Raw genomic sequence first — 72,089 nt, 5'->3', positions numbered from 1 at the left:
TCACTATATCAGAGAGCTTGTTGATGATAAAGTGATCACACTGAAGCATGTTGACACTGAGGAGCAAATAGCGGATATTTTCACAAAGGCATTGGATGCAAATCAGTTTGAAAAACTGAGGGGCAAGCTGGGCATTTGCCTGCTAGAAGACTTATAGCAATTACTTCTATTTGAATGTGCTCAAACGTTAATAGCACATTCATTACTGGGCCAAAACAGATTCGACCGTTGCTTCACACGCCCCTCTACATTCTTCATTCAAATTTATATTTTCGTGGCATTCTTGTTTTCATCAGCATTCCACAACAGCTCTCAGAATTTCACGAAATCATTTCAAACGCTCTGCTTCTCCATGGCTACCTCACCAAAAGATACTCCAGCTCCTGGTTCATCCGCTGTAATATCATCTCCATCATCCACCAAAGCACCAGCACACCAGGAACGACCTGAATTCACTATCCAACCCATACAAATGATTCCTGGTCAAGCCCCTGTTCCTGAGAAACTGGTCCCTAAAAGACAACAGGGAATGAAGACCTCTGAAAACCCTAGCCTTGCAACAAGTCCTAGGGAAGTAGACATGGAGATGGATAAGAAGATCCGCAGTATTGTGAGTAGCATTTTGAAAGATGCCTCTGTCCCTGATGCTGATAAAGATGTTCCAACATCTGGCACCCCAAATGTTTCTGTCCCTGAAGCTGATGAAGATGTCCCAACATCTTCCACCCCAAATGTTTCTGTGCCTGATGTTGATAAAGATGTTCCAACATCTTCCACACCAAATACTGAAGCCGTCTCTTCACCCAGTGAAGAGGAATCAACAGAAGAAGATGATCAAGCCACAGAAGAGACCCCTGCACCAAAGGCACCAGAACCTGCTCCAGGTGACCTCATTGACCTTGAAGAAGTAGAATCTGATGAGGAACCCATTGCCAACAGGTTGGCACCTGGCATTGCAGAAAGGTTACAAAGCAGAAAAGGGAAAACCCCCGTTAAGAGGTCTGGACGAATCAAAACTATGGCCCAGAAGAAGAACACTCCAATCACTCCTACCAAATCCAGAAGGAGCAAAGTTGCAATCCCCTCCAAGAAGAGGAAAGAAATTTCCTCATCTGATTCTGATGATGATGTCGAACTAGATGTCTCGACATCAAAGAGGGCCAAGAAATCTGGGAGAAAGGTGCCTGGAAATGTTCCTGATGCACCATTGGACAACATCTCATTCCACTCCATTGGCAATGCAGAAAGGTGGAAATTCGTGTATCAACGCAGGCTTGCTGTAGAAAGAGAACTGGGAAGAGATGCCTTGGATTGCAAGGAGATCATGGACCTCATCAAGGCTGCTGGACTGCTGAAAACTGTCACCAAGTTGGGAGATTGCTATGAAAGCTTAGTCAGGGAATTCATTGTCAACATTCCCTCTGACATAACAAACAGAAAGAGTGATGAGTATCAAAAGGTATTTGTCAGAGGAAAGTGTGTTAGATTCTCCCCTGCTGTAATCAACAAATACCTGGGCAGACCAACAGATGGAGTGGTGGATATTACTGTCTCTGAGCATCAAATTGCCAAGGAAATCACTGCCAAACAAGTCCAGCATTGGCCAAAGAAAGGGAAGCTGTCTGCAGGGAAGCTAAGTGTGAAATATGCAATCCTGCACAGGATTGGAGCTGCAAACTGGGTACCCACCAATCATACTTCCACTGTTGCCACAGGTTTGGGTAAATTTCTGTATGCTGTTGGAACCAAGTCCAAATTTAATTTTGGAAACTATATATTTGATCAAACTGTTAAGCATTCAGAATCCTTTGCTGTCAAATTACCCATTGCCTTCCCAACTGTATTGTGTGGCATTATGTTGAGTCAACATCCCAATATTTTAAACTACACTGACTCTGTGATGAAGAGAGAATCTCCTCTATCCCTGCATTACAAACTGTTTGAGGGGACACATGTCCCAGACATTGTCTCGACATCAGGGAAAGCTGCTGCTTCAGGTGCTGTATCCAAGGATGCCTTGATTGCTGAACTCAAGGACACATGCAAGGTGCTGGAAGCAACCATCAAAGCCACCACAGAGAAGAAAATGGAGCTGGAACGGCTGATCGAAAGACTCACAGACAGTGGCATTGATGATGGTGAAGCAGCTGAGGAAGAAGAAGCAGCTGAGCAAGAAGAAGAGGCAGCTGAGGAAGAGGAAGATGCAGCAGAGGATACAGAATCGGATGATGATGATTCTGAAACCACCCCATGACCATCAGACCTTTATTTTTACTAGCTATAGGGGCATGTCCCTTTGAACAATTGATTACTAGTGGTCTGTAATATTTGCACCTTAAGTTCATGCATTCTACTTTTGTCAAATTCTGTCTAAAAAGGGGGAGTAATAATAGTTATGTATGCATGATTCTGAGTAGTAGGACTCTATGTATGCAATAGCAATCATGATGTATGATTTTGAGGGGGAGTTGTATGTATATGATTCTGAGGGGGAGTTGTATGATACGATGTATGCATGATTCATGATTTTGAGGGGAGTTGTATGATACGATGTATGCATGAGTCATGATTTTGAGGGGGAGACTGCTGCTGCTGATGATGACTGATGTAAGCTACTAGTAGCTGATAGAAGATGCTGCAGTAAGAGCATGGAGACAAGGGAAAGCTGATGTCACATGAGATGTCTTGACATCCTGGAAAAGACTAGTAGCTGATAGAAGATGCTGCAGTAAGAGCATGGAGACAGGGGGAGCAGAAGCAGAAAGCTGATGTCATGTGAGATGTCTTGACATCCTGGAAACGACTTGCAACTTGCAGAATTTCCGCTGTGCTTGATTACTCTGATAATGAAAGTTGCTGATCCCACTTGCATAACTGCTCGTACCTGCTCAGGAAGTGTCTAAGTATGTTTTAGACAAAATTTGCCAAAGGGGGAGATTGTTAGTGCTTAGCTTTACTAAGTTTTAAAAGATTGGCTAAGATTTTGTTAAAACATAAGCACTTAGACAATGAAGGAAAGCTGGAGTTGCTACACATGATGTCCAACGTTATGTCAAAGAATAAGATCGGGCTGCACAATGCACAAGGCAAGATGAAATGTCAAATGAAGAATTGAAGCTGCAGGATTCACGATGTCGGATACAATGTCCAGGACATCCTGCCTGAAAATACTGGAATTGCTAAAAGCATTGAAGCTGCAGGATCCACGATGTCGGATACAATGTCCAGGACATCCTGCCCGAAAATACAGGAGTTGCTAAAAGCATTGAAGCTGCAGGATCCACGATGTCGGATACGATGTCCAGGACATCTGGCCCGAAAATACTGGACATATAAATCTGTTATATCTTTAACAGATTATTGTGCAGTTAGCAAGAGATAAGATGATCTATCTTTAGGAACGAATTAAAAGATAATTAAAGTTCGAATTACAAACTAGAAGAGTTCGTTCAGGGATTAAAGATTAAAGATAAAAACTAAAAGATCAAACGTTATCTTTTAGTTCTTTAAGTGCAGATTTTCAGGAAGAATGATAGATCTCATCCAGCACAAGTTGTTGCAGCCCAGACCCACACACTGCTATAAAAACATGGAGGCTGCACGAGTTCTGCACCAAGTCCGGGATTGAAGAGTTGTTTTGTGAGTTTTGGGACTTGAGTCTTTTGTGAGCCACCTTGATGGTACCCTAACATCAAGTGTTGGACCTGAGTGTGTAGAGTTGATCTCTTGTGTGTAGAGTTGATCTCTTGTGTGTAGAGTTGATCTCTTGTGTGTAGAGTTGATCTCTAGTGTGTAGAGTTGATCTCTTTTGTTCAGAGAGCAATCTCTGGTGTGTTTTTGATTTGATTGTAAACACGGGAGTGTGATTGAGAGGGAGTGAGAGGGGTTCTCATATCTAAGAGTGGCTCTTAGGTAGAGGTCGCACGGGTAGTGGTTAGGTGAGAAGGTTGTAAACAGTGGCTGTTAGACCTTGAACTAACACTATTTTAGTGGATTTCCTCCCTGGCTTGGTAGCCCCCAGATGTAGGTGAGGTTGCACCGAACTGGGTTAACAATTCTCTTGTGTTATTTACTTGTTCAATCTGTTCATACTCCCAAATATAATCTGCATGTTCTGAAGCGTGATGTCGTGACATCCGGTACGACATCTGTCATCGGTATCAGAATTTCAGTGTTTTTGTTAACATCGGTTTTTTCAATAACCGATGTTAACCGTGAGATGTTAAATCTATAAATTCTAGTAGTGTATCTTGTTATTGCATAATACTTTCTTCTTTCTTATCACACTTACCTTGAGTTCTTTTGAACCCTAGCTTTTACCTTTTGCAAACCCCCAACAAGAAAGAACCACAACTTAGGAACCAAGATGAGTCATCATTCATCTAGTGTTAATGGTGAGGGTACTAGTCATAAGGACCCTCTATCTAAAATATTAGATAAGTTGAGTTCCCTCAAGTTATGGAAAGAAAAAAAAGGAAAAGAGAGGGTAGAAATAAGTCAAGATGAAAGGGAACAAATAAGGGAAGAAGAAAGAAAGAAAATACTAAAAAAGTTAAGAAAAGAAAAACATGTCTCCTATAATAGTCATGACTCCTGGAAGAGCCTAAGTGAAGAACTTAGTGACTATTATAAAGGAGGGCATAGGTCACATCCTAGACCTCACTCTCATAGGAGAGAAAAGGAAAGAAATCCTCAAGAGGGTAACATTAACCTCCCATACTTCCATGGGAAGGACAATGTAGAGGCTTATTTAGATTGGGAAATGAAGGTTTATCAACTCTTTGCTTGCCATCATACAAGTGAGGAAAGGAAGGTTCCTTTGGCTACCTTTAGCTTCCAAGGGTATGCCCTCTATTGGTGGACTTCCCTAGTTAGGGAAAGAAGGATTCATGGGAATCCTCTAGTAGAGTATTGGAATGACTTGAAAAATGCCCTTAAGAAGAGGCAAATCCCTTCCTACTATGAAAGGGAGCTTATGGACAAGCTCCAAAGGCTTAGACAAGGGAGTATGAGTGTTGAAGAGTATAGGCAACAAATGGAACTACTCATTTTGAGAGTTGAGCTTAGGGAGGAGGAAAGAACCAGTATTGCTAGGTTCCTTAGTGGACTTAATATGGAAGTGAGGGATAAGGTTTAGTTCCTTCCATATAGGGACCTAGATGACCTAGTCCAACTTTGCATAAGGGTAGAGCAACAACTTAAAAGGAAGCCTAATTCAAAATCTTATGGCTCTCACTCTTATCCAAAGAAAGACCAAGGTCAAGGCATCTTAGGGGCTGCATCTTCTAAGCCCAAAGATGATAAGGGGAAGAATAGAAAAAGAAAAGAAGAACAATCTTTAATGGTTAAGGAGCAGTATAAGGAGGTAAGTGTCTCCTCCAAGAGGTTAGCTAAGAAGGAAAGTCATTTTACAATAAAGACAAACATTAAAGAAACTTCCCTTCTTAGACAACCTTCACATCTTCTCCTTTGTAAAAGAACACTTGTTAGCACTACCATACCTCTTGAGCTTGAGGTTAGTCCTCAAGTAAAGGAGTTGTTGGATGAGGGTTTGGGTCATAAGAGCTTAAATCCTTGTACTTTGTTGGTGCCCAAAATAGGTATTATGAGGCACCAAATCCCTATGATAGGTGGTATGATGAATGTGTTGAGTGGTCCAACCCTCTTTTGTAAAATCACCCACACATCCAACATCTTCATAATTCGCATACATAGGGACTCATTAGGTAGGTTTGTTCTTATTTTTGGTTTCAATACAAACCTAGGTGCTCATATGGGACACCTTAGGTTTATCATACTTTTTGGTAGGTGTAATCAACATGAAAATATAGAAAAAGGTATGTTTTATTGCATTACTTTCCTTAATTTTTTTAAATAGTGATCAAGGGGTTCCCACAAACCCTAAGAGAATAAAGGTCATTTCTGAGTGGCCCACTCCACCAAGTATAAGGGAAATTTGGGGCTTCCATGACTTAACAAAATTTTACAAAAGGTTTGTTCCATATTTTCCTATACTTGTAGCACCACTCTTTGAGTTGGTAAGGAACCATGTTCTCTTATGGGAAAATGTCTAGGAAAGGGGATTTCAGACTTCACCCTACTCTAACATACCCAACACCACTAATATATATGTTTTTATTCTTTTTACAGGTGTTGAGGAAAGAAGCCTAGAGTTTCAAGAACCTCTGGATTTGAGGTCAAATCCTTTTCAAGGGGGAGGGGATGATGCAATCCTACTCCCAAAGGGCATTGGATAGAAGACTCCAAGAAGATTGGGCCAGAGATGCAGGAGAAGGCCCTAGGGTTCTCATGAGCCTTAGGGTAGATTTTAGGCCCATGGGCTAAATATGAGCCCACTTATCTGTGTAAATATTAGAATAGGTTTTCCTTCTTTTGGGCCTTGTATTTTGGTCATTTTTAGGTTTGTAGGATACCCTACAAATTAAGGGCACCCTACCCTACAAGTTAAGGGTACCCTAGTAGTATAGGGTTTTAGCCTTGTATTTTAGGACATTTTGAGTAGTCTTTGTAGTAGGGATTTTTCTTGTATTTTCATGTATTTTTTGGGGGGGAGGGGTGAGCTTAGTTATTGGCTAGGTGCGTGTTCTCATGGGGGTGAACTTAGCTATTGGAGGGTGTAACACTTGATTCCCAAGGAAGCTTCTCAAGGAAACTTTCTTCCTTTATGTATTTTGGCATGGGGTGAGCTTAGCTATTGGAGGGGTGTAACACTGGCTTCTCAAGGAAGCTACCTAGACTATAAATAGAAGCATGTGTAACACTTGTGGTAACTTTGATGAATGAGAGTCTTGTGAGACAAACTTTAAAGTTCAACTTCTTTCCCTATCTTTCCTTCATTCCCACACCACTTTCTCTTTCTCTCTCTCTCTCTCTCTCTCTCTCTCTCTCTCTCTTTCTCTCATTCTCTCTCTCTCTCTCATTCTCTTCCTCCATTGAAGCTTCCCCTATAAGCTTCTTATCCAAGACACTTTCTTGGTGGTGAAGCCTCTTCTTCCATGGCTTATTCTCTAGTGGATGGCGCCTCCTCTCACCTCTTCTCCTTTATCTTCCGCTGCAACTCTATGGCTGGAAATCACCATTGAAGGACCTCATTGAAGCTCAAAGATTCAACCTCCATAGAAGTTTCTCAACCAAGCTTCCATCATGCAGTCATACTTTTGGCCATGAATAGCTAGTCTCCTTAGTCCAGGATTATGATGTAGTCATACTTTTGTACCCCTTTTCTAATTTTAATGAAACTCTCGATGTTTTTCAGTCATTTAAATATTTTTTTGTTCTTTAATGTTAATTTGGAATTGATCACTCTGAATCTTGATCTATTGCATTACAGTGACCATCTGGATGTAACTGATTGACTTAGGAAGAGACTACTTCTACGTAACTTGCATGATCAAAATGGTTATGAGAAATTCTGGTAAATTAATTAATTGATCACCCTTGTTTTGATCTTAATCCTTTGACCTAGCACGATGTTTCCATAATCAATTGAGTATTGATGAGGGCAAAGAGTGTTATTAAACAATAATTAAAAATTAATAATTGAATTTGGGAATACTTGTAATTGACAACATTTGGGATTTTGTTAGAATTAGATTTGGGAAAATTGGAGTAAGTGTGAAATCACAATCCTAGGTTGCTTATTATAACTATTTTCACATTGACTCTTCTATCTTTGTTTCTTATTTACTGAATTGAATAATTGACCACAACTATCGATCTTTCATTTAATTTTTACATTAAATGCTTAGTTTTACAAAATTTATCATTTGAGAACACAATTGATCTTTTTGGGTTTGATATCTAAACTTTTAGTACATTGTTACTATTACGTAGGGTGCGTTTGTCCTTGTGCAAATATTATTGTTACGCATCTCCACAAGGAAAATAACTTATACTTACACACAAAAACTATCACTAGAAGTCTAAAATCCATAGGTAGATGTATAAAGGACTTTGTTCTACAAGCGTTTTAGGCGTCAACTTTGAGGGGATATACATCACCATAGGTTTTACCTATGGATATATTTTTACCTATAGTCACATTTGACTGTCACTATAGGTAACACCTACAATTTCAAATGTGTAGGTAAAAAGTATTAATCTATACCTACAATCTCTAAATGTAGGTAAAAGTCATTTACTTGTACCTACGATCATCTGTAGGTAAAGGTCATATAATAATAATAAAAATAGTTCCTAATTACATTCTTCATCGATCATAATTTTTAATTAAATATTTTTAATTTTTCCCTTAAAAAATAATATAATTGGAAGAAGGATTATTGAAACTTGAAATAGAAGGAACCACCAATAATTTATACACTTGAAAGTTGAAACTTAAAATATTTCTTCGTATTTCTTTTGTTTGTATTTCCTGTGTACTGGAATTTCACAAGTCAATAGGTAAAGACATTCATATGTATAATTTAGAATTTAATTAATAACCACTCAAGAGATCTAGAATATCAATGTCTTTCCAATCAAAGCATCCTCACATCTTCATCACCATCTAAACCATGTTCCTGAAATAACAATATCACTTATTAAGAATAACATGACTAATATCATAAACCAATATTCAATAAAATATAAGCATCTATATTTAAAAATAATAATCTAAAAAGTCATATTTATTGGTCAAATTTAAACAAAGTGATGATAAATGAAACTTTATAAATACATGCAAGCAACATAGAAAGACAACCATGCAAAACTTTCATGGCATATATGTCATAAAATTACGAAACAATTAATTAAGCATTCGGTTCCAAGAACATTAAGAGCAATGGACAATCAAAACCTCAAAATGAAAAACTTAACGTGCTTGTGTGTTTGTTATCTAATATATACATGTTTCAAGAAAGTTATGCAAATTTCTTTTACTTTCACAAAATGATAACAACTCTTTCAAATGTATCAAATCCCGTGGAGTCTCTTTTGTAAGTTTTTCCACTATAGGTCCTATCTTAAAAACCAAGAAATAGTTAAATGAATTTATTCTTCAATTTAATATATAATTAAATACTTGAATAAACAGTTGGCTAAGAATAAACAAGGTATTAAAGAAAACATCTTTGACTAGATTGAGCTTCTCTCACATAAAAGGATAAACATAAAAACTATGAGTTTGTGAATTGGATCAATAAGAAGACTCGATGATATTATGAATCCTTACCTACCAGGGAGCATATTAGAGTAAGGTGCTGGAGCTTCACAATTTTAAAGAGGCATTTCCTACTTGGAAATTCTCAAATGTTTCTTTAACTAACCTGTTACTGGCAGACAATGTTACTTTTAAATAATTGGTCCTGTTTCTAAATAATCTAATAAGTCAGATATTCATTTTTAATAAAATTAACCTATCACTACCTGCGAAAGCTTGATCTTGCTACAATCGTCATTCAACAAAATTTTAGTCTTTACTGTTATACCAAGCAAGCTGAAAAGAAATAAGCAGTTGTTAAAAGTATAGGAAAAAAAAAAAGTAATATTGATGTAGAGGCTTTAGACAATATCTTCTAATAGTAATAAATGAAGAAAAATTCAAGAGCTTGTTACTGATTGACTTCTATGCTCATTTATCTAATGACAAAATGTAACTACAACACAAGGAAACAGAAAAATAGATAACTCAAAGAAAATAGAAAACCCCTTCATTAGTGAAGATGAAGGACAGTGCACCAAGTTTCTGTGTCAGAAACATATTTCATATCTAACTTCCCATGTCAAGTCTTGCTTCCAAAACATGCTTTATAAGCATAATACTGCACAAAAGAAACTTTGCAGACAAAGATCAAGAGAGTCTCTTAAAACAGGCTCCATTAATAGCTAATTACTTGAGACTCTTAAGAAATACCATTTAAACGACATTTTTTGTAGAAAAATAAAGTAAATCTTACTGTGGTAAAGAAAATGATCTCACACCTAAAGATAGACAATTAATAAAATAACATTAATTGAATTCTGACTACAATATCACTTCAAAGTGGTATTAATATAATTCATATTTTTTAATTATATAGATGAGATAAAAAAATCACAATTGTAACATACTTTAGCGAATGTTTAAATGGTATTTAAAGACAGTTTGAACATTTAAACAGTATTTAAAGACAATTTCTCAATTTTAAAGACTATTATTATAGCCATACCTTGACATAATGAAGGACACCAAAAGCAAGACCATCCAAGCCTCGCACATTAGTCATTGATGGATACCTCCATAGACAAAATTGGTTGTGATGTGTACTTGTGCGAAAGCCATGACCACTTAATAGCTCCTTGTGATGTCTATTCTATTCTAATCCACAAACTTGCATAGAATACCAGATTACTGCAGATAATTACTGAAACTAATCACATTTGCTCTTGCTCTCTAACCAATTACAAGAACATGAAACATCAAGATGTTATATATCTCATTTCATCAACATCTTGCTATACTCTTAATTCATCTAAATAGAAGAATTCTCAAACAGAAGAAAATAAATAAAATTAAAATTAAAAACACAAAAAGAACATTGAATTCTTGCTTCGAAATCAGCACATAATTATCTTCAAGATATCTTCCTGTCAAAGCGTTTCCCTAAAACTTATCAGGAAATAAAAACTGTATGAAAGAATTTGAAGTGATTGATGATAACCTTGTTGAAGATTTGGCCAATGGAAACATTATTGTGGAGAAGAATGTAAGCGTAGGTCACGAAACCATTTTTCTTCAAATCTGCCATTGAGGACACCTTCAGATCAAACCAAACTCACGCGCCAGTCACTGATTGTTCCGCCATGGACTCATCGTCATTGAACCAACATTTTTGTGCCACCATTGAGACCGCGAAGTCGCTGCTTTGCTCGCGAGACTCTGTGCCAATGTGCAAAGCCCTACATGCGAGACAAATAGAGCAATGTCACATCATGTTTTATTTTATCATTTAAATTAGTATTTGATTTTGAAATTAAATTAATCATTCTTAGAGTAATTTAAATTTGATAGTCATTATTTTATTAAAATATGATAAAAAAAATATTTTAATTCTTATATATTTTAGCTTGTCTCTTATATAAAGAATAAATATTTATTTTATATGACTATAGTTCTTAATAAAAAAATATTTTTAAATATTATAGTTAAAACTTATAATAAATAAATATTTACAAATATATAAATTATATTTTAAGTATTATAAAGATTTTATTTACGTAAAAAATTTGTACATGTAAACTTTTTTAGTTTTACCTAGGCTAAAGAATTGTAGGTACAAGTATTTGAAATTTTACCTGAACCAAATGGATATTTGTAGGTAGAATTCTTTTTGAAGTTTTACTTATACTAAAATAAGTGTGTATAAGTTTTTAAGATTTTACTTACACTAAATATTAGTAGGTAAAAATATTTTAGACATTTATATATTTATTAGAATATTACAAGGTTTTACCAACAGCATAAATTCTTAGGTAAAAGTATTTTTAGATTATACCTATAATATTTTATATTAGTAGGAAAAAAATCTATGTACAAGACATTTTTCTTGTAGTGCATGATGTAAGTTGGGAAAGCAAAAAAAAAAAAACACCCACCGTACCTTTTCCTTTGCCTATTATATTCCTCGGTTGACAGCTGCGTTAGGGTTTCGTATACAAGGGAAAAGAACACTTATGGCTACAACTTGAAAAGAAACATTAAAATAATAAAAAATGAAAAAATAATTAACTGGAAACGGGACTTATCTGCATTAAAGGTAATCTGATTTGGTATCATTAAATGACGTGTCACTATCTTATTTGTCCACCTAGGCGAGGGTATCAAAACCGACTAAAATAGAAGGGTTCGTAAGAGTTGCTCTCTTTCTAATTTGCATTTATTAATGTTGGCTACTAGTACAATAAGTAAAAACGCTTAAATTGAAAGAAGTGTAAAATAAATAGGGATTTAAAGAATTTGTTGAATGAAAAGTACCGAAAGATAGAAAGTGGAAAAATTAAAGTACACGAATGTAAAGAGTATAGGAAAAGTAAAAGTGCAAGAAAAGTATAATGTAAGAAATTTAAAAGTAACAAAATTCAAATTACATTGATATGAATGAAAATTACAAGAAATTGAAAGCGGAAGATAACCTTAAATTAATACATGAATCCAGGCATCACCGTGTCATAGGATATGTAGGATATTATCGAGAAAACACCACTCATGTCAAACATCCGTCTTAACTAGTATCCTCAATGGGTGCACTTGTCTCACATGTGTCTTGAATGTATTTAAGTGCATACTTATTTATCTAGGTACTGCTAATTACTATTAAAAAAAATTAAAGTACTGCTAATTAACCAACTCTAAATCTACCTATACAAGAACGCTTATGGCGACTTTTTTTTAAAAAAATTCAATCTGGCCATCCACTAGCCAGGTTACGACCCTGTCAACCTCTAAGATTCTAGAACTTTTTCACTAAGCGTTAATGTCTCCTTTGGTGACCATTTTCTGCTTTGACATCAACATGACATCAACATCATCTTCACTTTAAACTTTGACAAATTTCCCTCTGTTGAAATCATATACTAAAAATAATGACACTTTGTAGCCTTAATTTTCTTTATTTTCTTTTCTTTTTTATCAGCAAATTAAATTAAGTGAAACAATTATTTCTTCAGAGTATCAGAGGTACTCAAAAAAGAAGCTCTCTAAACTCGTACAAGCAAAGATCACTTGGCATCATTTTGTTCCTGAATAACAACTACATACAAAATGCAATCCTTCTGTCCAAGCATATATTAGACATGTATTTAGATTACAATATCAACAATAAGAAGAGTGCAGAAAACCTGGGAAGTTGGATATTTGCTCTCAACTATATTCATGGTTTTAGAGTTAAAAATTACATGTTGTTCCTTTTGTTTGATCACCCAAGTCTTTGACAGTGATACGTAAACTTTTATCAAAACCATTCAATCGAATAATGAAGATGAATTAATTGGAAACCCCTATCTCAAATTCAAAAGCATTAATATTAAGAGAACTAACTCTAAAGTAAGAAGTTGATTTAAGGTTTTGTCCCAAAATAGGCCAATTCGATGGTACAGGATTAATTGGATATCAAATACAATATCTTATATATATAGACAAAAAAAGTAAATAAAATTAATGATTAATATTATATGCACATATATGTATAACAAATCATTCAATTGTTTAAAGATATCCTATTAGTAGTTTATTTTTAATTTAATCAATAACTGTTATCATATCAAGAGAGATAATTTTTTTAAATATATTTAAGTATTTTAAGAGATTAATCCTTAGTTTTCAACCAAGGGATATCCGGTTTTTAAAATATAAAAAAACTGACATTGTATACTTCATTTTTATTTATTTCAGAGAAAACAATCCTTAAAATTTATGACAAAAATGTCATCAAACAGTTTTAGAATAATCAAGAGATTATAAAATCTTCTCATTTCAAATGCATTTCCAAATTAATATATCTTCAAAAAAGTTAATTAATTTTTACCACTAACAATTTTATAGTAGTAAGCCGTAACTCATTGTTTTGTAAGCGTGATCTTTCAATAGATAGACCAATTTCATTTCAAGATATGGTTGCTCCCTAGAAGGTAAGCCACGACAAACATTGATAGATATACCAATAACATCAGAAATGGGTGCAAATCCCATTGCATACATACTATTTTAATATGAAAAAAAATAAAATAATTCTTCTTTCATATTACAAAAGCCAAAGAAAGCAAGAAAGTGCAGCAAAGACTTAAGGTGGAAAGAAAAATACACTTCAATTCTTTACTTTCGGTGGTTCTTTTATGGCCCATTCTTTGAGAAAATAATAAACGGACGAAGATCAGCTTCAACCAGATCTGTGTCGGAATCCTGCATCTTATCGTGTGCGGTGATGAGCGCATTATCCTACTCAGAAGAAAAGAGTAATAAAGAACGGAAAAGGTACATTTAACTTGTTCAAAAGTATTTTAGCATCTTAAAAACCAAGAATTTGATCAATGAATTACCTTCTGCAGTATTCTGTTTCATTTATTGCCATTCTCAAGCTGCTAACCTTTTGAGGAATTCACGTGGTAACCAAGTGGTCTACCGGTACCCAACAAAGTTCCTGCCATGGTTTTGCTTGCACTAAGTCGAAAAACCTTTGTTACGGATAATTACGAAAAAGTGTGGTTAATGCAGTCATTTGTAATTCTGATGCTATTGTGGTGAGTCAAAAACTTTTATATTAAGTCCACAATTATGATTGCAGACAACAATTTAAAAGTACCGTGCATGCATGTTTGATAAGCGTGATATTTTGAAGCAATAAATAATTATTTTTGTATTGATTTTACAGTAATTTATCCTTAATGTCAATATTATCGCTAATCCAAACACGTTAATAAAAAATAATCCATATATTATAACGATTACTTACTTGAATAAGTTTTGACTTCATTTTTCAAAAAAGTTTTAGTGAGTCGATCTTTTGGAGTAACACAAATGGAACCCAATGCCACCCTACCCAAGCTATAGAGAAACATTTCTTGTAAATCATTCCGAACAATAGTCTAATTAAAATATTGGCCAACGAGTTGGGACCAAGGGTTGGTGAGTGTTGTGGCCATTGTCATTATCTAAAAAATCAAAGGGCAAATATGTAATCAAGAGAAGCAGAAAATTCCAAGAACTATATATATATATATAATCGAATTCTTCCTCTCATATTATGTTGTTAACATCACGTATTCACACAAAGCGAAACAAAACAGACGCACACTTTATGCCCTCACCTTCACCAATCCCTTGTTTACAATACAAACAGATATTTCTATGAAAAGTTTAAATTTATGAGGATATCTTCTCCTTAATTGGTTGTTACTTCCTCCCACTCGTGTTAAATGACTAATTGAACATGGGATGCATGCTATCATGCAAGGTTAAAAATAATCAAAATAAAAAATCCTAGCAAGTTCTAAAATTGATTCTCATAGTAACCACATAAGCCCTAGAATTTAAGAGTAATCTCACTTCCAGTGCTCTCTTCCCCTTCTTGATCTCTTAGTGCTGCCAACCCTTTCTTCTCTCCACTCTCTCCATTCCATTTACCACTCTCCGACTTCCCATCCACAATGCTCTCTGACCGGTCGCCACTGCTCCGAATATCGGACTCCGGAGAGTTTTGTGTCTGTGCTGCTGTCTTGTACATGTGAAAATGATGATGATGAAGGGTGTAGTCATGTGGTGGTGGCAGCAACGATAACGGCAACGCTGAGTTATAGAATTCTTGGGGCATTTGGGTGGCTGCACAGTAGTGTGGTGGTGCCACTTGTGAGGTAGGATGTGGGCCATAGAGTGTGGGGTCACCGGAATTTGTCATGGCTGCTGTAGTTGTGGCATATTCCGGTGGCACCCAAATTCCTCCAAGGACTACAAGCTGGGGTGTTGGTCCTCCGGTATGTAGGCTCGGACTGGGTCTTCTAGTGTGAAGCCTATATTTCTGTGAACAAATTTTAACATGGGAACTTGATCAGAAAGTGCAAGAAAAAAGACAAAGGAACTATAAAAAAGAAGACAACCAAAAACAAAAGTATTTCCAAATGCTCAACTATATGCATAGTTGGTTTAAGGGTAAAGTAATTAAAATATAAGTTTTAGACACCCAACAAAAATACATTTTTTTTTAATTTTTATAAAACAAAAAATATTATATTTATTAGAAAAAATATCACATATTAACAAAAATATAATATATAATTTTCTCGTTAGTAAAATATTTCTTTTAAAATTGTTTAGGCTTCACTTGTGATTAATTGGTTACATCTTCATAATAGATATTGTTCAAAGTGATATTAACTAAGATGTCAGTGAAGCAATAATAATAGTACAACAACAAAGTAGCTCTTTCATTCCTGTCTATATGTACAATCCAGAGAGAGAAGTACCTGGAGATGGCTTTTAACTTCATCATTGGTCAAACCGTCAACCTTCATCAGCTCCCTAATCTGTTTTGGGGTGGCCACTGTAAAGTGACAAACAACAAAAAGAAAGAGAACACTTATTAGTGATTGCAGCAATGATTATAATTGGATTGCAGCAATGATTATAGTTCCGGTCAGGATTATTATGTAGCTTATAAAAATAAGTTCAGGATTGCTAAAGAAATGTGTTATCCATGTAATAATTCATGCATCGATTTATACAATATTATTTTTATATATATTTTCTTTCATTGTATCATTTATTACATCCCATAATTGTATCTTGTTCTCTCCCTTAATTATTTTTATGTAAAATTACCATTTCTCTGCAATAGTTTTGTTTTAAGTACAAATGAGGTAATCTTTTCAAATCTATTTTTAGTACCTACAATTATTTTTAAAAAAAATAATTTTATCTATTTATAATCTTTAAAATGCATAAAAATTATGTTTTTAATTATATTTTCATAAAGGGTGTTTTTCTTAATAAAAAAACAAAACAGATGATTTTTTTAAAATAAAAAAAAATAAGAGTCATATTTCAATAGAGCAAAAAATATATTTAATTGGTGATACCTTGAGATCCACCAAGCATCTGAAGAGCATTAACAAATCGACGGTGCAAATCCGGTGACCAACACCTTCTTGCTTTCCTATGAGTTTGGCCACTAGTGTTAGTTGTGGTGGTGGTAGTATTTGCTGTTTGTGCCTCAGATGCAACTGAAGCACTTTTTCCCTGATCAACATTAACCCCTTCACAACTCCCTCCTTTGCCTGGATTCTCCCTTTTCGAACATTTCTCTGCCTCTAATTCACACTTATTTTCCTCAATTTCTTTCTCAGGAGATGCAAGGGCCAACTCAGGAAGACCCCTTAATCCTTGACACGAGTTTCGTTCTTTTGAGAATGGTAAAAAGGCTCCCCCATTCCTATGTTTGTTGTCTAGGGCTAGCTTCGGGCTCACGCTAAAGCCAATATCAGCACCTTCTTTAGGTAATGATGTAATTGTGGATTGTGGTTTGGTTCCTTCACTTGCTTGGCTCCATAGTTGAGCTGATGTCATCCAATTCGCCTTGTCAGATATGTTTGATGTTTTTTCAGCGCTTTCTTGAGAGTTTGGATGCTTTAATATTGGCATGAATTCTTCCAGAACTGGCCTCGTTCCTTGGTTTGATCTGAAGGCTTGTAGTTGCTGCCTTGAAGCCTCCACAGCTACGCGAAATTGAAGATTGAAAGAAATTAAGATTGTTACTTTGCATTCAAAAAGGATAAAATTTGAGACTAATGATTGTGTATACCAAAATAATAAATTATAATAAGAGAAATTCTATGGTACCCTAAATTTTTTCCAAGGGTTTTTGTATATTGAGAAACTTTCTTTCCCCTTTTTTTATGTGCCCAAACAATTGTATCAAAACTCTTAGATTTCTGTGGTTATGTATAGCAACTCTCTAATAACAATAAAGAAGATGTAATTCTCTCACTTTTATATGAGAAGGAAAAGCAAAAGAAGAAGACTACTAGAAAGAGAGCAAGAGGTTAAAAAAAAAGACCTTAATACAAAAGCCATTTATATTATTTGGAAGAACAGAAGAAAAAAAAGATGAATATACTGAGTTTTTTTTATAAAAGTATATATAATATTTTCATCATGGGGTATTGATGAAACTTTAGGGTTTAGGACATTCCATGTTTTAATTGGTTCATTGGAATTTGGAATATCATCAACTACGTTTGATATGTTTCTTTGGTGAAACCATGATGATGATTGATTGAAACTTGTACCGTTGGTGAGGAGTTGCATGCAGAGAGGAAGCTCGCGCTTGAAGGCATCAATCTTGACACGTTCTTCCTCTAAGCGAGAGAGGAACTCTTCAAGCTTGTAGGTCTGATCAGTTTCAGTTTGATCTAAAAATGATTTCAGCAGTGTGGAGTAGCTGTAGGGCTTGTAATCCATCATGCTTAGCTCTGCTTGTGATGGCATCTTTAAATTTCACGTATGTGGTTAATTAAGGATAACGAATATATAGCAACAAGAACTATTGTTTAGGATGAAAATATGTTAATGACAACACTTGAGGTATGTAGGAACAAACAATAGGAAAAGAGGGTGTTTGGCCTCTTATTCCTTTCTAGTGTAAGTGGGAGAGAGAGAGAGAAAAGGGGTGTGATGTTGTTTGTGAACACAAGGAGGATCGAGGGGGGATCGTCTTCTTTTTAGGAGTGAGTTCAATGGAATAAAGTAGGGTTTTGGAGAGAGAGAAAACAAAAGAAGAAAAGTAGGGGGGGGATAAAGGAGAACAATTTAACTTCCTTCAAAAACAAAAATTAAAAAAATAAAATGAGAGAGGTGCAATGAGAGAAGGAATCAGAGAATCTGACAACAGAGTCTTGTGCTTAGAGCCTGGTTTTAGCAAATTACTTTGAGTGTTATTGCATCAATTCAAAATCAACAATATAGAAAAAGATGATTCTTAAGCTTCTTTTTACTGTTATTTTTCCCCTGTATACTTTATTCTTTCATTCTATCCCTCTTGTACCTCCCTAATTTTAGCTTTCTTTTCACAAGTTTTTTTTATTTGCACTTTCTATTCATATATAAGTTACTGCCAAGAGAAGATAATAAAGAGTTCGAGAATACTACGTATTAATCAGTTTTTTGTGCTCTAATATTAGGATTTATTTTTATATATATATTCTATGAGTATCTTTTTCCAACTAATAAAGATTTAACAAGATAAAAACAAAACAAGATGGAAAAATATATATCTTCCAACTATTTCTGTTTTTTGGTTTTTAAAACTATTGTTTTATAAATAATTTTTAATTTTTTTTATAGATTTTGGATTTGAAATTGATTGACGAGTAGCTTAAATTATTTTAGAAAATAATTTTTAAAATAAAAAGGGATTTTTTTTATCAGCAATAAGAAGGGATTGAAACAGGTCCTTAATTAGTCTCTACATTTTTCGTTTTAGGCTTTGTTTTTTTTTTTTTTTTGCTGAATTTTCTTGACAAAGAGCCTAAAACACCAATAGATTAATACTCATGATGAGAAATAAAGTTTTAGGCTTTATGTTCCTACATGAAAAAGACATTTACAAAATAGTCCTTCCCATTTGTCCACGTTTCAGCATTATTAATTAGATGTAGTATTTTTTTTTTACCTATAACTAACAAACAATTTTTTGTATTTACTTTCTATAGGAGTATACTATATTACCATTATATATATATATATATATGAGGTAAAATGCAAAAAACAATCATGTAGAGACAAAGTCAAAAAATAGTGTCGTCTAGGAATTAATTCTTTATTTAACCTTTAACAAACAACAGTGTTGTCAATTTTCGTATGACTTTTTTTGAACTAAAATAGCAGTTCTGTATTGTAAATGAGACTCAGATTCTCCAGCAACTTTATATCAAACTTCACTAACAGTGTGTTATCTTTGTTCCTTTATTTTTGGTTCTTTGATTTCTTTTTCTTTTAACCTGGGATTGAATTTGCTTTAGCGGATATCCATGAGTTTTTGGTTCAAAGTTTCTCTTTGTGCAATAACCACAAGGATAATGATGCATATACAAGAACATCGATCAAGTGGTCCATCTTAAACAAGGAAAACGCATGTGTATTTGTCATGAGGTATGTAATTTATATTTTATAGTTGTTGTTTAAGTTGTGTTTGGGTAAGTAACCCACACATATTTAGTTTAATTTAAGGGTATTTTCCTATTCTTAATTAGTTATTATTTTCTAAGATAACTTTTGAAAAAAAGTAATCATTTTATCAAAAAATTTTAATCAAATACTTATTTAATAATCTATTACTATTTGAGAACTATCATAAATTTTTATCATCATAAAATTTATTGGAATAATTTATTAAAAAATAAACTAATTTTTTATTCCTCTAATTTATGTTTTACTGGATTGATTTGATTTTTTTAGTTCAATTAATTTTTTTAATTTTTAAAATATGTCAAATTAAGCTGTGACCGTCAATTTTATCTAACAATGATAAGTTTGTATTTATAAGGAGATGATGACATGTCATTTGCCATGTAGGATTTCACCATTAACATTCTCAAATGGTATTAGTTTTATAAATAAATATATATATATATATATATATATATATATATATATATATATATATATTATTCCTTATTAAGACTAGACCAAACACCATGAAATATAAACTAAGTAGTATGATACTATAGTTCTTCACTTTCACTAAATAAAAATAGATGGTTTGCCATATAGTTTTGTATTGTAGCAAAATTAAAACTCAAATTTAAGGAGTGACGAGAATATATAATCGTCCATCAAGCCAATTGGGTACCAAATGTTGGCTATGTGTAGGGCAACGTTGTACTTGTAGGTGTCCTTACCTATGTAGTATGCAATATTGCTGTTAGAGCAGGTATTAATGATTCTACCATGATTAATTAATTAATAGCAACCACTTTGAGCTGGGAGAGCATATACCATCAACATAATTTTCACCACCACATTGAATAAAGAGAAAGGGAAAAAGAAAGCACATATTCAAAATAGGTTTAGTATCAATCCACCTTGCAACTTTCTCCGAGTCCAAAAGTTGCATAATTGTCCGGATTTGATTGCATCAAGAGAGAAAATTAAAAAGAGGAATATCTAATTCTAAAAAATGAGACATTCACCATATAGAATAAAATATTTGCGCACAAGCAACGAATATCTTAGTTCCAATTCGGTGACTGTAAATTAAGGGAACACAACTCACGAAGCTTAAAGAGGGCAGAAATAAAAAATCACCTCGCTAAAAGAGCGATAAAGGATGCTAACAACGGAGAATCTTCTTCTGCTACTATCTTTAGTGAAGTGGGTATGAAGCCAAGAAGATTCCCCTTTACAATGCAAACGGATTTTTGCTCTTTTTGTTAAATTTTGGCAAGATATTTGGAAATCCAGGTCAGGTTAGATTAAACTTTTCGTTGTAAGGTTGATTTTTCAAATTATCAGAGTTTCTATAGGATTCAATACTCTACAGGGTTAATCCTTTCCACCAACATTTTTCTAACGAGAAAGAGATGTAACTTCAGTACAGGACCTTTTTAATGTGCAAACTTCAAACGTAGAAGGAACTGAGTTAAAACTATAGGAAAAAGCTAGTTAGTGTTCTAATTAAAAGGTACTTGTTAAGAAATACAAAATGAAAAGTTTTTTTTTATTAAGAAATGTAACAGTGTACTTCCTCTTGATTTTGAATATAATCCCAACGTAATTCTTAATAAAAAAAAATTATATTTATTGAGATTCTTTAATTAATGTCTTTAAGACACTCGATCCAAAAATATATTACAAAACATTAAAAGGAGTTATAAAATTAATTTAGTGGTGAAAGAAAGAAGGAGAAAAAAGAAGTCGTGAGTTCAAAATTTTCTTATTAATAAAAAAACTAACTAACATTAGTTCATAAAAAATTATAAAACATTAAATTCATAGAATTATAGAATTAAACAACATAAATTTTTTAAATAATATGGATTTAAGTTAGTTTGAGTTCTACATGTTCAAATTTGATCTTTGAAACAAATTTATCAGGTTTATACTTTCAAAATACAAATCGAATCGATGATTCAAACTAATTGAGAATTTTCTCTTCAGTTTGATTTGGATTGATCTAGTTAATGGGTTTATGCTCTGAAATTGGAAAAATATTGAGAATCCAAATCCTTTCTCCACTGAGGAAATTGATGGTGTAAAGAATCAATTTGCAAGTTGCTTAATCAATAACCACTAACATGTCTCCCCAAACTATTAATGTATTATATATTTAGTTTGATTGTTTATTAATTGGGTTGTCATTAGCATCGATACTAGTTAATAGTAAATAGTGTTTGCCAATAACAACAACATTTTGGCTCACAAATGTATTGTTGTCTGTTGAAAACATTGTTGAAGATCACGAAGAATTATTTCACGGGGTGTGTATATGAGTTATGTTCTGAAGGATTTATCCACGGTATCCTATGTAAATCCGCATAATACAACAAGAACTTGACTTGTTGAGGCTACAAAACTAGAAAGGGAGAAAATTTGAATCTAGGAGCAGTGAAGAAAAATGAAAGGAAGAGAAGAGAAGTTTTTTCTTGGTGTGACAAACTTGGTCAGAGAGACTCGTATTTAATTACAAGACCGAAGGGAACCATATGACTGTTTGAAGAATTAATATTAATAAAGACGGTAATTAAAAATAATTAATGATAATTGAAACATAAATTTCATAATTAATAAAATGGTCAAATGATTAATGATGATTGAAGACAGAAAATAGAAATCTATACAATTTTCGTTATTCGACCAAATGAAAAACTGTCACATTAAAAACAAGGATTTTATGGCAAGCTGTTGAATTTAAAATTAATCTTAAAAAGAATTTTATTAAATCACAATGTAAAAAGGTTGCATGACCATTATCACACGCGCAAAGGGGTATATAGGAGGATAAATTGATAGATTTACACTATATCAAGTCCACGTAACCTAAACTCATGGAGGTGAAACTTTTATTTCTTACTAATTAGTAACTCGTGCGTACTCACGGGTCACTCGATTAACCAAACTTCAAAGGTTGATATTTATGTGAATTTGAAATTCATTCTTTATGCGAATTTAAAATTTGTGCATACACATAGATCACTTGATTAAGAAAACTTGATGTTCATGCAAAATAATTGTTTCAGAACACAAAATTAACAAATTATATTAAGATGAATCTCATAAGGCTCAAACATAAAAAACAAAATAAGTGTTTAAAACTAAAAGGGTTAAAAAATAAAAAGAAAGTGTAATTAAATTGAGAATTGAAATTTCAAATAAGTCAAATAGTTTTTTTTATAAATATATCACAGTATGTCAATTATAATATAAATTATTCCATATTTACATTTGTGAGGTCACATAACAATTGTTAATTTACAGTTAAACACTTGAATTTCAAGCACCTCATCAGTGACCACACTATTTTCTCTAATTACCTGAAATAAGAGAAAAATTATCAATTTCAAATCCATGTTCATGTTCTATTAACTGCATTTAAAGAAGAAACTATACACATATAAATAAACAATTCTAAATACAAATCTATTAAAATGATGAAATGAAAATATATCCCATGTGAAAAATAAATAACTTTTAAAGTGTCACAAATTTAAAATTACTCACTATTAATTTTTAAAGTGCCAAATAGATTATTTTTTATATAATTACTCACTATTGTATATGTCTGATTTTAAAAATAAAACATCAAAAATGATATATAATAAGTTGAAAAGTTAATAAGATAAAAAATAAACACATTTGCTAAAGTTAAATCAACAACACATAATAATAATAATAATAATAATAATAATAATAATAATAATAATAATAATAATAACAAAAGAAATTAATTAATTAATTAAATACAAAAAGAGAAGGTAAGGAAAATTTCTACTTTTCATTATACTACCGACGTGATTTGTCTCCCGTGTAAATCTTAGCATTAAAGTTAGTAGAGTATTTTCAATTACAATAAATATGAAATTCATAGTATAATTTGATTTCACTCATAAATATAAAGAGAAATAACTAAAATACACAGAAAATCAGAAATATATTATGTAAGAATACAGGAAGCAATCAGCAAGATAAAAATAGAAACATTATTAATTAACTGAAAAAGAAAAAGGTGATTTAAAAAATAAAACATCAAAAAGGATATATAATAAGTTGAAAAGTTAATAAGATAAAAAATAAACACACTTGTTAAAATTAAATTAACAACACATAATAATAATAATAATAATAATAATAATAATAATAATAATAATAACAACAACAACAACAACAACAAAATTACAGCAGCGGGCCACTCGATTATTATTAGTAATAATAACCAATCTCCCTTTTAAATTTGTGGCACTTTAAAAATTATTTATTTTTCACATGGGATATATTTTCATTCCAGCATTTTAATAGATTTGTATTTAGAATTGTATATTTATATGTGTATAGTTTCTTTTTTGAATAACACTGATATTCGAGCACTATGAATTTATATATGAAATCCTCTTTTGCCATGTCTATTCCCATTGTCTGCGGGATTATTTTTAGTAACACTTTATTTAATTAAAGACCAAACCTTATTTTGTAATCATCAAAGCTTAGGGGAACATAAATATTTAACTTTGTGTATATCATTTACGTTGAATTATCTATGTAGCCTTATGCTCGTAATTTTTTAATTTGCAAATGCTTTGGCCAGTTCTTTTGTGGCATGAAGTTTTGTAATATGGAATATGATATAACCAACAAAGTTTCCTTTATAGACAATCAAATAAGAAGAAGAAAAATTAACTTTCTTTTCATTTTCTCCCCTACCAAAAAATCATCTCAGTTTTCACTCTTTATCTTTCTTTTTCCTTCCACTTTTCTCTCCCAAACTAAGCATAACCTTAAAGTAAACCACTAATTCTCCTGAGACGGATGACCATAGCCGGTACATGTGTAGAAAGTAGTTTTTCCTTTGTCTGCTGATCTCATCTGAAATTAGAATGATTAAAATAAATAAATTTAGACTGTTAAATAAGAGCTTCAAATTGAATTGGCAAATCTACATTAAAGATACCTGTCTAGTATAATAGATAGCTTCCCCATGGCCACATTTTTCACATTTCTTGTTGACCTGTCAAAAAACAATAACATTTAAACATACAAAAATCTGCTAAAAAACTACTAAGTATTGCAGGATGCATCACCTTAGAATATTCCATCACTGTATGTTCCTCAATTATTTCCATTCCAAGCTCTCTTCTGATATCATGCCAAGCACATGATAACATAAGGAACAATTGCCAATACTCAACATAAAATGAAATATGTTCATGGTTACGATGAAAAAGTCATAATACTTAAATCCAATTTGATAGTGTGTGGATCCAAAATCAGTGCCATAAGAAAGCTTTTCTATAATATCAAAGTAATGGTATGATGAACTCAAGAGTCTCTTTCCTCCACCGAGTCCAATAACTGCAGCAGTAGCCATTATATCCTTCCCTAGCCACTATGTACGATCACCATCAATTTTGCCTATTGTAACAATGATCCTAAATCGTATCCACTACTCCTTCTGATAAACCAAAAGATATAAAAAATATTAATTATTGTAATAATATAAATAATGAATTATTCAACATTTCCTTTATAAAGAAGATTAATAATATACCTAATTTCCCTATTTACATTCAATCATTTTTTTTTGTTGTTTTGGGGATTTGGCAAAATATATCATAATATAGAAGGAAGCAAAGATACAAGAGGGACACATTATTTTTAATTCAGGTGCGGAGAGAAGAGTAAATGAAAGAAATTAGATATCATTCAAATGAAAGAAATTAGATATCATTCAAACTACCAGTGAGAGTTAGAAAGAGCATACTCTGGACTCTAAATTCATTAGAACTGCAGACTTCGTGAATACCTTGGCACGGTCAAGCTGTACCTGTGTAACTACCATTGCAGGAAGCCTATATTCAATTTGGCACATATCAGGATTCATAGCAAGAGAAAAAAAGCAACGCAGATCAAACTTTGTCCTAGTGATGCACTTGTTATTAATTCTCTGGCTACTAAATCCACAGCTTTTGCCACAAAATCAGAGCCCTATATTGATGCCTAAGAAAAAGCACTAAATTTTGATATATAAAGCAGTAACTACTATTGTAAAAAATTCCAAAGAGCCTGAAAAGAGGAAAAAGAAAGAGAAAGTTGTCATGGTTACACGGTATCCATATAGCAAGAGTTGAGCAATTATTATATAGTTGTAATTCTTCCCTAATTCAGGGAAACCATTTGAGTCATCAACATTAAACCACATCTAAGAAGAGCCTACAGATGCAATTTTTACCTCCCCTTTGCTAATCATGACTGATTCCTTTGCTCTTTTTTTCCAAGAATTCTTGACAACCTCAGTCGACATATCATTGGAATCCCCACCCGGCTTTGCATGTTAACACTGGCTGCTCAAGGCAACCAATTCGACCTATTAAAGCCTGCAACAGTACATTAATATTATCAGCCAATATGTGTGCATGATTTAGGAAAAAAAAAATGGGAAAATAGAGCAAGGCAAAGAATGTGTTTAAAAGAATTGAGAAATATCAGTAAAGTACTAAGCAATTTCTTTAACTATATATCCACGTTCCAACAAAAATACTTGTATGCATCAAAAACCCCAGGTTTGTCGAGGTAAATGTATAAAAAAAGGGACAAATTTTAGCGGATGGCGAGGAGTTATTTTTCAAAAGAATGAAATAGGTACATACATTATAATTTTTTATATCAAGGGATGCAATTTAAACATTTTTTTAATTAAATACAAAATATTGACTAAAAGAATGAAGCAGGGAAGCAAAAGTTTGCAGCCTCATCAAATAAAAGTGAACAATCAGTACAATGGATATATTATGAAATGATAGAAGTTCTTGTTTAATGTAAAAATACATCCCCATGTGTGTAACCCTCAGCTGCACCCACCATATCAAAATTAAAATAAAAAATTCAAACAAAACTTTAAATGAATAAGAACAAATTAACAATACCCCATATTATCTTCTTAGTATATGCCACGACAACAAATTAGCAATACACCACATCATTTTTAGCATCAATAATGCAATAAAGAGATCAATGCTCTTAACCATCAAGTCTCTCGGGAGGCTAACAATGGTTGGTAGAACACACAAAAGTTAAATGTGATTGGCTTTCTCATTTGTCTCTTTACTGATGCCATTTTCCCTAAAGAATGCTTATCCACACCAATGCTGTTTATACACGTCCTAAGCCAAACTTAAAAGGAGGACAATGATTTAGGTGCATTAGTTACTCAAACCCATTAAAAGAAGTGAACCAATCAAAATAAAATAAAGTGTGCTTCTTTTCTACTGCTTGAGAAGCAAAATGTTAAAAATAATTGCCCAAAGAATTTCCTTCATATGTTATAAACTTAAAATAGATATTAGAGACTATTTAATTTTAAAGTTCACTCGATCATTATAACAAAAAAAAGGACATTCAACTAAATAATAATAATAATAATAATAATAATAATAATAATAATAATAATAATAATAATAATAGCTTCTAAAACAGTCTCTATAAAAACTCACATTTTTCAGAATCTTAAAATCACTTTTTTTAAAGCTTTTGACTAACAATAATTATAAAGACTTTAAGCACAGGCAATGGAACCAAGTCAAGGGAGTACCTTTTTAATCTTCTAAGACCTTTTTTGATTTTCTTTGTTATCACCACCTACACACACCAGGAACCTTAAAGAAAAATTTCAAAGTTCACTCGGCCATTATAAGATAAAAAAGGACACCCAACTACATAATAATAATAATAATAATAATAATTAAAGAAAATAAAAAAACACAAACTTAGATAGAACAAGAAAAAAACCTGCGCTTCTTCCTGTTGAACAATGGATTAAAATAATTAAAGAATATAAATGATATCAATACCAATCAATTGTTACAATGATTATCATCAAAATCTTGCATGTATCATTCATTAGACACCCAGCGTGGAATTTGCAGGATGTGCACTGATGCACATGAATTTTTAAGATTAAAAACTAAAACTTCATTTAGGCATTTCATCAAACACATAACTTACAACCCATATGGGGAAGATGACAAAAAAATTAGCTCGGGAAAATAAAAAAGGAACCAAAAACAGAGTTGAAAAATCAATAAAAAAAAATAACTATTATTAAGAAGCAAACATGCATAACAATAAACAAAATTAGAACCTTACAAATAAAAACAAATAGTAATGAAACAAACATGCATAACAACAAAAGAGGAAAAAACATGCTTGTTGGATGCTTCTTCGACGTTAGCCCGACAAAATAAAAAGGAACCAAAAACAAAATTGAAAAATCAGTAAGAAAAAATATAACACCGAGATGTTAATGCTATAAAAGGACACTCGTGAAGAAAACTGCAAAGCAGTGAAACCTGATAATCTTCTGAACTGAGAAGAAGCCATGGCAGTGAGAATAAACTGCTTCATTCAAAACACCCTCTGTCTCCTTAACCCTCCCTTGTTTTCCCTTTGTTACTGAGCTTCTCCCCTGAAGCTAAAACCTCAATTGCATTTTCGTCAAAACCCCTCTCGAGGAGCTTTGTTTTGAGAGAGAGAAAGCTTCCAAGTTGTACAGAGAAAGAAAGTGAGTGAGAGAGAAAGAGAAAGGAGCCTTTTGCCACGGGAGAAAGAGAAATGGAAAAATAAAAAGAAAACTGAAAAGACTTGGGATGAAGATTGGAAAAGGAGACACCTATAACAATAGGTGAAGCAATCAAGGGAGTGGAAAATGAAAAGGTTAGAAAAGAGGACATCTGGAACAATACGTGGAGCAACCAAGAGAGTGGAAAATGAAAAGCCTAAAAGACCAAAAAAACCAAGGAAATGGACCAAAAAACACATGGCAACAAGGTGGCAGAAAACCAACCCAACCTAGAAAGGCATAAATGACCAAAAAACAAAAAATTTTGACAGGTATCAAGCTCTCAGCTATGAGTATTTTGACCAAAAAACCAAAATTTTGGACAGCTGTCAACCTCTCAACCATGAGTATTTCAGTATTTTCCATTTACTTCTCTTTTAGTATATAGATATTGATTGCTAGTCACTTTTTTTTATTTTTACAATGGTCGCATTAAGGTTTAATTATTGTTAATTTGGATCTGTTAGGCTGCCCCGAGTCAAGTGCCCTCTTTATTGATCTTTATTCTTTATTATTAAATAAAAGGAACCTAACAACCAAAAGAGTAAAAGTAGAAGGACAGTGAGAAACAAAAGATAATGTGATTCTTTCTTAATTAAAAATAAAAAAGGGAAAGGCTAGTGTGCGTAAGAGGGAGAGTGCATCAAATTCCCTGTCCCTGAGCTGAGCATACAATTAATAATGAGTGGTTCGTTGCTTTCCAACTTCATTCTTCTCGTTCAAGCTAGACTACAACCCATACCTTTAATATCCATTTTCATCTCTTTTATTTTGTTCTCTATTAGAAAGGAAAAGCAAAAGAAAATTTTAGAGGGAAAAAACATACTCATAAAAAAGAAAAGGGAAGACTGGGAAGAGTGTTGTGGGTGACATGTGTAGTATTGTTCTTCCATATCCTCCTTCGAATATCCCTTTTGTCTGGTCCATGAACAGTAACATACAAGGACGCAGAATATTCCTTCCTTCTACCATTCCCTATTTCCTAGAACAGAAAAATAAAAATGTATATCTTCAATGCTATATATACGACTATTACGACCCCACAATGGTATTGGAACTAGTTCAGCAAACTAATACACGACTCTCAACTCATTATTCTTTTTTGGATATGGGTGACGAGTTTCTTTAAAATATTAGTTAAGAAATTAAAATAAAAAATATTTCATATAAATATTATAAAAGAGTAAAAAAAATTTGAATAACATAATTTTATATATTTTAATAAAAATATTTTTTTAATTACTTAATAATATTTTATGATACTAATTAACATTTATGAATATTAGTTAACCAATACACGACTCTCAACTCATTATTCTTTTTGGATATGGGTGACTAATTTCTTTAAGATATTAGTTTAGGAAATCAAATAAAAAATATTTAATATGAATATCATAAAAAGAGTATAAAAAATTATGAATAACATAATTTTATATATTTTAATAAAAATATATATTTTTTAATTCGTTAATAAATATTTTATGATACTAATTAACATTTTCTTTCATACAACTCATGCCAAAAAATTTCTCTCCAACCAAGGAGAGTTAAGTCTAACAGAAGGAACTAGTAATTCAGCATAAGGAATTAATTTACTGTGATAAATCAAATTTGAATCTTTGTTAAAAAAAAATTGTGCATATTTAGTATATGACAATATTTCAAATAAGATTATTTTTAAGAATAAGATTGGCTTTAGGAAAAAGGATATTCGGGAAAATAAAAAAAAAAAAGATTTCCTTTCTATTTCTTTGAATCCAATATAAATCAAGACAAGAGTGCTCTTGCGTCAAAAGCTTTAATTAACAAAAGCAGAAGACTAACGAATAACGAATAAAATTGGAATAAAGAAAGCTGTAGGAATGTCATTGGCACAAAGTGACCAATGAAGTTCCAACATTACCATTGAAAGAATCATTCTACCTTTTAACGACAATTATTTCTCTTGGAAAAATATTGCTACTTACATTAACTAATTTGTTTTCCTTTCTACTTCCACCGTGCAGGCAAACATGTAAAATCTATAATAAAGTTTAATTAGCGTATAATATAACATGATTATATGTGAGTTGGTTACCGGCCGTCAACAGGTGTGCAACTCACGCTTCTCATCTTTTTCTTTATCAAAAATCTTAATTTTCCCCCGTCTTTTCATCTTTCCATCTTTTTATAGTTCTATATAATACTAAAATTCTATCATTATAAATGTCTCATAGAATTTATCTTAATTTATATTTTTAATTTAACTTATTACTTCATTTATTTTTTATTTTTTAGTTTATTAATTCATTGATTTTTTATTATTACATATATTCATTTTGGATAGAGAAAAATAAAATTAATTTTCAATATAATACCCAATAAAAAATATTTTTTATTTATTCATAAAATTCTAATATATTTCTAAAATAACACAGAAAAACAAAAAGAAGAGAGTGAATCTGTCTCCAAATGATTTTTGGTAAAATAATTTTTTTTCCGAACATTCACTAGCCAAAGAAATAAAGACAAAATAACTTATTCTAAAGTTTGGAAATGATCTTCGTATGTTTCAAACAATTCTCCTGAACATGCATGAGTTTGATCAAATCTTAGTTTGGAAACAGTTTCAAAAGAGCATTTTCACAAGACTGGCCCAAATTTAAAATGAAACAAGAAGACGAGGAACATAACAATCAAGGGACTTCTTAGTTCACTCTCAAACCTTCAAGAGAGCTAGGTTCAAATAATTAACACGCAAATCAATACATTTTTTTTTTTTATAACTATAACCACTTCAAATATAACATAAATCTTACATTTAGCTAGACATTCATTTGACAAGCCTCCCTAAACTTTAACTCTAAATATTGTATCTTCTAAAGCCTTTTCAAATACCTGAAAATAAAACTTTCAATGCTATCTAACAGATATATAAAGAATATTTAAGTGTTTAGGAACTAATACAATGATATTCAAATAAGTGATTAAAAACGAAGAATGTTTAAGAGCTTCTTTGATTCACATCAATGACTTTCCTTTTCTTCGTCGTTTATAAATGATTCCTATATATAATTATTTAAGAAGATGATCATTGTGACTTGTGGTTCTAGACTCTAATTCTTTTAATGCATGGAATCGTTGTAGTAGTTGTCTCTGGTCATAGTTGCTTTATGTGCAAGACTAAATTTTTGAGAGATTTGTTATACATTTTTTTTCATATTATCAGATATTTGTTATACTTTGTGACCATTCCTTTAGAGATACAATAATTTGTAATCAATACTACCTCATTTAACTCTCTCTTTCTCATCTGGATTAGGTATCACATTGCCTTTATAATTATCTCATGCTTAGTAATCAGTGGTATTAGGACAAAAGACTGGCATAACCAGATTTTTATAGTTTAATACATAGCTTTATTATTTGTTAAAAGTGACTGTTAATAAATGAATATAAAAGCAAGGAAGGAGACAATATGGAGAATTGCATTGACACTCAATTCATGAAATTACATGTTGATGCCTGTTATTTATATGAGAAGAAAAGTGCAAAAACAAAAAATGCAGAAAAATAGAAAAAGAAAAAAAATAGATGATTCTGGATGGAGAGTTTGGTATTGATCCTGCTGAGCTGGCATTCTTAATGATTTACTCTTTTGTCCTTTCTGCTTATGCACCCATGTGAACTTTGCAGCTTTGCATTTGCATCCTCGCTCATTTGATATTTTGACATCCCCCCTCAAGCTGGAGCATGGTAAATGTCAATCATGCCCAGCTTGAAAATAGATGGAACAAAGGAAGGAGGAGGTAATGCCTTGGTGAAAAAGTCAGCTAGTTGCTCCTTGGATGAGATTGGCAGCAAGCGAAGAACACCCTCTTGGATCTTATTGTGAACAAAATGATAGTTTATTTCAAGATGCTTAGTCCTTTCATGAAACACCGGGTTGGCAGCTATGTGCAAAGCACTCTGATTATCACAATATGGGACAGGTGGTCTTGTACAAGTAATGTGTAAATCATGTATCAAATATAGTAACCATTGTAATTCACAAGCAGCGGTGGAGAGTGCCCTATATTCTGCTTCGGAGGAATATCTTGAGACTGTATGCTGCTTCTTAGCTCTCCAAGAGATCAAAGATGCACCCAAGATGAAGCAATATCCTGAAATGAACCTCCTTGAATCTAAGCAACCAGCCCAATTTGCATTAGAAAATCCTAGCAGTTGAATTTCTAATTTTCTTGGGAAGAATAGACCTCGGCCAGGACTGCCTTTGAGGTATCTAACAACCCTGCTGGCAGCATTGTAGTGGGTCATAGTAGGTTTGCTTAAGAATTGACTCAATTGTTGGGTGGCAAATGTAATGTCAGACCTAGTGTTATTCAAGTACAGAAGTTTCCCAATCAATCTTCTATAGGATGCTACATCTTCATATGGTTTCCCTTAATCTTGATGCAGCCTAATTGAATGATCAAGTGGTGTTTTGGCAGGCTTAGACCCAAGCAGACCAGATTCATGCAACAAATCCAAGCAATACTTTCTTTGGCAGATTGAGATTCCTGACTTGGAGTGTGCAACTTCCAACCCAAAAAAATACTTCAATGTTCCCAAATCCTTGATTTTAAAACTGGAATCCAGAATTCTCTTCATTCTAGTGAGTTCTTCAATGGATTTTCCTGCTAGAATCACATCATCCACATAGATAAGAAGAGTTTTGAGACTTTTACCATTCTAAAATGTAAATAATGAGTGATCTGCATTGGATTGTTGATAGCCTTGACTTATTAGCAATGAAGTGAGCTTTTCATACCACTTTCTGCTTGTTTGCTTGAGACCATACAATGACTTAAGCAATTTTCATACTTGATTGGATTTGGAGCACTGGACACCTTGAGGAATAACCATGTAAACATCCTCATGTAAATCACCATGCAAGAAAGCATTGTTGACATCTAGTTGATGCAAATGCCAACTATGAGCAGAAGCTATGGCCAACAGAGTCTTTACTGTTGTGAGCTTAGCCACTGGTGAAAAAGTGTCAAAAAAATGTAGGCCTTCAACTTGATTGTAACCTTTAGCCACCAATCTAGCCTTATATCTTTCTATAGATCCATATACTCTATATTTCACTTTATATACCCACTTGTTACCAATTGACTTTACATTTTCTAGCATATCAACTAGTATCCATGTACCATTCCTCTCAAGAGCATCCAATTCAAACTTCATGGCATTATTCCAACATTCATGCTTACTAGCTTCCAATTATATGTGTGGTTCAGAATTGTGTGTGACTGACAGTGAATAAGCATGATGTGAAGGTGACAAGTTTGAAAAAGAATGAAAGGATGAGATAGGATAGGAGATACCTGAGGTAATTGTATCTACTAAACTGCTTGAAAGGCTACACACATATTCACTTAAATGTTGTGGTGGGTGCCTCTGCCTCTGTGATCTCCTTATATGTTCAGTAGTAGTTTATGCCATATCTGGAGCAGTAGGATTCAGAGCAGGTTCAAAATTAGAGATTCCAGCTTTTGTAGGTTCTGGATGAATGGTGGTAGGTGATGTAGGTTATGTTTTAAGAGTGGATGGTGGTGTAGGTTGATGAATAGGTAGTGGAGTGTTATTTTGACGATGTAAAGCGGATGGTGTGGGATGATAAGTCCAGGTGGACAAGGGTGAAGAAGATTTATATGGTAATATATGTTCATGGTGAGTGATATTTCTAGAAATGAAAATTTCCCTATTGCTGAGATCCAACAAGACAACTCCTTTCACACCATGTTTATAACCAAGAAAAATGCACTTCCTAGCTTTTATAGGTGCAAGTTTTATTCTATGTGAGTGCAGTATGGATGCATAGCATAAGGAACCAAAAACTTTCAAATCATGTAAATTAGGTATATGTTTATACAAAAGAAAATAAGATGATTTATTTTTTAGCAGGGTGCTAGGCACCTTATTTATTATGTAAGTAGCATGTAGAATGGCATAAGATCAGAATTACTTTGGTAATTTTGATTGGAAAAGAAGTGCTCTCCCCACATTGAGTACATGTTGATGCTTTCTCTCAACCCTTCCATTCTGTTGTGGGGATTCCACACAATTTGTTTGATGAACTATGCCTTTTGAGGCATAAAATTGTGGCATTGCAAATTCAGGACCATTATCAGTCCTTATAGCCTTAACTCTTGCATTGTGTTGATTTTCAATTAATTTGAGGAAATCTTGGATATATTGCCTTACTTCCCCTTTGATTTCAACAAAATAATCCATGTAAAACGACTAAAATCATCAACTGCAGTCAAGAAATAAGAATGACCATGAATAGATTGTATGGAGATAGGCCCCCAAATGTCAAAATGAATAAGTTCATAAGGTGAATCTACTTTGTTTAAACTAGTATTATATGGTAATTCCTTGTGTCTATCATAATGGCATACATCACAAACAACTTTTGGATCAACAACAATAAAAGGAAATTCTAAATTCATAGAAATCATTCTAGAAATTGACAAGTGTCCTAGCCTAAAATGCCATAAGGCTTCTTCTGGTAGAATCTATGTATCAGTTGCTTGAACATTGGAACAAGAGGCATGCTTGGCATAAAAAACTAAGTGATATAGCCCTTCAAACCTTTCAGTAGAACCAATCATCCTCTGAGATTTCTGGTCCTGAATGAGACAAATTGAATCATTAAATGAGACCACATTTTAAGGTAGAAACCAATTTTGACACTGATATCAAGTTTAAAGAAAAATTAGGTACATACAGTACATTTGTAATGAAGAAGCCAGGGGAAAAGGTGATTGTACCAGCATGTTTTGCAACTGAAAACTGACCATTAGGCAATCTTATGCTAATTGGTTTTATCTCATTAAAAGTCTGAAAACTCTTTAATGAAACACATATATGATCACTAGCACCTGAATCTATGATCCAACAGCCAAGGGAAAAACTATTAAAAGAGGAATAGATGTAGATTTTACCTGATTTCTGATTTTCAGCTGGTGAATGACCAACCTGAGTGACTATGCTAGCTTGGTTAGCTATGGTAGCAAAATGTTGATTAATACCACAACCTTGAATCAGATTAAGCAGTTTCTTATATCGTTCATGAGTGAAACTGGGAGGAGCAGTATGCATTTCTCCATTAGTTGAGAAATCTCCATTCGAATATGCAACATCATTGAAAGCATTGTTTGCCATTGAGGCATTTCCTTTTTGAAGGTGAGGAGGTAATCCATGCTTCCTGTAGCAAGTCTCCACTGTGTGACCATTTCTTCCACAATAGGTACAAATTCTCCTTGATCCCGAGTTTTGTATTGAACCTCTCCCTCTTCCTTGTGGCCTCTTATAATCAACATAATTTATAAGATCCTTAAAGTCATCTCCAACTGCAAAGTTCCCTTGTCTTTCATGTTGAATAACCATAGAAATTTTTTTGTTCAGGCTAGGTAATGGATCCATTAGTAGGATCTGAGATTTCACTACTGAAAAATTCTCATTCAAACCAGTCAAAAATCTTATAGCATAATTAAGAGAATGAAAATGTCTATCATTTCTCATTGCAGCACAGGTGCATTTAACAGGATAGAAACAACATGGAATAGGCATGTAGGTTTCAAGTTCTTCCCAAAGTATTTTTAACTCAGAGCATAATTCAGTAACAGAGAGGGAACCTTGCCTGAGGCCATAGATCTCTTGTTGAATTTCAGAAATTCTGATAAGGTCTCCTTGAGAGAATCTCTCCTTCAAATCATTCCAAACATCAATAGCATTTTCCAAAAACACTATGCTCTGGCCGATTGATTTTGATATAGAGTTCACAATCCATGAATGTACAATCATGTTGCAACGACACCAAGCTTTATAACTTGGGTCAAAGCTACCAGGAATGGGTATACTCCCATCAATAAACTCAAATTTGTTCTTAGCACCCAAGACACATCTCATAGAACGAGCCCATGCATGGTAATTAGAGCCATTTAGCACAGGAGTGACTGGTACAGACGAAGGTCCATCTCCTGCATGAACATAATACGGGCTGGAAGGATATTGTGATGGATCTGCAGGACCACCTCCATGATTGTTGCCGGAACCGCCTAGACGAGCCATCAGAGTTACGCAGACAGGGAGCTAGATGCTTTGTGATACCATGTTAATAAATGAATATAAAAGCAAGGAAGGAGACAATATGGAGAATTGAATTGACACTCAATTCATGAAATTACATCAGGCTGATGCCTGTTATTTATATGAGAAGAAAAGTGCAAAAACAAAAAATGCTGAAAAACAAAAAAAGAAAAAAATAGATGATTCTGGATGGAGAGTTTGTTATTGATCCTGCTAAGCTGACATTCTCAATGATTTACTCTTTTGTCCTTTCTGCTTATGCACCCGTGTGAACTTTGCAGCTTTGCATTTGCATCCTCATTTGCATTCTCATTCATTTGATATTTTGACAATGACCAATTAAGAGTTAATGGGCTTAAAACTAAAAAGGGCAAAATCTAGATACTTTTGGTAATTAAATTGATAATTTGTGTTAACTAAGGCCAAAGTTGCAAATTTTCCCCAACTAATCAATATTACGATTAAAATATTATTTTTTGATATTTGAAGAAATAATAATTTTTAAGTAAAAATAAAGCATACCATCATTCTTTTTTGCATTCATTGTTGCTTCTGATTTTGATTCTTGAGAGCTTTCCTAAAGAGGTTTTAATTTTTTCAAACCCAACAAGCTTACTGCATGTGTGCCGATTGTTGTATGTGTGCATCTTTCCCGTTAGTTTTCCTGTATTTATATTTATTCTCTTGTCATTGGTGACTTTCGCTCTTACTATATGTGATTTCTTGTGAGGTAGTGGGTTTGTTCTCAAATCCTTAGGTTTCATATTTAATTCATGGACAAATTGTGAATATCCTGAAACACATATTATTGTTCGATTGATGAATTGTGAATTAATGTTTGTTATCTAGTTAATTCCCTCTTTTTCTTGTTCTTGAAGAGTTAGGGATTTACACTACTATAAAAAGCAGTTTTAACATTGGCTTATTAACATCGGTTTTGGACAAAACCGATGTTAAGTTAAACGCAGTGGCATATTTGTAAATAAAGTATCCTTCTTAACATCGGTTTTCCAAAAAACCGATGTTAATGCATACACGTTAACATCGGTTTTTGAAAAACCGATGTTAGCTAATGATGTTAACATCGGTTTTTGAAAAATCGATGTTAACGTATGATATGTAAACATCAATTTTCCAAAAAAACCAATGTTAATATAAACTTTTTTTTTAATTATTTATACATTTTAAAAAAAAAATCATATATTGTGTTATTAATTATATTTTAATTAAAAAAATATAATAATTAATAAACAATAAAAAATTCAAAAGGTAAACATTTAAAAATTAAACTAAATTTTTAAAATGAATTTCGTAATTTTAATTTTATTATTTCATGATTATCATTTAAACATAACACATATTTATATAAATTATTTGATATTAGTTAATTTGAAAATAAATAAAAAACTGTTTTTAATAATAGAGTTTAACTTTTATAGAATTTTTATAGAATGTTGGTAAAAACAATTATATCGTAAAAAAATTAAAATTTATAACTAATATATTTTGATTTAATTATTATAAAAATAAATTTTTTTTTCTTCATAAAAAGGTATATGGAGAATATTGTTTAAAAATTCTATGAAATCTTATTATATTTATCTTATCATATTATCTTTAAATTAAAAATAAATTAAAATATTTGTATATATTAATTTGATTTATTGAAAATATATGTTACAGTTATTTAATTTAAATAATTATAGTTATCTCATATATTTGTAGGATTTAAAAAAATGATATTTTCATTATTTTTAAACAAAATTTTCAGAACAAAAATAAAAATATTTTCATGAGACACCAAAATTATGTTTTAAGTCTTTAAATTTAGAGTTAATTATAATCCACATGTAATTTATTTTTATTACATTTGTCATTTTTTTATTATTTTTAACCTCATTTGTTAATTATGTGAATTTTTTGTTAATAAATTTAATAAAAAAAATTATTTAGCAAAGAAGAAACAAAGAAAAAGAATTATATTTAAATAGTGATGAATTTTTTTTGTCAAAAGTTATTTTAATACTCAATTAAATATATTTTAATACTCATTTAGGAAAGAAGAAACAAAGAAAAACATTTCGGATTAATTATTTTCAGTCTTTTTTTTAATTCTAATTTTAATATTTGAACAAATATTTTGCTTGTCAAAGTCTTCAAACTTTTCTTTATCTTTAGATTTTTCCGTCAACTTTATTTGTTTGACAAAATGATGTTATGATAAACATTGAGACTATCACATGTTATTTTTAATTATTTATGAGATCTATTTTTCTAATATTTAAAATTATTTTTCAATAAATAATTTCAACTAGACTCATTATTTAAGAAACTCACAATTGTATGTTATTAGAGAACATAATAGTTTGCTTAAAAAAAAGAGAAATAGTAAAAGATTTTAAGTGTAGCGTAATGTGTATGACCCATTAAAAAATTACTTCAACAACTCAATAAGCAAGCAATTCAACACAATAGATGTTCTTAGGTCATTTTGCATTAGATAAAAAAATATATATTGAATTTTATTATTAACTTGTGTTAAAATTTTGTTTCACTACTGAGTTTCATTCATTTTTTTCCCACTTTTCATAATTTCTTGGAGCTAGGGTGGATCCGTTGCTTAAAAATAATTATTTAATTTCCTGAGTTATGGTGAATTGGTGATAACTCAAATTTTTTTTTTAAAGAGTTGCAAGGGTGTGAAGAAAAAAAAAAAACAGGAAGAAAGAAAATATAAATAATAATGTATTTTTAAATAATGGAAAAATAAAGAAAAAAAAGTTAGTAATAATTAATTTGAAAAAACAAATTATTTTTAATTCAAACTTTTTATTTAAAAATTTTCTTCCGTCTAAAAAACTAGGATGAAGTTGTTAGATCTTACACAAACCTGCACCGTCAATATTTCCTTTTCTTACTTGTGTTTTAAGTGAAATGTGCCGCAAAACTTAGATCCTGGTGAATGAATTCAAATAAATTTTGAAAATTAATTTCTGAAATATATTTAATACATACCAAATCTACGTGTTTTTCTAAGATATGTTACTTAAATTAATTTTGGTGAAATATGCATTTATAAAAAAATATAAAAACATGGATGGTCAAAATATTTTATAAATTTATTTATTTATTTATGAATGAGTATTTATATATTCTTTTTTATTTATTTAGAATGAATATTTTTGTATAGACAGTATAGTGTTTATTTATACCAAATTATTTTTAAGTATTTGTATTAGGTATACCACTTAAAAAGAATAGAACAATGTTTTTTTTTATTATAAAGTTTACATAAAAAACTAGTTTTTAATTTTTAAAATAATTTAAAAATTACAAAATATATCCCTACTATTTTTTTATCTAGCATTTAAATTCATAATACATGGTTTAAAAAAACAATAAATTCAATCGTTTCATTAAATATAATACATGATTGAATTTTACGTTTCCAAATTTTTAATTGTTTTTATTTCGTCCTTCATATTAATCATGATTGATTTTAACAAAAAAAAAATATGAATTTATTTTGATTAATGATAATTTTAATTTTGTATTGAAATTTATTTAATTATTTTAATGGAAAAATTTAATTATGCATAAACTAAGTGTTTTATATAATAATAATAGACATAGAGATATGGATTTAATTCCGGTCAACTGAAGCCGACCCAAATGTTTTGTAAAAGTTAATTTGAGGGGCATCCCTTCCATCAAAATTTCTTTATTCACTTCACTCCACACTCAATTTTTGGCTTCCCGCTTTCTTCTCTCTCTTTACAACAGGGAGGGAGTGTGTGTGTTTACGCTCAACCCTTTCAAACACAACACCCCTCTGCTTCGTTTCCATGTCGTAGTCGCGGTGCAAGTAAGTTCCCTCAACGATTTTTTCGATCTGGCTCTTCCTTAGGGTTTTAAAATGTTGAGAGCTTCTTACGTTTTTTTTGAACTTTAAATGTTGGGGAGAAGTTTCGTTTATTATGTTATGATTTGTGCTTTGTAAGCAATTTTCACGTGTTTCTTCCTTTTAGTGTGCTTAACTCGGGTTTGCTTAGCACATAATGTGGGGGTTTTGTGATATTTTTGTCCGTTTCTTTTATTTCCTGATTATTAGGCTTTGTTTGTTTACTGTTTTCAAAAACAGTTTTGTGTTTTATAAAATTTGTTTTTGTTTCCTGAGCACATTTGAAAGTTTTTGTCCCTCCTTGAGCACATTTCTGTTTTTTAAACGTTTTCCCTTGAGCATTTGAAGAAAATAGAAGAGGATGAGAAAACAACTTCCAACTGTTTTTGGTTTTTAAAACACTGGTTTTGGAAACAACTTTTGAAACTTATTACATATTGGATGAGAAATAGATTGTTGAGTACTGTGAAATTGTTTTAAAAATCAATTTTTATAAGAAAAATTGAGAAGAAAATCAAACAGGCCCTTAATATCTATATTAAAATTAGATCTTTGATTTAGATTGTTGATTGAAATAAAAGTTTTAATTTGACACTCCCTATGTATGCAATGAATTCAAATCCAAAACTGCATCAAACCAATCATATATTGTGTTTACCCTGAGCTGTCCAGGATCATGTTCCTTTTCTATTAGGTGCCAACTATAAGATATTTTTTTTACTGTTTGATTGTCCATATTGACATGAATATCTATGCAAGCTGTAATTTATTTTGCTTATATAGCTTCAATTCTAGCTGTCTGATTGGCTCGTCTTTAGCAGGTCTGAGTGGATTGATAGCATTGGATCTCTTTGGAGCACGTATTTCAGACAATGGAACTACATTTTTACGATGTACGTATATATCAATTTTAGATTGCAGTTGATTTCCTTTTTGCCTTTTTGGTGTATGACTTTATGCAATTTGAAATGGGAATGCATCAGTCATAATAGGGGTTAACTTGTAAGATATAACTGCATAGTCATAGTCTACTTTTTAGGATATTTGGTGTTCAATTGTTTATCATATAGGTATTGGGTCACACACTTTGATTTTTTCATGAAAATGTTATAATTAGTCCAGACTCGTGAGAATAAATGAAGCTATATAGTATGCTTCTGTTCTTTATTATATATTTTTGTTATAAAAAAAATCTAAAACTTCTGAACTGGACAAACAAGTGGTGCCAAACCAAGCTACCTTACTTCTACAAGTAGTTTCTGTCTGTAGACTATGATGACAATCTTACTTTACATGTTTGACTCTAGAATTGATGTAAATCGAATGGAAATTTTGGTTTTAAAGTCTATTCTTTTAGCTATCATAATGTCATCATTTAACTTACTGAAATCAGCAATAAATTCATGTTTATTTCGTTATGCCTATACTTTAGAGCAAACGGTGTAATGAGTAATGACCCAATACAAAACACAATATATAGAGGCAGTACTACTTGGAAACCCATTCAACGGTAACTTTTTCGAAACTTATTATGTTATGTTACATTATTAAAATTTCAATAAGGTGTATTTGTTAGGAACTTTGGATTTTGATGGAAAACTGCAACTTTAAGAAATTGCTAATTATAAGGATCCGTTGAAATAGAGTGATCCAAAATAAAAGAGTGTCACTAGCGGTAGTTTTTTCTATTGGTAAGATGTTGTAAAAAAGATAGTGAGGGGTGAAGTGATTAGATCTTTAAGAGTAAATAGTATACATGTATCGGTAGTGTAATTTTTTTTTTACATTATTCTCCAACTGCAATTTGGTATCTATATTGATCCTAATTATTTTAAACTATTTTAAAAGTCATGTCATTATTCCTAATTGAATATTTTTTTTACAGAAATTAAAATCAATTTTTAATAGATTTATGTGGTCCTTGTAATAAATAACAAAGGAATAAAAAAATCACTGTTTATTTTGTTCCCCACTCTGCGAATCACCTAATTTCGGAGCAAGGAAAGTTAGTTCTAAAGCCGTGCAAAGGGTCCCCTCCTAACCAACTTACTGTATCCCCCCAAAAATGTTTCAAACGAATATCTTTATCCCCAAAATTATCCTACTCAGTCTAATTAATTAGTTATTATATATTAAGTTTTTATTTTTCTTGAGCTTTGTTAAACTCTGTGTAGTGGTAGTGGTGGGTGTTCTTTGTATAGCAAGATTCTTTCTTGTAAATTAATATAAGCATTGGCCACTTGGAGATTTATTGCAGTGACTAAGGCTTCTTGGGAGATTGAGCAATCCTTACAAAGTTTAACAGGTACAGCGATAGTCTTTTTAGTGATTGTTACATCTCAACATAGTCTTTTTAGTCTTTCTAGCATTGGCCACTTATTCAATAATTATTTAATATTTTTAATGTAATAAAATTTTATAATATTTTGAGCGCTTATTATACTTAATTTATTGAACTATAATCAAGGGTTTATAATATTAAAAAAAATAATTTCTATTTTAATCCTCTAATTTATTTTAAAGTTCAATTTGATCTTCTTATTATTAAAAGATTCAATTAAGTCTTGTAATTTTTATAAATAATTTAATTAAGTCCTTCACTAATAATAAGATGAAAAATTGAACAAAAAAATAAATTAGATGATCAAAATAGTAACTAATCCAAAAATATTTCTGTTACAATAAACTGTTCGATAATTTTTTACATTAATTCTTTTTTTAAGCTATTTAATTATTTTCTAAATTAATTCAATTAAACGGAACCTACAAATTGTTTTAGAAAATTTAACATTACTTCATTCTAACAGACAAACTTTACAGCCAATGATACCCAATTCTGTCATCTTGGGAAAACATTATTATAATGTTATATGTACTTGATTAATCATGCTTCATGTAACCGAAACATTATTATACGTTAGTTAACATCGGTTTTTTGAAAAAATCGATGTTAACGGTCAATAGTAGCACATTTGTTAGCATTGGTTTTTTACAGATCAACATCGGTTGTTTGAAAAAACCGATGTTAACTGTCAATAGTAACACATTCGTTAACATCGTTTTTTTTCAAACAACCAATGTTAACTGTCAACATTAACAAATTCGTTAACATCGGCTTTTTTTTTACAGAAAATCGATGTTAACTGTCAATAGTAACACATTCGTTAACATTGGTTTTTTTTTTTTTTTTTACAAAAAACCGATGTTAAATTTAGTTAATATCGGTTTTCTTAAAAAAACTGATGTTAACTGTCAATAGTAACACATTCGTTAACATCAATTTTTTTACAAAAAAACTGATGTTAACTGTCAACATTAACACATTCGTTAACATCGGTTTTTTGAAAAATCGATGTTAACTTTCAACATTAATATACATTTTTTTGGTGTAATTCATATTAGCAACATCGATTATTTATATAACCGATGTTGGTAATTTTACGTTAACATCGGTTTTTAAAAAATCGATGTTAATGATAATACTATCAACGTCGGTACTTTCAACATCGGTTCAAAAACCGATGTTGAAAGTCATAAATAACCGATGTAGAAAGCATATTTTCTAATAGTGTTAGGTATTTTATTTGTATGATTGTAAATTTAATTTGGGAAATTGCGTGTGATTTTCCTGTGTGTGCGTGCATTAATTCTTGTGCATGTGCTCAATTTTGATTGTGCGTTAGTTGTTGTGTGTGCATGTGTTTTTGTGCATGCATTAGAGGAGAGATTTAGGTCTTGATCAGTTTATTATTATGGTTTTGTATGCTCTAAGACTATTCACATTGAGAAAATGGTTTTCAATCTTTATTCTATGTTTTAATTTATAATTAGTATATATATTTGTTTGTTTCTCTAAATATAAGATTTTTTCAACTAATTCGTATTTTTTAAAAGGTAAGTAGTTTAATTAATCACATTAAATTTGTCAATTATTTTTACTATCATTTCAAAAAAAAAAAATCTTATCTCTTTGTCTACTTAATTATTTCTCATTAATATTTAGAGAAACAATAATTAAGAAATGATATGTAAAAAAAAATAATTAATATATTTAAAAATTATAAAAGAATTTTATAAAAAGATACAAATAAATTTCTAAAATTAATCTTATAATTAAGGATGAAATGAGTATTTGATTTATCATGGTTTTTGGCATGCTCTTTAATATAGGATTATGTTATTTAGTGAGTTATGTAGCTTTAAATGTTTATGAAATATGACACCTGACATTCTTTTATTTCCAGAAAAGCATTTGAAAATTATATATCTTTTTATTTAATTCCACAACAAACATATTTTAACTATATTATAAGTTTGCTTAAAAAAAGTATATTATAAATGTATGTGTTGAGATAGAAGGTGCTTTTACAATTGTGAGTTCTATTGCTCTACCTGAATCAAAAGTGTAGTACTCTAGTAGTATTATTATTAGTGAGCAGATAAAAAAAATTTCAAGTGGTTGTACTTATCTTTTATTATTACGAAACTGCACTCAACTAGAGCCTAAATTAATTTGCATTCCATCAAGTATTTCTATTTTTTTGTGAGGGTATGAAATTATCTACAGCAATGTTCTTCTTTGTTTCATTGTTTGTCAGGCCCTTAGCACCAAAGTGACTTTTGACAACAAAAAATAGTGAGGGTATGAAATTATCACTATATATTCAATGTAGTTTTTTTTTATGCATTATAGTTGTGATAAGCCTGGATTGGTAAAAATTTAGACAGAATAGATAGATATATATTTATTGTGATTGACTTCATGAATCCTGTGTAAATATAATATATATTTAAACGTGTTTATAGATTAAGTAGTACAATATTTCAATTTTTTTAATATTTTTTTAAAAAATATATTCTAAGACGATTCTATTAGAAAACCATCTTAAAATCTTCAATATATATATATATATTTTTAAAAATACATTCTAAGATGATTCGTCATTGAACCGTCTTAGAATGTTAACATTTTAAGACGATTTTCTCATTAAACCGTCTTAGAATCCTTGATATATATTTAAAAAATATATTCTAAGACGGTTGTCTGAAGAATGTATACTTTCTAAGACGATTCTTCAGACAACTGTCTTAAAAAATCTACACTTTTTAAGACGGTTCCTTAAAAAATCGTCTTAGAATATATAATTTTTCTAAGACAATTTTTGAAGAATCGTCGTAAAAAATTTTGATATTCTACGACACTGACTACAGAGAAGGTTCAAAATCATCTTTAAAAATACCTTAGAACCGATGTAGAATGATGTTTTTGTAGTAGTATATGAAATAAAAAAAAATGTGTCAATATAGAAGAAAGAGAACAACCGTGAACATTTTTGAAAAAATAAAATATTTTGAGTAAGAAAAATTATTTATCTTATCAAGACGATTACATGGTGAAAGACAAAGAATACCACATCCTTGAAGAGGCAAGTGAAAATGGAATAGAATTATATTCAGGGGTGGCAGACCAGAATTTATGGGACCAATAGAGCAGATCAAAGCTATGTACGTCATAACAATGGGTATCATTGGCAATATTTTTTTTTCTTGTTGTATAAATCATTTTTTAAATATGATATTTTTTTATTAATTAGTTTTCAGTGCTTTTTTACTTTCGAAAATTAAATTTTAAAAATTTTATTTTTATTCCTTTTGAAATTTTTATTTTAGTCGATCTTATATATTTTTTAAAATTTTAATTTATTTATGTTTTAGACATTTATATTTTTAAAAGTTTCGTTTTAGTCTTTTGTTTTTTTTTTTTTATAAAAAATGTTAGTGTTGAATTAATGTTTTAAATTTTAAAATAAATTAATTATTTTATCCACAATTATTTTAAATTAATTATTTTATTTATATATTTAGTGTTTCATCAAAATTTTAAACATAGATGGAATTCTAACGTTACTAGAAAAAATAAAATAAAAATCAAAATAAAACTTTAAAAAATTTAAAAGATTAGAATATGAAACTTTCAAAATTTAATATATCAAAATAAAAAAAATTAGTAAAACTTAATATACCAAAATAAAAAAATACTAAAACATAATGTATGAAAATTCACGTTTAACATATCCTTTAGTGATACTTATAATCAAACTGCAAATGTATTTTTTATTTTTGATAAAGGAGCGTTGTTTCTTGGAAGGAATCTGTATTTAAAGGTATTTTTTGTAAGGATGTCTTCTACTATAGGCTCATACGGTACAACAGTACAAGAGATATGTAAATCCTTTTCATTTTCTTAACGTAATATATTTGTCTTTAAAAAAAATCTGGCTAAAATATTTTAGAAATTAGATATTAAAATGAAACTGTCCAAATATATATATATATATATATATATATATATATATATATATATATATATATATATATTGAGCAAGTTTATTTAAATTTTAAAAAAACAATTTAAATAGTCAATTTAAAAAACAAAAAAAATATTTATTTTTATTAAAATATTTATTTTAAAAAAAAATTAAACTTAAACCAACGGAAATTATATATACAGGATTATTCAGGGAAAAAATGTATAAGAACATTCTCATTTATGTGGCTCATTTTCACACATCTTGTATTGTAGGGTAGTCATCATTTTAATATATTATTCGTTCAATTATAATTTTAGTTTTTTTAATTTTAATTTTTTTTATTTTAATTGTAACATTTAATCTTTAAATTTTTCTAAATAAACTTACATAAAATTATGCTTATACTATCCAAAATAGCTAAGTGATACCGTGTTGTATTAATAATCATATTTGGTCTAATACAACGTGCCAAACGAGTCCCAAAGGATAAAGATCAATTAATCTGATCCTTGAGTAATTAGATATTTTTTTTACAATGAAACTACTTTTTTAAGAAAGAAAAAATGAAAAATAAAAATGCCTCAGTGACAACTAAAGCAGAGTTTTAGTTTGACAATGAAATATAATGCGGATAGTGTACTTTAGGTTGACACAAACGATAATAACGAGTCAACATGCTTTTAACATTATGTTCACCTAGACACTGAATTAGCGTTGCCTTTTCTCTTAAGAAACATCATCTTTCAATAGAGTCCGACCAAAGTGATTCTATTCCATCCTCCACTCTATTATTCTTTAGAATTCAGATGCTATATGCATGAATATTTATTCTTATCTTTGGTCAAACTAATGTTCTGATCGATCCTGTGGGCATGGTACCTAAACAGTAACGGATCCAAAAATGGGAATTATTTTTTTATAATTATTTAAATGTCTTACTTTTAAAGAAAATTATTATTTTTATACATAAAATTAAAATTAATATTTATATTAAATGATAATAACAACAAATACACAATTAGTTTTATACAATTTTATATTAGTTATCACTTTACACATTATAATAAAAACAATAAATACAACTAATTTTACACTAATTAATTTTAATCATTATTATAATAACGGCATACAATTTTATAAAAACATACATAAAAATTAATTTTATATAATTTTATACTAATTAATTTTAAAATATGTATATACTAAATCCGTCTCTGCCACTAAAGATACACTCATTTCGCTTTGCCATATTGTCCTTCTTCTGCTTTATCTGATATTTGTTTTGAAATTAATATGTAGATTATAAGCATTTATGTTATCTCTTGAGAAAGACGAATTTGTCTCTTCGGTAACAAAGATTATAAATTTATAACCTTTTGGAAGTTAATGTGGGTACCCTTTTATTAACATAGTTATAGTTTAAATGATTCGGTAAAACTATCCTCATATGTATTGTGTAGTTTATGTTTAAAGAAAGAAGTAGTTCGAAATTGAATTGATCGTATTTTCTTCAGCATAAACACTACTACAAATTGGTCATTCAACATCGTTAAATCTACATCGGTTATTGGAGACCGATGTAGTAAAGCATGCAGTGGCATTTTCGTTATTTAAACCAACTTTTTAAAGAAATTAACTGCGGTTTTATAAAACCGCCTTTGTTTTGAATGTTTCAAAAGCGATTTTATAAAAACCGTCTTTGTTTGTAACATGATTACTGCGGTTTTAGTTAGCACCCGTCTTTAAATTCATCATATTTTGATTTTTTTATTTTTTCATTTTCACTCCTTAGGTTTCAGGAGGGTTTCTTTCGTTCCTTTCTCTCTGCTACAACTATGGCGAAACCTGGGTAAAGTCGTGGCTCCCCCTCCGATTCCGTTTCCGGCTCCTCCTCTGGTTCCTCTTCCCCCTTCGACTCCCATTCCTCCTGTCGCTCTCGGTCCTGTTCTCCCTCGTGCTCCAAATCCTCTTCCCCCTCCTACTCCTCTTCCTCTCGAAGCTCCCGTAGCCTCAGCTGTCCCCCATTGAGGAGCCACTGTAAGGGGGTTTTGGAGCGCCGCCAGAACCACCGCGTTCCGTGGATCTCGGCTGTGACAGAGAGGAAGATGCCAGCAAAGATCGTGACGGAGATGAGGGACATGGAGAGGCTGTGGACGGCGGGGAATGGCCCAAGAGGGATTTGACAACGGCGAAAGAGGAGAGAAAGAGAGAGGTGGAGGAGGATTGAGAGGAAGAGGTAGGAGGCGATTGAGGTGAAGAGGAAGGACCACATGGCTCCCTCGGAACTGAAGATAATACACATTTCTATCACTTCATCTACTTTGTTTATTTTCTTCTCTATCAAGACCTAGTTCTATTAGAAATCAACTAAAAAAAGCTCTCCCTCCCCCCTAGAATAGCTTATCTAAACACAGTCTTAGTAGTAGCTTTTGTTGTTTTCCCTTTCTTTCTTTTGTTGTTTTCTATCCGGCCAATGTTAGTTGTTAGTTTGTTAGTGGGAGGGATTCGAATCCTTTGAACCTTCGAACCCACGATGTCTCTCTTCTGTTTTCTCTTTTCAACCGCCAAGGCAATCTTATATCACCGGTGCTGGGTGCAGGTGTTCGGGAACGGAGACGTTTACGAAGGGGAGTTTCATCGAGGGAAGTGTTCGGGAAGAGGGGTGTATTATTACAGCAGGAGCGGGAGGTACGAGGGTGATTGGGTAGATGGAAAGTACGATGGGTATGGGGTGGAAACATGGGCGCATGGGAGCCGCTACCGCGGGTGTTACTGGCAGGGGCTGAGGCACGAGTTTGGGGTGTATAGGTTTTACACCGGGGATGTGTATGCTGGAGAGTGGTCTAATGGACAGAGCCACGGGTGTGGGGTTCACACGTGCGAGGATGGGAGTCGGTATGTTGGGGAGTTTAAGTGGGGGGTTAAGCATGGCCATGGGCATTACCATTTCAGGTTAGTTTCTTAATTTTAATTCTCTTACAATGTTGATTTTGTTTTTTTGTTGTTGGGTGTTTTGTGTATGCTTACTTATACAGCTTATAAAAGTAATCAATTGAAAGTTTAGGATGAGGTAATGTGAAGAGAATTTTGGTGCGGAGTTGAGGATATGCATTGTTATTGTTTGAATGTATGTTGAAATGACTGTGTGTATGCTTGTGGTGGGATTTTTGTTTGCTGTTATAGGGAGTTTCTGTTATTGAGTGTGTGCAATTGTGCATCACTATGCCCTTTATGTTGTGTTGTATAATCTTTCTTTCACAAGCTAGAATTATAGTAATACGGCTTTTATTGGATGTGAGTGCTTACGAATTTGTTGTGTGCTAGGTTAGTAGGGTTTGTTAACAGTTGAATATCATTTGTAATGTGTGTTTCTTAGTGATTCAAGTGTATTGATAAAGGATTGGACATACAAAGACCGGGGTAAGGGGCATCGATTTGATAGCAGCATTGTGCTTGTTGATCCTTATGCGAAACTAGTTGAAGGTCGAAGATATTTCGGGGATATTAGCATGAAGTTGTCTAAGTTTCTTGGCACATATGATTTTGATAGCTTGCCTTTTGACTGGGGAGAAAATTACAAGCTTCCAAATATTTCTGAGGTATTTTTCCTGCACAATTGGTTGTTATAAGTTATATTTATTACAATATTTTTCCTAGATCAAGGCTTCTTACAAGCTGATTTGTGTTATGTCTATAGCTAGATCTTGCCTTTGCTTTGTATGCTATTATACTTGATGTCTAGTCTTCATTTCACTGAGGATATGGTTCTGGCTGAATGAAGTCTAATGCTCTTCCATTTTCATCATTTTTGTGGCTGCTAATACAGAAAGATCTTGTTATATATGAGATGAATGTCTGGGAATTTACAAGTGATGAATCTAGTGGTTTGGATAGCAACATTCGTGGCAGCTACCTCGGTATGATTGAAAAGGTAATGTTTGTGTTATAATTAAGACAAATATGATGCATCACTTTGATTCATGAGTACAAATTTCTTAAAGTTACATTTCTTAAAGTCATTTTCTTCATATTGCGCTCAGAATTGTGATGAGACTCATAGTCACAGCTAGCAAATTTCAATCTGTTGAGTGGCACATGTTATTTTTGTGTTCAATTTATTTTATGGTAAATGCAAAGTTCATAAATGTAGTAGTTCTTAGATACTGTGTTACTGCCATATATTTAAAAGAAGCTTTGTATGTTCTTGTTAGTTACTTGGAAATGATATTCTTGCAGTAATCTTGTTAGATACAACTAGAAGAAAGAAAGTCTTAATACTATGAGGCTGATGATGCCTTTCCTTACACTACTTCATTTCGTGGCATAGATAATAAGGTAATTTCAATAATGCCAACTTTCTCTCATATCACAATTCTACACCAATTAAAAAAAATTCCAATTTTTCTCTTCTCTTTGTCTCCGTGTACTAGTGCAAAAAGGAAGTTACATAAGTATATATTTCCAGTTTTTCTCATTTAAATTTATTATTTATCTTGTTTTGGGATTGGTTGTTATGGCTAGCCTTTCGGCCAAACTAGGCTCAAGTTAATACAGTTGAAAGTTTGGAAGTATTCATGAAACTAAAATTTCTTTTTGGTCAATAACAGATAAAACATTTAGAAACTTTTTTTTTATAACTTGGAAAAAGTTTTTTTTTGTCAACTGATATTAGGGAAATTTTGATATATGAGATAATAAGCTTAACAATTTTCAGATCTGCTTTTAATTTACATGCTGAAGTCCAGGATGCAGAGCAATTGTTGACCTTATAATACACAAAAATATTTTTGTGCTGTCAAATGTTTTTTTTTTCTTTTTATGGGAAGCTTTTCAATGATTTCTCCTTTTGTCTATCGCATGATGCACTTCAAATTCAGATCAATGAGATAATCTTGAAATGCAAAAGATGTTGCAATTTGGAGTGATAGGTTTTATATTTCAGTTTTATTTTAGACAGTTTTTAATTTTCGCAGGTAACTTTATATCTCGATTAATTAATTTTTCCAGGTAATTATCCTTGTATTTATCTGTGATCATTTTCATCCTTAGCCTCACACTTAGTGTTAGTGCAGTTTTATTAGGTAAGTATCATCTTTTGGAGCACCGCTTTGTGGACATTCTCTTTGATATTTTTTATTTTTCCCAGGTTATTACTTACTAGTAGTACCCATGGTAAATGTTGGGGTTGACTAGTGTTTACCAACATGTCATATTTTATTAAATATAAATACTAAAATAGCTTGTAAAAAAATATGATATTAATTACTAGTTATCAAAATATATTGTTACTCACAAAAAAAAGGTTAGCTAGTGAAAAATTGATTGGATTTGTAAAAATATATTGTTACTCAATATATTGTTACTCACAAAAAAAAGGCTAGCTAGTGAAAATATATTTGTAAAAATTGATTGGATTTCTAAAAAAAGGTTATCAAAATATATTGTTACTCACACTTAGTGTTAGTGCAGTTTTATTAGGTAAGTATCATCATTTGGATGGCTTATTTTTTATTTTATTTTTTTCCAACTTACAGGGGGAGTAGGTATTGCACACATGATTCAAAAGATTGAAAACAAAGAGTACATGGGATTTGGAGACCTTTGCAGGTACAGAAAATAAACGTTAGAGAAATTTATATACATTGATGCTAGCTTGATATATATATATATATATATATATATATATATATATATATATATATATATATATATATATATATATATATATATGTATATATCAGATTTCATCTTTTCTTGTATTGTAGTTGTTTGTGGTTCCTTTTTTTTTGGAAATTTATATAAGGATGTGATTTCTGATTTTTGGTTAGGTGAACATTTATAGGAGTGCATATTTATAGGATGTGATTTTCTGATTTTTGGAAATTTTGATATGCTGACATCGATGGTCTTTCTTCTTTCAGGCTTCCGTTCATTAAAGCATACAAGTTTGTGGCTAGAAACATTTAAATTTAAGGCTTTGTTTCTTCATTATATACTGCTAGAAACATTTACCTGTGTGTATTTTTTGTAGATATATGAAGGACTCCAAAGTCTATTAGGAAAGCCACTTATAGTGGGTGCGAACAATCTAACATGGACATTGGTGAAGTTTATCAACTCTGAGAGTTGTGATGTTGGTAGTACTAAGAATGACTTATTGGCAGAGAAATACAGCAAACTCAGTGTTGCACTTTTGGGGATTTCACAATTTACAGTTAATTGACAAGATATATATTTTTGTTTTTAATTTTTACCTATCCATTACACCATGTATGCACATTTGCCTATTTCTTTTATAAAAGGAATTCCTACTGCATTGTTTTATGAAGGAATTCAAGTTAAGCTATCATCAATTTGGATCTAATTTCTTATCCTATAAGGTTTCATATAATTAGCTTCTCATATTGCAATGTCCATTTTGGACAATCAAGTAACTGCTCAAACACCCTGCTACATTAGGATATTCCTGTCATATTCTCCTCGATCTTGCCATTTCTTTTTCTCTCCGTTAGGATATTCCTGTCAACTATTTTTTAGTTCATTCTTAATGTATTAGCAATTTAACATGAGATTTTATAAAACATAACTAAAAGCTATTAGCATGATCTTGTGTTATGTAAATCATACACTTACTTACTCTCAATTAACTTCTTTTCTATGTAGTAGAATCCGTTTGTATTGAATTTAGCAAGAGCGGTTATAACTTCAAATAATTACAATGTCAGATTTTACTTAAAAAGTCTCAGTGTTCCTGTTATTTTCTTAAGTATAGGATCATTTTTTCAGTTGATCTTTTCTTTTTATCAAAGGCTCACACAACTTGGAGTGGAGAGGCTAGTCTTGCTTGCTGTTTCTGGTGTGCTAGAAACATGGACCAATTCTTTTGGTTTTGCAAAGATGACAAATTTTGAGAGGTCACAGTTCTTGGACTCACCTAGTCTGGTTTTATCTTAGTGGTTACACTCACCTTAGTTACACCAAATATACAATAGTAATACAATATAATTATAGGAGGTGCTGATGTAATTTAAGCCGCTATTTGTAGCTCTTATGCCTGAGATATCTCTTAGATTCAGTACCTGCTATTTGATCCTTAGCCTACTATGCTATTCTTATTTTTGACTTTTTTGTACTTTCCTTAAGTAGAGATGATAAGGGGGCTCATTCAGGTATCTTGGGAGCATGTGGCAATTGGTATTTTTTTTATTGTTTGCACCATTGCCCAAAACTTGAAGCTACACTGGCTAGGCAGATACAGGCACAATTTCAAACCTCTGGCAAGCAAGCTCTTCAGGTTAGCAGCTTATTTTGAACTAATATTGTGCTCATTTTTATCTTATAGTGTGACAACCATGTATGTGAGCCTGTGAGTTAGTTACTACTTTGGTATTGGTCTATCGATTTTGCTTTTTTTATTAAATTTTTTTTATCAATGTTAGATGAACCAACTAATAGCGAAGAGACTAAATAATTATTTGGTGATTTATAATTTTGGGAATCATTTTTTTTATTTTTTTTAATTCTAGCAACCAACTAATACCTCTTTCTTTGATCTATTTACTGCAGTTCCAGTCATAGTAACAACCTACACATTTCATTTTAATGGTACCTAATTACTTACCTTCCATTTTGTTGCAATATTACACCTCCTTTGAACTTTAAAGAACCTATAGATTTTATATTGCTGATAATTGTTTTAATTTACTTGTAGTACATCCAATTGGGTTTGAGCTTGTCAAGCCATCAAAAATGGCAACAACAATTCGAATGGTGTCATCCAAGGGTTTGTGAGCCTCACTCTAGTGCTGCTTGTCTTAAGCTACATTGCTGCTATTGTTAGTAACTTTCATTTTTTATTCCCATAAGTTTATTTTTCTATTTTAGTTTCTAGTGTTTTTCTAATTTTATTTCTTATAACATATTTTATTTATTTTTAGTTTTCGTAAATTTATATTTTTTCTAATTTTAGTTCTCATAAGATTTTATTTTTTTTATTTATAGTCCTCATAAGTTTACATTTTTAGGATTAAAATTAATAAAATGAAAATTTACATGAACTTAAAATGAACAAAATATCTCACAAGGATCAAAATTGAAAAACTCAAACTCACAATAACTAAAATTAGAAAAATAAATTTACATTAATCAAAGCAGTTATTGCAGAATAAATTATGGAGTAACAGCAGGGGGGTTAGGCAGTTTTTAGTGGGTTTTTAGGAAGGGAGAGATGAGGCTGTCAAATTTACATAGAGGGTTTCAGGGACAAAGCTTTGATTTACACAGAGGGTTTCAGGGACAAAGCTTTGATTTACATATTGAATTTCATCCAAATTTTTGACAAGTCATTGTTACTTCCATGAATATTGATATTGTATCATGCTTAATTATATGCATTTGCTTATTCTGATCATTGTGTGTTGTGTGATTATTTCTTCCATGTAGGTACATGATTCCTATTTGTTGTGAGAGTGAAATGATGGGCAGCAGCACCAACTGAGGTGAGTTTATATTTCCTTTTTTTTGTCTTTATCTTTGTTAGTTTGTTATATATTTTTTATTTTATATGTTTGAGTTTTAAATGTGTAAAAAATAAAAATAGAAAGGTCTGCTGATTGCTTAGGAATTCCTTGCTGTTTCATGGCATTCCTTTTGAACCTCAAAAGGTGCTGGATGATGCCTTAATTCTACCTTGGTCCTAGCTAAAATATGGAGAGAAAGGTTTCAATACATCATTTAACCATTGGTCTACCAATCTTATGATGGCCTTTGGTTAAATTTCTGATTATATGTATTGGGGTCCTTGTGCTGGGTTATTGTTGGGTTTGTTTTGCTTTTTGGAAGGTGGCACGTTTGTGTCTTGTATCTTTTATTTTCAGTACTTGTGGTACTATTCTGTTTAATATTTTTTTTTGAACTACAAAGATAATTTATATTGATAATTAGAAGTACCATTGGTACTACAGATTACAAAGAGACATTACATAAGAAAATAGCCATATAGGCACCCAACAAAATACAACATATAAAACCAGCCCTTCCTAATAGTGTTAAATAAATACTGAAGACATTGCTGAGGCATCTTTGAGTACAAATCTGGAAATTGATCTTTGCGTGGAATTCCATCCTCAGCCCAAGCATCTTCCCAGAACAAAATTTGATCACCCCTACCCATCTTCTAGCAGAATTGTTTAGAGACAACAGTCATATTGTGATCTTGATTGAGTGCCTTTAGGTCAGCCCACCAGGTGGAGAAATGCTATTTGTGAGGCCCCTGATCCAATCCTCTCCAGCCCTGATATTTAGAAATCAGGATCCTATTCCACAACTGTTCTGGTTGGTGAAACATGTACCATTTCCACTTGATTAGTAGAGAATTATTTAAAATTCTCAAATCTTTGATCCTCAATCCTCCTGCATCTCTAGAAGCACAGCATTGTGTCCAAGATACCCATGCAATCTTCTTCTGTTTAATATTAATATACATATTTTTGCCTTCCAAAAAAAAAAGGATAATCCAGTTGTCTGCAATGCAGGATATTAGCAGCTTTCAGAGCCCAATTGACTCCACCACCTATAATCCCAAACTGAGTTTTGCCAAAATTAATGTTTACACCAGAAGCTAATTCAAATCCTCTTAGTAAAGCCTTTAGAAGTAGAACAAATTTTAACATATCAAACTTTTTAAAAGTAGAACACATTCTGGAACTTAAATGAAATCAAAAGGTTAAAAAGGAAAGACCAATAGAAAACATAATATAAATGGAAGCATGAGCTATATAAGCAAGCTGAAAAAAAACCTGGACAAGGAAGAATTTCAAACTTTACAGTGACTGGGTAATTAGGTTAATGGGTGGACAGGCAGGTTGCAGTTTTACTAATTCTGTTGCTATCCATGTGGTGGTATTAAGATGGGCACTGTTATTGTCTATAATTGAAATATAGTATAATTGTTTTTTTTTCTTCTTAAAATTTGAACCGGCGCTATCATTCTTTGAATGCCATCATCTACCTTTAATGATTCACATCTAAATTGGTCCCTGTTTAATTAAATTAATTAGTTATTGCTTTAATTTGACTGGATAGAAGTATGATATGTATTCTTAAAAAATTGTCCATGAGCCGTTTGATAGAATGACTGAAAAAGGCTTTAAATACACTCTCAGTATAATGTCTTTTGAGTGTCAATGTATCACCATGAAGTGAGAGTCATATTGTTGATAAAAGGCTTTAAATACACTGTGGCTAATTTCTGTATGGTTTTTTTTAGGGCTATCATTTACTACTGCTAATTGGCATTGCTGTGGAAGCGCTTTGATTATATCTTTGAAGCCTCAAAGTCAGGTATTTATATCTTTGATTCGAAAACTAATTTGAAATTGTTGTTGTATGCATTACTGGTATATTTGTAACTTATGCTATGCTTGTCTACATGACCTTACTTACATTGGACTGATATCTTTGAAGTATTTACTGTGATTTAAACTCTCAGAACTTGTTCATTGTTAGTGTTGAATGTTTTTGTAATTTTATCTGCTGCCCTTCTCTATATATATGTTGTGACTGTCACTGCCCTTCTCTCTCTCTTGTATTATCTTTTTTTTTTATCAGCAAAATTATAATTTGTATTAATAACTGTGAGTACCAGAGGTACTAAATATACAAGGTAGAAACCAACAGACTAGCAGAACCATAGGTCCCACGAATCAGGTGCCAATCTAAATAGAATACAATAACCCTGCACTGGTACCCTAATCAAAAAATGCTCTTGATAAATTACTAGACCAATAGTTGTAGGGCTGGGCAAAGCCTTTCTCCAGCTGTCTTGTCCGCAAATTCCTTTTTTTTTTGCTCAGCAAAATTAGATATTATATATATTGAAAACTACCAGTGGTACTAAGATTACATTGGTAGATATAAATGTGCATTTGGTTGCTGTTTTATAACACAACCACTTACAACAAGCTAATTGATAGATAGATTCTGAATCCTCTACAACCTATTTACTAAACACTTCCTTTAGGTTGGAGGACCACTGATTAAAATGTGTTCCAAAGTCTGTCTCCATATTTCTAAATGGGCAGCCTCCTCCTCTACATCTCCACAAAATGGGCACTGTACCTCATTTATCACAACCTGCCGCCTTCTAAGATTCATCCTATTTGGAAGTCTGTCCCTAATTAGCCTCCAAGCAAAAACCAGTGATTTACTTGGTATTTAGAGCTTCCAAATGTCCACAAAGTCCAAATTCTGATTAGCTCCCATCTGTGCTTCCCATATCAAGTCATATCCGCTTTTTGTTGAGTAGTATCCACTTTGATCATGCTTCCAGCTCCACCTATCCTCCCTATTTGGCTGAATCTGCTGCTGTGATAGTTCTCCAAGGAAATTATCTGCCATTTGAATTTCACTATCAAAAAGAGCCTTCCTCCAAGATAGCTTCCACTCCCATCTGTCGTTGGTGTTATTCCCCATATTCATAATGATTTGTTTCTGTTGATCAGAAATTCGGTACAGCCTTGGATATTTGTCCATTAATGGTATAACATTATGTGTCCAAGGGTCCTCCCAAAATCTGAACTTCTCCCCACCTCCCACCTTCCAATTTCTTTCCGTTTTGACTACCTGGTTCTGTTGTTGCTGCTGACTTGATAGCAGGTCCCTCCACCAAATAGAGTCTTGGCTTCCTCTAATGCCTTCCTCCAATGCCCTCCAGCCTCCATACTTTGATATGAGTATTTTTGCCCAAGGTTCCTCTTGCTTGTGAAATAAGTCCCAGCACCATTTGGCCAGCAAAGCTGAGTTAAAGGTCTTAAGGTCTTTAATACTGAGACCCCCTTTATCTTTTGGTTGGCATACTTCCTTCCAGTTCACCCAAGCAATTATCCTCTGCTCCATACCTCTTCCCCATAAGAATTGTCTCCTCCGCAAATTCCCTTTAGTTGGGATTGTATCTTTGTATCTTTACTGAGACTATGAACTCTGCAGATTATCAACCCCTTCCATTCACTGCAAGAGTTCCAATATGCTTCTAGCTTTTATCTTAGCTCTATCAGTTCCATTTTCTGACAACTCCTGCAGTGCTGCTTCTGCACCATGTTCTTTCGCTAGTTTTAATTGCAATGGATCTCCGGTGCATAGTGACCACAAGACAGCAGCAACATTCTCTCGATTGCGTGGAGAGCTGGTTCGTATAACCTCAGCAAGAATATGAATTGGCTTGGTTCTTCAACACAAGTGTCTGTTGTCCTGTATGCACAAGACAACAGCAACAGCATCATCCTGTATGCACAAGTGTCTGCTGTGTCTTGGGGCAGGTTGTTCAACACACACACAGAAACACACACACACACACAACCACACACCCACACACACACAGCCACACACACACACACATACACACTGATCCTCTTTTCATTAATCCTATTTTTTATGTTATTGTATAAAAGATCATGGGTTCTCCACCTGCCTCCACTACTACTCCTCCTCCTCCTCCTCCTTCTTCTCCTTCTCCTCCTCGACCTCCTCCTATTTCGAACGCATCGGCTTCGATGTCTGCCGTGAAGTGGACACGCAAAGCCTCACTTCTACGATCAGTGGTGAATGTTGATCATGCTACCGGGAAGGCCGACGGTCCATTATTGTTTAATTTTTCCAGGATGTGCGCATCAAGGCACAGGCCATCCAGAAGCAGAATACTGTCCCCCGCGTTTTGTCTCGTGGGGGTTATGATTATTTGGAGCAGAAGCTCCTAGCTAAGAAGACCAAGAAGAAGCTGCACAGTCAGGAAGCGTTGATGGCATCATCGACCCTCCATCCCCGGTCAGACGCCACGTGAAGTGGAAGATGGCCCGCACGAACAAGACAGGGGAGATGACGACTGAGGCCGCAAAGGAAATCGCTGAGAAGATTGTAAGTCATTTTCAACTAACCATTACAATTATGTTTGAATATTTTGAGAATGCCATGTACCACTGTGTGTTTTCTGTGCAGGATTCGTTTGAGGAGCAGGCCACACAGGGATCGATCGTCCCCCATCGATGTCAGGATGTTCTGGTCGCTGCTATTGGACGTCCAGAGCACCCTGGACGTGTCCGTGCTGCTGGAGCCGGTGTCACCATCAAGCAATACTTTGGATCGACTCCATGAACATCCCACAACGCTTTCTCCCTGCCTCCTAACGAATTACAGCAGCTGACTCAGCAGATCAGGGACCAACTAGAAGAGTCCATCACAGAGAAAGTGACGAGGTAGGTCATGACATCCTTCAGCCAGCTTCAGTCACAGATGCAATCTCAGGGACTTGTAGTGCCTCCTGAGCCTCTGGTTGGTCCTGGTCCCTCCGGTCCTCGGGTGAGCACAAATGGGAGTTGTGTTGATCCCTCAGGAAGCGATCCTAAGACGGGTGACTCTGACAGGTGCGGCTTGTACATAGAAGTAGATCCTGCCCGCCTGGTTGCCGTGGGGAGAGTTTATGAGGGATCCACTCTTGTTCATAACACTCATTTGTTGCCTGGCCAAGTAAAGGTGAGTGTGGACGAGATTAAAGATGCAGATGCTGCAGTTCCTGTACCCACTGATGAGGTTTCCTTAGTGGGGCAGGCACTTCACACCTTCCTTGCTTGGCCGACACATTTGGTCAAGTCTTTATCACACCAGGTACTTATTGTCCTTACTATATGTTTCTTCTTTTTAAATTAATTCATTAAGCGTGCCTCAAATTTGACTATTTAACTTTGTTTCATGAACAGGTAGCTGTGTCTCCGCCAAAACCACCTCCGAAGCCCGATCCGGAGGTCGATGATCCGCTTTATCTGATGACATTGACCATCCCAGAGCTTTTCTTGAGGCCTTATCAGGTTAGATGGGATGCCACCGTGTTTGGGGTCGTTAATCCAGATTTCCCCCTGTACATAAAGCACGAAGACCTCTCCGAAATCGCACACGGTGGTCAATGTCTTAGCATATCAGTGTTACAGTTGTGGATTCTGTAAGTCTTTATATAAAAGGCTTTTATTTACCTAAGTTATGGCTTTCAATTCATAAATATTTAACTTTGACTTAACATAAACAGGCATCTCACTGAAACATGTATGCGAGCGGGGAATTCTGATATCTATGGATTCCTCGAGCCATAGTCCATTCAGAGGTATGGGCAATCGCAGTTTGAATCTGAAAGTTACATAAAGAGTTGGATGCAGAGTTCACAACGCGATGTATATATTGGAGCTTACCTAAATGGGTAAGTCACAAAATAACAAAATTTAATTAATTTTTACTAATGTACTAACCCATTTTAGGTTCCACTGCAGCGGACACTGGCAGATGGTGGTTATCCTGCCCAAGGAACACTTAGTTGTCTGGTTTTGTTCATTGCATAACAGGCCAGACAACTACCTTAAGGGGATTATTAATAGGTTAGTGTTCTTTTCAATACATTTGCATTGTAATACCTCAACGTACAACACTAGTTTTTAATTATTACTCATATGGAACAGTGCTATCAAGGGTCTTGATGATGCTCCACAGCCTAAATCAAAGGCTCCTACTAGGTGGATTGTCGTCAAGGTACGTCATTTACATAAAACTTCCACTTATATATTTCTTTATGTGTCTGTACACTATTTGTTTAATTAATATCCAAATTTCATTATGTATTTAGTGTAATAGACAAAAAGGAACTACTGAGTGCGGCTATTATGTGATGCACTGGATGTCCACCATCATTTTAAGAACTTTTAGAAATAATTGGGAAGCGGTAAGTTTATTTCAAAGAAAATCGATTTATTTATAATTTGTATTACATTATTAACTTAATATGATTTATTTAATCATGCAGTATTTTAACGATCCTAGACCATTGGAGCTTGAGAGATTAAAAGCATTGCGGATCTAGTGGGCACAGTTTTATCTCCGAGTTGGAGATCAGGCCTAGGATTTAGGGACATTTTTTAACATTTTTGACATTTTTTACATTTTCTATTTAACATGAACATTGAATTCATTTGTTGATTGTTCTTTATAATATATAAATCAATTATTTCATGTTTATTATCATTAAAACTGCTTGAAAGCAGAATAAAATGTTTATTTGCTATGAATTGGGCCTCCTGAAAATGCATTTGACAGGTACAATTTTGGGTTTACTGTAAAAACAGAAAGTATATATAAAAAAAATACTTGAAAACAACATCGGTTATTAACAAAAACCGATGTTAATATCATAACCAACATCGGTTATAATAGAAAACCGATGCTAACGTTTGTATATTAACATCGGTTTTTTGTGTATAACCGATGTCAGCGTTTTATTTTAGCATCGGTTATCTGTAGATAACCGATGTCAACTATTGTACATTAACATCGGTAAATTATAAATAACCGATGTGAATATTTGAATATTAACACCGGTTATTTATAATTAACCGATGTTATACACAAAGAACTACACCAAATAAGTGTATGCATCATCAACGTTGACATCGATTTTCTAGCAAAACCAATGTTAAGGGCATATATTAACTTCGGTTTTTTTTAGAAAACCGATGTTAAACCAACATATTAACATCAGTTTTACTGGAAAACCGATGTCAACGTTCATCATGCGTACACTTTTTTTGTTGTTGTTCATTGTGTTTAACATCGGGTATTTAGAGAACCGATGTTGTCATACGTATGTTAACATCGGTTCTCCAAAACCGATGTTAACATTCATACATTCAACATCGTCACTTTCAACATCGATTTTAGAACCGATGTAGAATGTTCTAAATAACCGATGTTGAAAGTGTATTTTCTAATAGTGTTAGTAAAGGCTAACCCACTGAACCCAGTATCACCTCTGCTTAAAAGAACATTTCATTACAGTTAGAAAATGACATTGTATTGGCAACTAATATTTGATTCCCCTATTGCTTCCCTTGTTGGGTTTTAATGATATTTTGTGTGAGAGTGGTTTTTGCTGTGTTTAAATAAATGTATGTGCTGATGTGTTGCCGTAGTTAGTTTGGTAAGAAGAGAAAGGAACATGGGAATGTTTTGTTTGTTTAACTTGTTAGGATAAGAAGCGGTTTTGGATGTGTCGTGATGGCTTTTATGATGGATAGAAATTAGAGTAGATAACATGCAAATCAGGTGAAGGGGAAATGGAAAACTGGGAGCAGCAGTACATGGGTTTTGGGGAGGAAGACCCTAGTTTTGTGGCTTTTTGTGTGTGTGAGTGTGCTGATTACAATTACCTCATCAAGCTTATTATCGGCGACAACGGTGAGTTTTTCCTTGATTCAATTCAATGCTTTCTTTATTCTTCTCTAATTGTTAAATATTATTACTAGCTGTTGTTGAGAATAGGGATTAGTGTTTAATTTCTGATTATATATGGCATTATTGGTTCTGTTGCTCTCTGGTTTATTTTATTTGTGACCCAAAATCATTGTAGGTGTGGGGAAGAGTTGTCTACTTTTGAGGTTTTCTGATGGCTCATTCACAACAAGTTTTATCACCACCATTGGGTTAGTATATTATGTGTAGACACCTTTTTTTTATCGCTTGTGAAAAATGCTGCAGCTGTTTCTTGTCTTGTTTCAAGATTCTTACATCCATATTTCCTCTTTCCACTCACTATTGACTATATTGTCTATAGCGCCCTTGTTTCTCTTTTAGTGTTTTTTTGGAAGCATAGCAATTTTGGACTTAATGTCTAAAGCTCATTTAGTGAAGACAAACGTTATTTGTATACCAAATTATATAACAAATCTTATAAAAGTATGTTCTCTTTAGTCACATGTCAACATTTTGTGTCACACAACAATATTTTAGAAACCTAATTTTTAAAAATTTTTCTTTTATCTTTCTATTTCTTGTAAGTATTGTTTCTTTTAATCTTTTTTCTTCTTATTCTTTTTTTATGCTTTCTTCAATTTTTTACCTTTTATCTTTTCTTTTGCTTTTTATATTTCTTTTTCTATTTTTTATTTCTTCTTTCTCTTTTAGCATTTTTTTTCTTTTTTATATACATTTTTAATACCTAAATCAAATCAAGGATTGTTATTAAATTAAATTTTGATCAATGGCTATCAAAGTTTCAAGTCTCCTTTAGAGATTAAAGGTTATTATTAATTTAAAATTTTTGATCTAACGATTCATACAAATTCAAACTTCATTTACATAGATAGATATATTAGATAGATTCAAATGAGTTAATTATTTTTCACAACTAATTATAATAGTTTTATATCACTAGTTAACAGCTGTAATTGATTCGTGTCATACACAAGAAAATATTATTCATGAATATTTTAAATATATAAATATATTTTAAATTTATAGTAGGAATTATTTATAATTAATTTTTTAATTATTGATTGTAAAGTATAATATTTTTAATTATTAATTATTGTTGTCAATTATAAATATATAATTTATTAAAGTATATGGTAAAATATAGTTTTTAAAATACAATAAATGGGAGAAATAAAAAACATTTTAGTTAGGTAAGGTAATAATATTTAAATAATTGTTGAAAAATAATATTTCAATCAATCTAAGATAAGAGTTCTTAGTTACAATATAAATAAAACAAATCATGAAATAATGACAACCTGATATTAGAAAGGTGCAGAATTGGAGAATAAGCCTAGAGATTAAAAACACTATTATTATCATCAAACGTATCCTAGAAAAAAAATGTTGTTTAGCCTTGTAAATTGTAATAAGTGTTACATGAGATTACTTTCAAAATTTTAATGAATACATTTCAAAAAAATTGTAAGGAGCATGTCATATGGCACTTATATATGACTTATCAGTATTAATAACTTTTTTTAACTTTTAATTAACACTCAAGATTTGAAAGCACCCGAAATTAATTAATTTCCTTCCTCTCCTAGTGATTTTCGTGGTTAGCTCTCGCTTCTCAAACAAATCTGTCATCAGGTTATAAGAATTTTTCATCAAATAAACATGTTGTATAAGCATGTTTTTTCATACATGGTATGTTCTTATTGGAAGCTTTCATTTTCTAAATATCATTTGGAAAATATTTAAGAAGAGAGTGCAATTCAAGTAACATTGCACATATAATATCTGCCTAACTGAATTCACTCACTAAATAAAAAATGATATCCTGTTAAAAGCATGCATATATAGCCTTTTATTTGTTTTAAATGTATTAATATGATATTTGATTTCAAACATATGTTGTATTTAATATTTATATGTTCGATTAAAATATATTTTTAATAGAGTTCTTAGTTACAATATAAATAAAACAAATCATGAAATAATAATTTTAAATCTAAATTTAAATTGAAGCAACACATGACTTATTTTCGGTTAAATTTGATTTTAGTTTATATATTTAAGTTAATGAATTTAGTCATTTAACTCTTAAAAATATTTTAAAATATGTGAATTTCAGATGAAGATGAGCCTCCTTCAATTAATCCTAGAACACCAACTCCAGTACTGCCATTTTGTCTAGACTTGTCCACTATATTTTTCTGCTAAGTTTCTTATTACTTTGAGCATTGTTTGTAGTATTTAGAGGGAAAAGAGCCTGAGGAATTGAATTGGGAACAAATGAAGAGGGAAATGAAATAACACCTATAAAGTCAACCTCTCACATGTTTTGCAAAACTCTTACAGCCTCAGATACCAGCACTCATGTGTGGTTCTCTGTCCCTCGCAACGCTGCTAAGACTGTTTTTCTCGTTTGGTGTGACACCTCACATGTTCTAGTTTTGAATTTCTAGTAACATGAAATTGTTTAGGAGTTTTGAATTCATTGTCTCCCTAGGGGTGATAAATTTCTTTTTGTGGCCACTACAGGATTATAAGCAGCAAAGACCTTCTCAAGAACTTGTTGCCAAAGATTTGCATGGTGTGGAGTGGAAATTTCAACATATTTACAGAGGTAATTGGAAAAAAATTAATTAAAAAACTGTGTGACTGACTTCATAATCTTATATTGATATAAATGATATAGAAAGTCCTTGTGGTAATTTTTGTCAGGTCAGCCAAGGTGGCATCTGCTCACAGTATTTTTGTTAGCCAAAAGAATCTTGTTTCTGGAGATGCAGTTCTCTTTCTTAGGTGTGTATATGTGTGTGTGTTCAAGTAGAATTTTTTATTTGAGGTCATATTAAAAGAAATGAGATTAGTTTCTAATGAATTGAGCTAGATATTTATATCTTGAGTAATTGAAAAGTATATTCCTGTGAATGTTGAGGAGGCACTTTCCTCAGCACATGAAAAGTAAATTTCTGTCTTGATATCCAATGATTTAGTCTGTGTGAATTCTGCTAGAAATGATGGTTTCAATTGCCTTCAATATTGGAAGTTCTAGAATATGATTTTACTGATTTTAATATTCAATTTCTTCTTCATAAATCATAATCCTAATATATATCTACATGGCTCGTATTTACCTCTTTGGGATTTGCAGCCTGTAGGGGTTGTAGGTGCAATTACACCTTGGAACTTTCCCCTTGCTATAATTACTCGAAAGGTATCTTTAGTTTTGAATCTTCACTGTCCTATATTTACCCATTTTCACTTTAAGTGTTTTTAGGAGTCAGGGAATAACAATCATTTTAAGAATATTTGTTTTCTAATATATCAAGTTGGTCCAGCCCTTGCATGTGGCTGTACAGTGGTCATAAAGCCCTCTGAACTTACACCTCTCACTGCTTTAGCTGCAGTGGAACTCTCCATTCAAGTTGGAATACCACCGATAGTTTGGTGAACATACTTTTATGACTGTTCATTGCATATTTGGCTTACAGTTTCCATCATTTTCGGTTGTGATGTTTTGTAATTTAATAATTAAATTTATTAAATATTGTCATTGTAGTATGGAAATTGTACATCAACAGCTTGGTTGTGATGTTTATAGAAAGTTTATTCTGATATTTTAGTATGTAATCTACTTGGTGTTTATATCAAAAACTATGTTTGAACATATGCAGTTATTTTGGTTTCTTTGAATGTGTCTTCTAGTAACTTTAATGCTTTACTATAATATTTTGGAACTGTACAATGTACATATTATACATGTGAAGAGAAATACATAATAGCTGAAATTTGACCTTGGTTTATAAATTTTGCAAAAATAATAATAAAAAAATCCATATTCTACATCGGTTGAGTGATAAACGTTGTAAAAATCATTTCAATTCTACATCGGTTGACCGAAGACCGATGTAGAAACCTTTCCATTTCTATCCATTCTACATCGGTTCACTGATAAACGATGTAGAAAATCTCCTCATGCTACATCGGTTGAATGATAAACGATGTAAAAAATCTTCCAATTCTACATCAGTTGACTGATAACTGATGTAGAAACCTTCACATTCCTACCGATTCTACATCGGTTGACTGATAACCGATGTAGAAATCTACCCAATCAACATCGGTTTCGCCTTTAGAATCGTTGTAGAAAACTCACATTCTACATCGGTTGTAACTACACAACTGATGTAGAACAATCGCCCTTCAAAGACAGTCCTTCAACCGATGTTGTTATTCAACGACACTATGTTACCACTACGCGTCATAACCGATGTAGAAAGACCATTAGAACCGATGTAGAATGTCTTTTTTTTAGTAGTGAAAATGAATGATTAATGACATCAAGTTTGTGACTTGGCTGTGACTCAATCCTAAAGACATGTTTGTAATATTAATCAATGTGGATTAAATATTAATGCATTATTTTTTAAAATGTAAAACTATAAATAAGAAGGCAAAAATCAAATAGCATGAAAATATTGGTATTCGGTGACTTTCAAAAATGAGATAATTCGTCTCCTCCTAAACTTTTGATTAAGAAACAAAAAAATGGTTGAGATCTAAAGGACAAGAATCTATCATTTTCTTAAACTGGAATTTGGGCGAACAATCCAGTTTGTATTATTTCTAATCAACGTATTTGTTTTTAGTGATTCTCATCTCGCCTACAAATATATTCTTCAACCCATAAACGTACTTTTCAATTGCCTTTAACAAGAGGAAAAAAAATAAATAATAATATAAATGAGTTTCAAGAAATTTCAGCAAGTCCTTTTACGTAAACTCTTTTTATATAGTTTTGAAATATATGTCTTAGATTGACATGTTGGTATATTGAAAATCAAGGCAACTCATATATGGGTAGTATACTAATATTAGGAATTGATTTCTTGTAATTGTTACAAGTTTTGATAATTAGATTTTAATTTGTATAATTGACTTTTAATGGAGGAGTCAATATAAGGACACTTTATGTTTTTGCAATTCGTGAGGGGGTCATTTGCCTGGCATGTGAAATGTTTATGATGATGCTTCATTAATTCACACATTACTGAAAAGTTAAGATTAGAAAATTTATATATATATATATATATATATATATATATATATATATATATATATATATATATATATATATATATATTACTTTGAAAGAAACTATGAGATATATATAGAGTTTGATAATAATTACTACAAGTTATGCTTTCACTTATTATATAATTTATATCATTTTTATGTCAAATTTATTTTTCATTTTCTTTGAAAACCAAACAAGTTACCTTTTGGTTGTTTAAATCCACAATATCAATCTTATATAGATTATAGATTGTTGTGTCTTTTAGTAGTAAAAAGGAGAGTGTTATAATCTTTTTTTTTTTTTACTCTGTAAGTATATTTGTTAAAGGATGTCATATACTCACTATAACAAAATTGATTTGTTTTTTAAAAAAAATAACAAAACTGACTTATACTAAGTAGGTTATATTTTGCTTATAAAAAGAAGTAGCTTATATTTTAATGGTCTTTCTACATTGGTTATGACGTATGGTGGTAGTCCAGTGTCGTTGAATAATGACATCGGTTGAAGGACCGTCTTTGAAGGGCATTGGTACGAAGACGGGCATGGTACCAGACCCTTAGAATGGGGATTGTTCTACATCGGTTGTGTAGGAACAACCGATGTAGAATGTCATTTTTCTACATCAGTTTTAAGGGTGAAACCGATATAGAATGAGTACTATTTCTACATCGGTTATCAGTCAATCGATGTAGAATTGGTAGAGTTTCCACATCGGTTATCAGTCAACCGATGTAAAATGAGGTTTTTTTTATTATTTTTGCGAACTTTATAAACTCAGGTCAAATTTCAGCTATCAAATTAGTTAATGAATAAGTACAAGAAGCTACGTTGCTTATATGTAATACAATACAAATATAATGAATAAATACAAGAAGCTATATGTAATACAATGCAAATATAATGAAATTCAATAAAATATTTTGAATAAGACGAATTTCCTAACCAACTATCTGTTTAGGTGCTACACCTCCCGTTTCCTAACCAACTAAAATATTTTGCTTTTATATGTCTTGGCATCTTGCACTATAAGCAAATCATCTCACTGTTCTCGTCTTTCTCATACTTGTCCTTCTTTCTAGAGAAGTTTTTATACTTATCCTTCTTCTTTAACATCTTATTGAGCTTCTTTGAGAGGAAGGATACTTCATCATTTGGTGATCCATTGATGTTTATGTCTGAACTATTAGACTTTGCCATCTGTGAGCTTTGAGAGCTTTATGAGGTGGCTTATTTTAATAATTCTCAACGTTCTTTGATGTTGAATCCCCCTCATCTTCAAAGCAACTAAGTCTTTCATGTTGAACTTGTGCCTCTTTTGAAGATGAACTTTATGAACTCTACGAACTCCAAAAGGCTAGTTCGTCCAAGGTAAGCATTTCATGTTGTATGCCTCTTGGATGGTTGCGCTCTTTGGTTCCCACATTTTGGGAAGGCTTTGTAGGATATTTAGGTTATTTTGAGCTTTGGTAAACTCATGTCCTACCTAAGGCTTGAACATCATTTAGAATAGTTTGAAAGCTTCCAAACATTTCATCAATGATTTCATCCTTCTTTATGATGGAACATCTCATAGTGCCTTATCAAGGTAGCAGGCTTTCTTGGTTGGACATCTGTTGTTCCCTAATAGGCGATTCAAGAGGTATGTTAGGTGTCTTAGTACACCAATGGACTTAGAATTGGCATCAAAGGCCAACTCTAGGTGTCTAAGTAAAAGTTAAGGCATGGTCCTAGGCCTATAGTAAAGACATTAAGATGGAAGATTAGTTATGGATGTGAGCATTAAGAGAAGACTAGAAAAGCCATGAGAATGATCTCTACAATAGAGAGCCAGCATAGAGTCCTAAGAGAACTCACTGAGACATTATGTTTCATCCCTTTAGTTTTATATTTTTATAGGTTAGTAGATGAATGCCTTGTGGAGAAGATTGGAGCTTGAAGCCTCTTGCTTGGAGAAGAGTAGTATAGCTTTGTATACTCTCAATGTATGGAAATTTTAGTCTATGTATATGTATCTTTAGCCATACAATGTTTTGTAAGGCACAGACATGCCAAAAGCTTTATACTAGACTTGTTTATGTGATATTAGTTTAAGTTTTTGTTTTCACATAGTTTACTATGATAATTATTATATGCTAAGTTTTTCAATTGAGTAATATAAAAAGGAAAAATGTAATATCCTCTAGGGTGTTATACATACAGACTAGAGACATACAATATAAGTATATCAAAATGCGGAATAGATAACCAAGAGTACAAATGCCATATCTTAGCTACCATCCCATGAAATACATCAAGAGAAATAAAACCTAGATAGAGCGGTTAATTATCCTGAACTAACTCTGGCCAAGCATAAAAAAAACACTAACCATCAACCACCTAAGACAAATCCTTAGAGGGATCCTCCTCCATGGAATCCTTTCCCGAATCCATAGATAACCAAGAGTACAAATTCCATATCTTTGCTACCATCCATGAAATATATCAAGAGAAATAAAACCTATATAGAGAAGTTAATTGTCCCTCAACTAACTCTAGCCAAGCATAAAAAAAACACTAACCATCCCCCACTTAAGACAAATCCTTAGAGGGCCTCCTTGACGAAGTCCTCGCCCTCGAACCATAGAAGCAGCAAGTATTGGGGCATGTGACTGGCTCCAGTCAATGCGGTATTTTGGCAGAAGAAATCCCCTCACAGTGGAAGGGGGCAAGATAAGGGTACCTTGTAAGTGGAATCTCCACTTGTGGGAATTTAGGAAGTTGAAAAATCATCTCCATCTTGACGACGAGAAGACTTACAACAGATTTGAGTTGCACCAATTTAGCATTCATTTTTTACGTACCCATACCTACATGTAATTTCTCTTTCCATTATTATTCACACCAAATTTCCCATTGAAATAGTTATTCTCATTTATTTTCTTGGATACACATTTATTATGGTTTTGACGCTTCATATAACCAACCAATTCCCATGAACTGACTCATTAATACTATCAATAAATGTAGCATCATTGTTAAGCAATGATGTCACCAAATTGTTAGTTGCAAGTGTTACATCACTAATGAGTCTAGGTTGATCTTGAATGAAATTAAGGCTTGTTGTTGTTTATTGAGAAGTAAATCTATGGTGACAGCTCGGTTTGGAAATGTTTTGCGAAATGATTGTAGCAACCACAAGAAAAAATATGGCAAAGTCCCTCATATTCAATATGATACCAAAAGAACCACACCTTACCAACCATCAGTTTATTGAGATTGACCTCAACACACACCTAAGCAAATATAACTCGACAAACATCCAACGTATTACTATCCATTTTAACAGGTTATCCAAATACAAATGCTAAAACAAAAAAAAAAATAGCCTTGTCATAATAGAAAATATTCAAGCTAGGAAATTAAATCCAAACCATAGTTTTATTTATTTTTATTGCTGGAGAGATACAATTTTGTGACCATATGCACACCCCAAGATAATGATAAAAAAATATCCAAACCCTTCATCTATGACCTTTTATAGTGTTCACTTTCATTATCGAACCTCACCATGAAAAATCATCCTATAAGCTTACAGACCTTTGTAAGCCTATCATAACTGATATTGTGGTCAATGTTTTTCCCTAAGAGTTTAACAATCATGCCATCTTAACATGGTGCATGAAGACTTTTAAAAATTGTGTTCGCAATATGAACCATGGGATTGAGAGGGTTTCCATATCACACCCATGTTACCCATAACTATTTCCATAAAAGAAACTTCAAATTACTTGTCATAGGAGTTTTTGTCACTACCTCCGTCATTAAATGGTCAATTCCCTAATCCAAAATCACCTGTAGAACCAATAGAACAAATGAAACCTTTTTCCTCTATGTTATAAGTATAATTGAGATTATTACGGTCTAATTTATTAGTTTTGCTTTTGGCCTTACTATCCTATTGATGTTAAAAAAAAGTGTTTTATGATTACAAAGTTAGGTTAGTAATATTTAATACGAGAAAATCTTTTCATGCTTAAATTTAACATATTGAAGTCAGGTGAAAATTTAATGTATATCTCCTTTTTAATAAACATTTA

At 32.1% G+C, this 72,089-nt stretch overlaps 4 protein-coding genes and 1 long non-coding RNA gene across 20 annotated transcripts; 3 read left to right on the top strand and 2 right to left on the bottom strand.

Moving 5' to 3' along the window:
* Nucleotides 1-14,693: 14,693 nt before the first annotated feature.
* LOC100809196 (myb family transcription factor EFM) lies at nucleotides 14,694-18,196 on the bottom strand. The gene is made up of 4 exons (XM_003528228.4): nucleotides 17,779-18,196; nucleotides 16,570-17,205; nucleotides 15,958-16,034; nucleotides 14,694-15,512 (listed from the first exon to the last, which is right to left on the bottom strand). Exons 1-4 carry the CDS (start codon nucleotides 17,975-17,977, stop codon nucleotides 15,021-15,023), a joined length of 1,404 nt encoding a protein of 467 aa, XP_003528276.1. The 5' UTR covers nucleotides 17,978-18,196; the 3' UTR covers nucleotides 14,694-15,020.
* Nucleotides 18,197-24,868: 6,672 nt separating this feature from the next.
* LOC121174982 (uncharacterized) lies at nucleotides 24,869-28,788 on the bottom strand. The gene is made up of 3 exons (XR_005891858.1): nucleotides 27,288-28,788; nucleotides 25,461-26,073; nucleotides 24,869-25,151 (listed from the first exon to the last, which is right to left on the bottom strand). It is a non-coding gene; the product is annotated as an uncharacterized lncRNA (long non-coding RNA).
* Nucleotides 28,789-48,399: 19,611 nt separating this feature from the next.
* On the top strand, nucleotides 48,400-54,387 carry LOC102660280 (MORN repeat-containing protein 4). 16 transcript variants are annotated; one of them, XM_041016101.1, is made up of 9 exons: nucleotides 48,402-49,595; nucleotides 50,020-50,242; nucleotides 50,470-50,574; nucleotides 50,880-50,978; nucleotides 52,178-52,857; nucleotides 53,453-53,557; nucleotides 53,790-53,937; nucleotides 54,210-54,248; nucleotides 54,355-54,387. In XM_041016101.1, exons 1-4 carry the CDS (start codon nucleotides 49,177-49,179, stop codon nucleotides 50,880-50,882), a joined length of 750 nt encoding a protein of 249 aa, XP_040872035.1. In that variant the 5' UTR covers nucleotides 48,402-49,176; the 3' UTR covers nucleotides 50,883-50,978; nucleotides 52,178-52,857; nucleotides 53,453-53,557; nucleotides 53,790-53,937; nucleotides 54,210-54,248; nucleotides 54,355-54,387. The 16 variants fall into 16 exon arrangements, with proteins under 16 accessions (XP_040872049.1, XP_040872035.1, XP_040872047.1 ...); XM_041016113.1 differs by lacking the exon at nucleotides 53,453-53,557 and adding an exon at nucleotides 51,617-51,650 and having other exon boundaries at nucleotides 52,178-52,250; XM_041016112.1 differs by lacking the exon at nucleotides 53,453-53,557 and having other exon boundaries at nucleotides 52,178-52,250.
* Nucleotides 54,388-60,464: 6,077 nt separating this feature from the next.
* LOC100500252 (uncharacterized) lies at nucleotides 60,465-61,565 on the top strand. The gene is given in 6 exon segments (NM_001248444.2): nucleotides 60,465-60,630; nucleotides 60,715-60,882; nucleotides 60,953-61,057; nucleotides 61,139-61,208; nucleotides 61,303-61,398; nucleotides 61,480-61,565. Coding segments are annotated over 5 exon segments (375 nt in total). The 5' UTR covers nucleotides 60,465-60,630; nucleotides 60,715-60,835; the 3' UTR covers nucleotides 61,537-61,565.
* A 765-nt stretch (nucleotides 61,566-62,330) lies between these two features.
* On the top strand, nucleotides 62,331-66,492 carry LOC106798946 (ras-related protein Rab-3C). Its single transcript, XM_014776643.2, has 4 exons — nucleotides 62,331-62,906; nucleotides 63,079-63,151; nucleotides 65,469-65,553; nucleotides 65,652-66,492. Exons 1-4 carry the CDS (start codon nucleotides 62,786-62,788, stop codon nucleotides 65,688-65,690), a joined length of 318 nt encoding a protein of 105 aa, XP_014632129.1. The 5' UTR covers nucleotides 62,331-62,785; the 3' UTR covers nucleotides 65,691-66,492.
* Nucleotides 66,493-72,089: the final 5,597 nt, after the last annotated feature.

Source organism: Glycine max, chromosome 6 (genome assembly GCF_000004515.6).
Source record: "Glycine max cultivar Williams 82 chromosome 6, Glycine_max_v4.0, whole genome shotgun sequence".
Classification (NCBI taxonomy): domain Eukaryota; kingdom Viridiplantae; phylum Streptophyta; class Magnoliopsida; order Fabales; family Fabaceae; genus Glycine; species Glycine max.
This window is presented reverse-complemented; position numbering and strand designations above follow the sequence as displayed.

Coding starts and splice junctions, on each gene's coding strand:
- LOC100809196 (XM_003528228.4), bottom strand. CDS start 17,977: ATGCCATCACAAGCAGAGCTAAGCATGATGGATTACAAGCCCTACAGC. Junction 17,206..17,778: donor CATGCAACTCCTCACCAACG/GTACAAGTTTCA, acceptor AATTTCGCGTAG/CTGTGGAGGCTTCAAGGCAG. Junction 16,035..16,569: donor GATGCTTGGTGGATCTCAAG/GTATCACCAATT, acceptor GTCACTTTACAG/TGGCCACCCCAAAACAGATT.
- LOC102660280 (XM_041016112.1), top strand. CDS start 49,177: ATGTCTCTCTTCTGTTTTCTCTTTTCAACCGCCAAGGCAATCTTATAT. Junction 49,596..50,019: donor CATGGGCATTACCATTTCAG/GTTAGTTTCTTA, acceptor TGTGTTTCTTAG/TGATTCAAGTGTATTGATAA. Junction 50,243..50,469: donor AGCTTCCAAATATTTCTGAG/GTATTTTTCCTG, acceptor CTGCTAATACAG/AAAGATCTTGTTATATATGA.
- LOC106798946 (XM_014776643.2), top strand. CDS start 62,786: ATGGAAAACTGGGAGCAGCAGTACATGGGTTTTGGGGAGGAAGACCCT. Junction 62,907..63,078: donor GCTTATTATCGGCGACAACG/GTGAGTTTTTCC, acceptor AAATCATTGTAG/GTGTGGGGAAGAGTTGTCTA. Junction 63,152..65,468: donor AGTTTTATCACCACCATTGG/GTTAGTATATTA, acceptor TGGCCACTACAG/GATTATAAGCAGCAAAGACC.